This window comes from Vigna radiata, chromosome 1 (genome assembly GCF_000741045.1).
Source record: "Vigna radiata var. radiata cultivar VC1973A chromosome 1, Vradiata_ver6, whole genome shotgun sequence".
Classification (NCBI taxonomy): domain Eukaryota; kingdom Viridiplantae; phylum Streptophyta; class Magnoliopsida; order Fabales; family Fabaceae; genus Vigna; species Vigna radiata.
In genome coordinates, this window is record NC_028351.1 from 1,271,531 (window position 1) to 1,341,957 (window position 70,427).

Below are 70,427 nucleotides of genomic sequence, written 5' to 3' on the forward strand. Positions count from 1 at the left end.
GTTCGTGAATCATGGAATGTGATACACATGAACGGCTAATTAACTCGTTCATCGGTTTTCATATTAGAAATCATTTAATTTTAAGCAATTCAATTAATTTTAATTAATACATGTTTTTATTAATAAGTTTCTTAACTGAAAAAACTAGATATTTTTCTTTCTTTCTTTCTTCAGAATTTCATGTTCCCTCTCTTATACTCAATATAAATGTTAAGAACTTAGGTGGAATAGTTGATTGCATTAACAACTCATTGATTTTGAAAATATTCTAAAATCACATGTAACACATAAAAATATTATTTTATTGATAAGAAAATTAAGTAATATCCACTCAATTAATAAGAGTTTCTCTTTTATTATTTTATATAAAAAAATGTAGATCTCCGTAATATTTTAATAAAGAAAATGTATAAGTTTTTATATTAATTAATCACGTTCTTTCTTGAAGAACGTGAAAGAATATAAATATTTCTTGTGAAAAGATAGACACAATATATTTTAAAATGAAATATTAAAATACTTGCATTACATATCACTTTTCTTCGGATACAAAAACAAAACTCACTTTTTTTTTCTTTTAAATTAAAAAATAAAAAGATAAACGCATATTCATGATATCAGTCAAATTGTGTGCGCAGAAATGAAGCAACTTTTCTAGAACTGAAATGGCTGCTACCTTTTTAGGTTATATGTATCAAAATCAGCTGATAATTAATTAATTTAAAATCCATAGTTATCAAGCTAATAGATTGAATTAAGAAGTGTTTCAGTTATGAGATCCGAGACGGATCATTCTAAGCTGTTTGTTTTTAATCTCCGATCATCTAACATACGTCAAAGGTTTCCACTAGAAGGTCGAAGGGCGGTGACATGCAAGGAAACACTCTTATCAAAAAGTGAATTATCTGGTTGTTAAATTTGTATTTATAGGCATCAGACCTAGTAATCAGCATTAACTGCTTGTAAATACCACATCTCCCGTTTTCCTTTATATAATATTAATCAATTAATGACATTAATTACCTTTCAATATTACTTTTTATATTCTTTCACTGTTCAACCCTACGATCGAACTTCCCAAACGCCAATCCACCCTCTCGTACCTTGAGTCTGACCAGTTGGCCATCCTCTCACTACACACTACAAAAGCGTTAATTGTAAACTTATATACTGAAAATTTGATAAATATAAAATTCTACACGGCTATAATTTTTTATATTAAAACAAATATATATTATTAATTAATTGTAGCTTTAACTTTAATTAATTTTTAATAATTTAAAAAACAGATTAAAGAACTCACTTGTTCAACTACTAAGATCAAATTAAAGAAAAAAAGTAAGTTACGGTATAAAGTTAGGTAAATTAACACGTACTTTATTAGTTATAAGTTAGTTAAATAAGTTTCATTGTATTCTGTGATTACCCTCATACATTTAAAATTATTATTGACATTTTATAATTGATATCAACATTCTCTTAACTATTATCAGACATTTTTAATTACTCACTCTTACAATCTGTCTTTAATATTCTCCTACAAATATCTCTATATACCATTTACAATTATAATACATATAATCACACGTAATATATATTAATATATATGTGAAAAATCACTCTCAAGATTGTGCATAAGGATTCTCAATGCCAACTTGATAAGAAAATGATTAGATTGTGACTTCTTTACATTTAGGAATATAATAATGGCTAAATGGTAGTTAGGTTAATCAAATATTGTCTTCCAGTATTATTATGGTATAAAATAAATGATAAAACACTTCTTAATATGCTTAGTTCATTAATTAAAATTGAGTACGTTTGGCTAACAATTTATAAGTGTGGAGTATGTCAATATGCATAACTAATGAATTTGGTTACCTAATTCAAATATCTAGTAATATATTAATAACATCTTATCTTATGAGCACCACTATTAGTCATCAATTAATTTTATTTATAGATGATTAATATTAAATATTTTTAATTTATTAGCAAATTTTATTAAAAATTATTTTATCACCAAATTTTTAGTTATTGATATTTTTTCAATAAATTTGATTTATTAACAAATTTTTGTTATTAACGATAAATTTTATCTGTTTACAATTTTTCTTTTAATTTAGTCATGGTGATTTAAAACAAAAAAATTACCTATGTTGTGTTTGTTTTTATATGCTCACTTTTTGAGCGAATGTATAAAGACAAAATTTTCATCCGTTTTCACATTTGTTTTCATGTATGTAAAGAGATTTGAGAAAGAAAAGATTGAAACACTGCGAAAATTCATAGAACTATAAACAAAAGTTTACAAAAATAGATTTCACTGATTAATTTTAAAACTTTAACTATTAACAGATTTTTTTATCAATAAATTTATCGGTAATATATATTTATCAATGAAAAAAATTATCAATAATTTGTCATTAATTTATATTTTATTTATCAATCAAAATTCGTCCAAAAATCTATTCATAATTCATATTTCATTTATCGACGAAAAAAATTTATAAATAAATTTTTCGATAATTCATATTTCATTTAACGATATCATCTCTTCCGTCAAACATATAAAACTACCACGTGTGACAGAAGAAAGACATATATTGCAAAACCCACAACAAGCTTCTTGGGAATGACGAAGGAGCAACACAAATCCTATAAACTTCAAAGTTTTGCAGAAATTAGGATTTTTTCAATTATTATGTAGCGTTTTGCCCTTCAACAATTGTTGACAGGATTAGTAATATATGGCTTTCAAAACCTACAAGGAAGAAGAAAAAGACATGACTGAAATTTGCTTGATTGACATGACAATTGTGTGGTGTGCCATTGGAGATGAAGAAAAGAAGGCGGTTTGAGAAACAAATTAGAGATTTTTTCCAATTTTAGGGTTTTTAAAATAATTAAGATTTCTAGATTAGGTTTTTCGTTAGAATGAAGGACACCGAAAAAAATGAAAAATTAAGAAAAAAAAAAGAAGGGAGAAGGTGAACCAAATCACAATATTTACCAACGATTTTTTTCTTCATGTTTTTTATAATTGCTTATGAATTTCTTTTGTAATTGTCAACGGATTTTTTTCATCGATAATTACCAACTATATAAAAATTTTCAGTAAAATTATTAATTGCATTGTTAACGACAAATTTTGACCCATTAGAAATCTATTAAAAAAATGTTATTGGCGAATTTTTGACGTTTTCGATAAATTTTGATCATCGATAATATTTATTTTTCTTGTAGCGAAATTGATTAGAGAGAGAAAGAGATTGAACTCATAGAATCGTATATGTAGTCATTAAAATGGTAGATCGATTCTGGTATGGTAGAATTAATTATGAAAATGGTTATGAAAGTGGTGGAATCGATTCTATCGTTGTAGGAATTGATTATGACTCCACAAAAAGTAAGCTTGTCGTGTTTGTCGATCAAGCTGACTAAGATAAACCTAGTTTGCCAACCTTATCGAGCTAAACCAAACTTGTTTGCTAATCTTGTAACCTTCTCCTCTATTTGTTGAATTTAACTAGTGATTTTAAAATCACACCCTTCATCATTTACAAACTCTCAAAATTTTTCTTTAAATTCCTTTATCCATTCCTTGAAATTCCTCAATCTAAACAACACCATAATTCTTTCTTCATCCCATCAACTTCATCCCATCACTCTCTCTCTCACTCCCTAATCAATACATTATCTAAAAATTAGGAATTCTCCTATCTTAATATCCCAAAATATTTAAGTAACGAAAACAACATTTTGCCTTAAAATTCATAAACGCTCTAAGTCTCATAAACATTCCCAAATCTACCTAATCTACCACATTTCTTACTAAAATAAGCCATGACAAGAATTTATTCTTTTTGTTTTTTGTTTTTTTTTCCATGTAGATGTTTATTGGAAGTATTCCCCCAAGCCTCAACTTTGTCCCTTGCCTTAAAAATCAAATATATTAGGAACATTAACTTTTTGCTACTTTCATGTTTCATACGTAAGCCAACACAAAAATTATAAGTAATTATCGTAGTTATATGCCTTTCTAGAGAAAATCAGTTAGCAAACAATCCGCAGAAATGTGAAAAACATTACAAGACAAAACAAGGTTCGTTGCTATGTGAAACAAACATACGTGTGTGTATATATTACTTTCTCTTTACGTTACTAAGTATCTTTAACTTCAAACTTTAACCAATGAAATAGAAAAATAATAGCAGCATTTATTATATTATAAGGTGTTCAAAAATATGTTTATATTTTAAAAATAATCACTTTGGTTTTGCCATATTTCATAATTAATTATTTTTTATTGTTTTACATATAAATATATTATAAAATGCGCAAACTGTAAAAATATAGTTATTATTTTACTTATATATTAATTTTGGTTGGTCGGAATATTTACATTATTATGAAATTGCAAATAAAAATATAAATTTAAATAAGATATCTTTTATTCTAAAAATATAAATAGATACAAAGTTAGAAGACAGTTGTTTGACGACAAAATAAAGAAAAGTAAATAAATAAATAAATAAAAAAGGGTTTTGTTGTCACTATGTATATGCATTATGCATGAAGTGAAAGTGTAAACATGTTCCATATGGCCATTGGTCAACAGAGGTGTGAACCAGCCCTGAAAGTAACATTTAAATAATTAAAATTCATCACAATTTAAAAAAAAAAATAATGAAAGAAGATAATTATATTTTTTTTATAAAAAAGCTCATTTATTACTCACTTATTTTTTATTTGGAAAATTATAACCCAAAGATAATGTTTAAAGAAAAAACAAAAGCCAAATTGTTGGTGGCTGTTTGTATCTTCTTGGTTGTGTATAAATAACACCAAACTCAGTCTCATGCTTCTTGGAAGAGAACAAAATAATAAAATTCAACAAAGAAAAAGAAAAAATCATGCAGAAAGAAGAAGAACATGAGAGTGTGGAGGAGTGGTTGGTGTGTCCAAGCTTCAGCGCGTATTCCTCCAACAAGCTCGACGATATCGCGGATCAGGTCACGCGAAATGACGATCGCTTCGACCAAAACGACACCGACTTCGAGTTCTTCGCGTTTCGTAAGGTCGCCGACGGTGTGTTCTTGGAAGCGGTGGCGGAGGCCGAAATTCCGACGTTTCCGATCTTCGACCGTGATCTCGCTGCAGAGGCGGAGAACGGCGGCAGAGGTCGAGATTCCGGTGAGGAGGCCATTCAGAGTACGCTAGGGAAGCTTCTGCTGGAAGATTCGACGTCGTGCTCGTCTTCGGAGGTGGACGACGAACTGGAGAATGTTCCGCCGGGGACGTACTGCGTGTGGACGCCGAAACCTTCTCCGGCGTCGACGCCGTGTCGGAAGAGCAAATCGACGGGATCGTCGTCGTCGAAGCGGTGGAAACTTCTGGATTTACTGCGGCGGAGCAACAGCGAGGGGAAGGAGTCGGCGGTGTTCCTGACGCCGCCGGTGAATTCGGTGAAGAAGGGAGTGAAATCGGAGAACGGAAAGAAAATTGTAGCGAGTGGCAGAGACAGTAAGATGTTTCCGGCGATTGCGGCTATTGGCGGCGGTGGTAAGAGGTTTCCGGCAATTGCAGCGGTGTCGGCGCACGAAGCGCTTTATGTAAGGAACAGAGAGATGCGGAGAGAGGATAAGAGAAAGTCGTATTTGCCCTATCGACAGGATTTGGTTGGGTTCTGTGTCAATCTCAACACCATGGGCAAGGCCTTCCCTCTTCTTTCTTGAATTTTTATTTTTATTTTTATTTTTTCCAATTCTATAGGAAAAAGTTAAGCTAAATTAAATGGATTGAAATATCTTAGGTGAAATTATGATAGTAAAAGTATACTATAATAGTGTAATGCAAAAGTTGCTAAGACGAAAATTGAGGTATCAGACGTCAGATGTCAGAGTTATGAGGAAAATGTTTGCGATGTGTAAGTTGTCTGTGTGTTACCTCTCAGAGACGATGTTATGGCGGAAGATTTTAGGTCTGGTTTCTGGTAATATTGTAGAATTTGTGGTAGTTATAAGTATCTAACGAAACGAGTAAAATAGTTATAGATGATTAAATCTTTCTTCTTAAACTTTAGATTCATGTTTTTTAACAACACATTGTGATGGTTTAAATTACTAATCATTAATCATTTTAATGAGTGGATTGTAATTTTCTTTTTATAACTTTCATCACTAATTATTTGAAGAAACCAGTTTTAAGGAGTTTTATATGGGATGTTTTTAATAATTTATCTACAAATACATATTAATTTCTCTATTTATATTTCATTTTAATGTTGTTAAAAATTAAAATATAACTAAACACAATAAAAAAAGAAAATAAATTAAAATATGGAACATTTTAAAATTTTATAAAAAAATAATTAAAATATGAATTTGAGGTTTTATTGAGTTATGAATGAATTTAAAAGAATACTTTTGTTTTTAAAAAAGTTGTTATATAAATTTATATTATTTTAATTAGTGAAATTAATTATTTCTTATGTTAACATAAATATAGTAAAATCAATTATCATTAATTATACCTTAAATACTGCATTTAGGACATTTTTCTTATTTTATTATTTGAATCTAAGAAAGAAAAAGAAAGTTAGCTAAAATTAAAAAGAATAAATGCATCATACTTTTACTAATATTAAGAGAAAAAGTGAATTTCTAACATAAGTGGGAGATATAGTTTGACTACATTTGATCTGAACGAAGAAAAAGATGTTGAATGGTTTCTTCTTAGGTTTGAAGAATTGCTTCATCTTTAAGCTCTTAACTTTGTCATTGTTTTCACTTTATCTCCCATTGACTCCCTTTTAGATTTCAAAAGGAAACCTATTTATATGTTGTTTTTACGAAAAAAAGGTTCATAACTGCATAATTTCATGTACCAAATTTACGCTTGATTATCAAGGATCTTCCCTAGTACCAAAACTTTTGTCTAATGAATTTACTTCGTTCACAAGTTTTGATTTTTTATTTTTTTTTTCATTGGTTTAACTTCTCCTCACAATCAAGTAATTAATGGTTTTCAACTATTCTTTTTTCTTACAATTTCTTCCTTGTAATACATTTTTAAAAATTAAGCTAAAGGTCTAATTAAAATTTAACCCAATTATGTTCATCAAAGAAGTTTGACAAGTGATAAGTCTTTTATCTTAATTACATTTTTTCCATTCAAAACTTGTGAGCTTGTACCTTTAGCTTTTTAAAAAATCAAATTTAGTATTATTTGAATAGTTTTGAAGGATTGATTCTGTGCATGGTTGTAACATATAATTGTAATTAATGTTGATTAAAAGTTAAATTAGTTTTTGAAGTTTGTTTCATTTAAAAAATAGATTTAAATACGATTTAACATTTGTAAGTAAGAAAGAGTTGATAAGTAACACTGAACGAAATAGAGAAATAATAATGAGAATCATATCATATAAAGTTAGAAAATTTATGAAAAAACGAAAACATTGTTAGTAATCATAAAAATTTATTAGTAATATAAATTTTACTAATGATTTATTACGGTAAAAAAATTTATCTATAAAATATTTGTTAATAAATTTATCAGTGAATAATTATCAAGGGTTAAAATTTTGTTGATAATCATTAATTATCAAAATCTCGATAAATATTTATTGATAATTACTGATGATTTTTTTTTCAAAAATTTCGTTAGCATATATCATTATTTGATTTCTTTTCTTTTTTCTTTTTTCTCTTTCTCTTATTTCTTTTCTTCTTCTTTTTTTCTTCCTCTTCTTTCTCTTTAGCTGTGTTTGTCACCTCTAATTTTTTCTCTTCTTTATCTTTTTTTTTCTTTTCATCCTCCTTTTTTTTTTATTATTATTATTATTATTATTATTATTATTATTATTATTGTCACTTATGCCTTTTTCTTTTTTTTTCTTTTTCTTCTCATCATTTTCATTTAATTTATAACAAATATTTTGTTGAATTTAGAGGAAAAGTTGATGCTAATTTTTTCAATAAACTTATTAGTAGATTTTCAAAAATATAATTACTGATAAAGTTATTAATAAGTTTTCAAAAAATTAATTACCATCAAATTTATCAATGAATTTTTAAAACACTAAATTATGTGTCAGTAATTAAAATTTTAATATTCATCAATAAATTATATTTTACTAACAATTTTTATTGTCTATAAAATTTGTCAATAAATATTAATTATTGATGAATTTTTTCATCAGTAATATATAGATGAAAATATCCGAAAATAATAAAAAATTTAAATTATCACCAAAAGTTTTATCTTATAAATTTATTATTGATGAATATTTCTATTAGTAATTAATCTTGTTTTTTGTATTTTTTTCTGTTAATAAAATTTGTTAATAAATTCTATTTTATTGAAGGATTTTTTTTTCATATGTAATATGATATTTTCTTGTAATGAAAGAAAGTAGATCAAACTATTAGTATTGAAGAAGGTTTAGGTGTTGTGCAAGTAAGAAACAAAGATGAATGGACTTGATGTAAAAGTATACCAACATGTGAAGATTAGGATGTATAATGAAAAGTAAATATTAATGTTAACTCAAGAAGAGGGATTCTATGTTTTATGGGATAAAATGTCTTTGGATTAAAATTTCTTTATCAAGTAAAGGGTATATAATTGTTTGGTCAAATAAATATATTACCCTGTTTTGAACATTAAAAGATAAGGATATAGAAGGATTGAATCTCCCAAAGCTTTGAAATGTGGCTGCTAAAGACTATATATTATGATGAAAATGAAGAAGATGAGAAGGGAAAAGAGAAAAGATAGAAAGTGAAAAAGTAAGTGAAGCATTAAAGGAATTTTCAAGGAAGCAGAAAAAAGCTTATACATATATTAAATGCAATGATGAAAATGTTGACTATGAACATAAAGAAACATAAATGAATAGGTGATAAATAAATAGCCTTCTATGCTACCTTCTTTGGAGGTGATGTTGCTTTAATCTTTATGACTGATTCATTTTATATCTTCAAGTATTGGTCAAAAATAGAAAATTCACCCCCATAATGTAAAAGTTTCACTTTCTAGTAAAATAATACTTTTAACAATGTTTTTGTTAATTCATTAATTTTTTTACTATATAATAATGACTTAAATCCTTAATTGGTTTATATGAGAATTTTCAGTTTAGTACTCGCTTTTAAAAGTGTATACATTGGGTCTCTATGTTTTGCAATTTGTGTTAATTTAGTCCCTTTGAACCATTAATTTGGCTTGAAAAATTGCAAGTGGATAAAGTCATTTTGAGTTGCAGCATGTTTATTAACTGTTTGAAGGTTTGGATAACTTCTAATTGTTGTTAGAAACTTGTTTGAAGTGTCATTAATTCACTAAATTGACACAAATTGCAAAACAGGGAACCCAATGTATACACTTTTAAAAGTGGGTACTAAACTGAAAATTCCCTGGAGGACCAATTAAGGATTTAAGCCAATAATAATTTATAATTAAATAATAGTCTATGAGTATTGATAGTACATGCACTCTTAACTAAAATTTGAATACGTTAATGATGTAAAGAATATTTACATTACTATTGTTGTCTAATAATAAATTATGACATAATTAAAAGTTGTTATATCTTTCACACTAATTATTTAAAAAAATATATTTTAAATTATTTAACAAACAAATATATTTATGATGGTGAGAAAATTAATATTCATATTAATTAACAACATCAAACGAAACATTTTCATGTAAATTGAGAAAATTAGTTACTCTTTGTTATTTTCTTATATGTCTTTTATGTTGTGAAAAGTGTCTGGCAGCTCGTTTGGGCCAATTGCTTAATAAATTAGGTTGTTGGATATTTCTTTCCACACCCCATGATTCTTATACCTCTGTGCAGTATAAAAAGACAAAAATACTCTTATTCTCTACTAATATTCTTCAGTGTTGCCCTTATTTCATTAGAAACGTCATTTTATTTTTTAAATAATATAATTTAAAATTTTCTTAAAACATTTTAAAGCCTAATAAAAAAAAAAAACTACGATTTTGTTCATATTATAACAATAACCTATATTGGCGAACCTATAATCACCCAGCGGTGACACAGTCTCCAACTACAAACTATGACATTACACACATAACAAGATGATGACATATATACGAAAAATGAAAACAATGTCTCTTTCTGTGTAAATGTTTTTTTTTCTTCATATTTCTTAAATTACAATTTTAAAGTATATATAAATTCTTTATTTGATGCTACATGTTAATCGGAGTAAAACTTGATTTAGATCATCTATGCAAGATCCTATGGTTAAATTTATTAATAGAAAAATATGTTTAAAAATAATTTTCGATAACGAATAACCTCCTTCTTTTATGAAAATTAATCACAAAAAATATTAATGATATAGTTATTGAACAATTGAAAATGATAACACGAGAAAAAAATTAATTTTTGCTTGGACTAATTTAGTTAGAGTCAGTTGAAAAAATTAAATATCAAATAATTAATAGAACTAACATGTTTTTTGGCTCCTTGTTTTCTCCGAAATTGAACTCAAGAAACTATGTTTGGCCTCGTGTCAAACTTGAATGATGATTACAAAATTCGCATCTTCTTAAGAGAAGATACATCGTACCTAACGCTATAACTTTCCTAATGTTATGAATAAATAATTAAATTACTTTTTACAAATAAATTATATTTTTAATCATGAAATTTTTAATAAATCCAAAATTTGTATATCCAAATACTAAAACCTCATTTTAATATGTTCAATTTGAAAAAATATTAAAAATAAAAAACATATTTTACTCTATAAAAATTAATTTTGGTAATATAATACCAACACTAAATTACTAAAAAAATAAAATATAATTACTCATAAGCCATATAGACTTATACTTTAATTTTAATAATGTATAGTGTTAGTTTATGATATATTTTTAATTTATCGATATTTTTAATAAAGTATCTAATTTATAAAGTAGTAGTTTTTTTTTTTTATGATAACAATAATTTATAATTTTTTATTTTGACACCCTTTAATAAATATAATTTTAATTTGGATTCACACGGCTAATAATCATATATTTATTATATTTTAAAGAATTTTTTTTTTCATTTTTTCAAAATATACATGTATAACGTATTGTATCTTATTATTTTCAAAATAAATATATCGAGATACGTGCTTATATTCATACATAACTCAAAAGTATTTTTATCATAGAAAACAAGATTGAAGTTATAAAAAAAATGTTATAAACATACCTTTTCTATTACCATTTATCCTTATCATTTCTTTCACAAATGTTTATACATTAATAACTTCATTTTTCAATTTTCGACTTTTTTTCAAAGAAGCTTTTGTCTTCACTCGAGTAAACCGTGGAGGTACGACATGGAAGAAATGTTGACATAATATCATCATATTGCACATTGAATGTTGACATACAAAATCAAATGACAAAACTCATAATTATTGAGTGTAATATATAACAACCAATTTGATCATCCAATTCAAAAACCTTCTTCTCTCTTTTGCTCTAACCTTTGCACCAATCTCTTCTGAAACCAAAACCCCCCTTCACCATTTTCAATTCTCTTCACATTAATCTCTCAAAGTTCATTACAATGATCAAAAGGCGTTTCTACTCAATGATTCTTGTGCAGCCTTGGGTGAGAAAAAAGTATGTTAACCTCTCTTCTCTTTCTATCTCTCATTCACATTAGGGCTCACTAATTAATCATTGTTTTTTTGGTGTTACATTACTAAACATTGGGGTTAAATATGTTTTTGATTCTTTAATTTTCAATGAAAATTAAAATTAGTTGCTCTTTAAAACTTTGACTTAATTTAGTCCCCCAACTTTAGAAATGTATGAATTTAGTCCTTTTAACTAAATTTTGTTAGGTTTATTTGATGTTTCAAGCACGTTTCTAATAAAATTGGAAAAATTCGAGTAAAATGACTAAATTCATACATTTCTAAAGTTGAGGGACTAAATTAGGCCAAAATTTTGAAGAGAGACTAATTCTAATTTTCACAAGTTAATAGACCAAAAACATATTTAACTCTTAAACATTGTTATAAAGACATAATTTAAGAAATCAATGACATAAAACATTCATCATAATTATATAGAAATGTATTAGAATGTAAATCACACTGAAACTCTTTTCCTTCTATAACTACTGTAAAAAGCATTTGTAAATGTTAATAAATATAAGAAAAAAAAACTATAATTTATCACATATTTAAAAGTTGAGTATGATATAAAAAAAAAACTCATAAATTTATTGTCTTAAAACTTTAAATTAATAATATCAATTTTTCATGGAAATTAAATTTAAATAACATTTACGAAACCTTTTCCTATAAATTCTCTAAAAGAATCCATACTAAACTAATAAAAAAGTATATTGTGGAATGAATATTATAAGTCTAATGTTACATTTTCATACAATGTATATTAGTACGTATATTTGATATTGCACAAAATCTTTTCTTTTTTTCTTGGTTTCAACATTAACCCTTTAATTATATAAAAATGACTGCACTGCTAATTCTCGTATTTTACATCAATTTATTTTTTTTATTGTTTGAAAAACTTTACATCATATCCATTACCAGAGATATGTTAAAAACCAGAAAAGTTTCTGCAATATCAAAAAACTTGAAATGATGAATGTATATAAGTTGTTTTGAAATGGTTGCTGAATATGATAAAAATGGCTGCATATGTGTGAGTCCATAGTATATACTATTTTAAGCTTTTGCATGTGCATATATAAACCCAACAGAAAGAACACAGTTGCAGTATTTAGATGCAGAGCCACAAAATTGAAGGTTGAAGGATAGGGTTTTATCTATTAGGTCCACCACTAGGTTTATCTGCTTCGTTACATATCAACCATAGGTTTACCAATGGATAGAAAAGACCCACAAAGATATATTTAATAATTCCCTATTTTTTCAATCCTTGAATCTTCTTCCACTTAATTAATGCTATAAAAACTGTGAATTTATTCATTTATTTATTTACCTCAAGCATTTGTTCTATTCTCTTTTTCAATTTTGGCCTTGGATTAAACAAAAATAAAAGGTTTACTATTCACTGTGTTTATCATATATAATATGGTAAATATATATGATTCACAAGAAAATTAACAACACGTTTGTTTTTCCTAACTATAATTCATTAAAATTAATTGAAATTAAAAAATTAAGAAATAAAATTATAAATAAAAAGTCAAACCTACCGTAAAATGTGTGATTTTCAATAAATTATTAGAATGTTCAAAATAATGTGTCTGTTGCATTTTGTTATGATTAAAGTTTACTCTTACGTTTTCTTAGGCATTATTTTATTTTATTTTTTAAAATTGATGCAGAGTTTATAATCTCAGTTACTATATAAAGTAGCTAAAATATTGCAATTGACAGAAAAGAAAAATGAATTTGAGTCACATTTAGGTCAGTAAAGTAATGCAAAGAAACCAAAACTACTTTTTTTCACGTTTGTATATATAAATCTTTAAAATCAGAAAACACAATAAGATTATAGTTTAATCATTGAAAATGTAAAAAAAATTATAATTAAAAGCATATCTTTTATTTACTTAGTGAATGGTTGGATCATTCTCTGTCAACCAACATCATAGGATTCGAGATTTCATATAGAACGATTCAACGTTTCACTGAGTAAGAGAAATGCACAAACTGTATAAAAAGATCATGTTAACAAATTTTTGATAGTAGATATGTATTATTATTTTATTGGTTCCTATGTTTAAAATATATTCATAAACTATATATATCTGTCATAAATGGAAAGAATATTGATCCACACTTGCAGGAAAAGCAGTGAATAGAAAAATATAGTTACTGCAATTGCAATGTTTTGTCCCTTTCAAATGGGGTGCAAGCAATTACATTTTCACCATACGTGGCAACATGGCATTGCGTGCATGTCATGACACAAAAATTGAAAGGAGACACAATGTGCCCTACAGCCATAAACCTCTGGAATTAAGTCCCTAGGAATACCCACTACCACACTTTCTTTTTCATTTTATCTCATAAATGCAGACCCTCATAGGAATTAACGTGAATCTCATAGATAATATCTACAAACAATGTTATGGTCCATAGCTTAGCTGACATAGTGCTAATCAAGCACCTCAGAAGTCAAGAAAACCAATTTTAATTAGTGCGCACCTAAAATCTATGGCCATTTTGTGAGTTTGTGAAGGTGAATGGCAAAAGGGGTGTGTGTGATCCAAAGTGAGAAAGGGTTATGGTCATTCTCTCACAGTTAATCTCCAACATTCAAACCTCATCTACAAGGATAGGAATGAAGCTCTCATTTGTTTGGCTTTCGTTTTCATTATCTGCCAAAGGTCACATAAAATGGGGATACCCTATTGACATGCCACACCATATTGCATCAAAGGGCTATATAGCATAAACTTTTTAGTCCTCATTGCACCATGTCGTCCTCTTCCATAAACGGTTGGTGCCTCTCTTCAATCTCCCCAGCCAAAACCTCTCTTAAGAAGGCCACATTGCGACCTTCTGTCTTTGCAACCCTCACCACTCCTTCTTCTCCTTCATCTTCCTCTTCTTTCCCTTCTCTCATTCAAGACAAGCCTGTCTTTGCTGCACCTTCCCACATCATCACCCCAACTGTGGTATATATACACTACTCTTTCATCATTCATGCATTCAAGTTTATAATATGAAAAATGATTCTTTCAGTATGGTTGTGACTGTTAAACTAGTTATTTATTATGCATGACAGTTTATGTTAAACGTTTATGGTTAGTCTACACTTCAAAATTTACACTCTTGCTGCATGAATAAACACTGTGTTGTTTTCTTTTGTATGCTTCTCTTCTGTAGTTTTCAAGTTCCAAGAGACTCAAAATACTGATCAGTTTTCAATTTTGGAACACAATGTGTGTTACTTGTCATAATTATTCGTTAGAGTTTGACTTTTCTACCTAGTTAGTGTGAAAAAAACATTTCTCGCATCAAACAATCAGACATCATTAAAGTCAACCAAACTTGCTCAGTTTGTGATGGAATAATGGTGATGTAAAATTTCTATCATGGGTTATTTTTACTGTTTTGTTTTTGTGTGCTTTACAGTTTAAGGGACGAAAATTCTCATCCTTGGTTTGCAGATTTGGATCACAATGAATGTGTTTTTGACTAGTCACTTGTCACGTATATTAATTGGCGTAGCTTGGTCTTCATGTGCTTAATAATCTAACATAGTCCACGTATATGGGGTTGCCACTATGAAGAAAAATGTTTCAGTGTGCTGTTTAAAGTTTAGTTTTCACGTGGAACACCGTTTGATCTGTCTTTGAAACCTACCACATATGCACATTGTTAGCTTGGTTAGGTGACAGAGACAGGTGTGTGGCATGGATTTGTTCATGAACTACTGGCATGTGTCAGCATCCACCACCATAAAATTATCAAATTTATTTTATTAGAACTACACACAACACGAATTATCGTTGTATTGGGGAAGTGTGTGTTAGTTGGAGGATTCTAAGGCCAACAAAGAAGCAAATCCAAACTACTATATATATAGATGAAAAAGTCCATTCAAAATTAAACAGCTTTCCCAACCAAGTTAGCAACTAATTAATCATCTGACAGTGTAAAACCAATTTTCAACTTTTCTGAGGTTTGACACTATTTCCTTAAATATATTTGAATTTTGGTTTCTCATTTCTTTATTAAGGTAATTTTGCTATTAACTATTAGTTTTTTGTTTGGTCTTTTACCTGACACTATTTATTTATTTTTGGAGAGAGAGGATATGGCAAAGGACTATGAGCAAGCTATTGAAGAACTCCAGAAATTGTTGAGGTGAGTCTCAACCACGCTCTAAGATGTGAAACTTATATAATTAAAGTATGCAAATTTTCCCGTATGTATCTTCTTCCATGCAAATTGACTTGTATCGATTAAAGTATGCAAATTTTCCAGTATGTATCTTCTTCCATGCAAATTGAGTTGTATCGTTGAAAGTTTCACGTCAACTAGAAATAAGGCTTAAACTATATTTCTTAACATTTGTTGAAAAATAGAGAGAAGACTGAACTGAAGGCCACAGCAGCTGAAAAAGTGGAGCAGATAACAGCTTCACTGGGGACATCATCATCTGATAGCATCCCTTCATCAGAAGCCTCTGACAGGATCAAATCTGGTTTCCTTTACTTCAAGAAGGAGAAATATGAGTTAGTCATCACTATCACCTTATTTTCACTGCTTTTAGTTTAATCTTAAGCTTTCTCTCATTCCTGCTATTGTTCTTCAATTACCATTCCTCAGCAAGAACCCAGCTTTGTATGGTGAACTTGCCAAAGGCCAGAGCCCCAAGGTACCTTTTTTCTGATGTTTTCATGAGTTCAATTTCTACACACAGTGAAAAAGATTAAACTGTCAACTCAGCTTATTATATGTGTTGTTTTTAAAGTCAACCAACTCATTATATGCTATATTTGAACATAAGTAAAAAGATTACACATAGATGGACTTTAATATAAGTGAATTCAAGCTAACTTAACTCTATTTAATGTGATTAATTATTTGTTAAAAATAAAAAAATTGTGGACTAACTAATATTTTCTACTTTATGTGTTTGTTTTTTCAGTTTATGGTGTTTGCTTGCTCAGACTCAAGAGTGTGCCCATCCCATGTGCTAGATTTCCAACCTGGAGAGGCTTTTGTGGTCAGAAATGTTGCTAACATTGTCGCACCATATGACCAGGCATGTTTCCAACACAGTAAAAGAAAGTCCTAGAAATATTATACTTTGACACATAATTTTTTTGAAAAATAATTATTTGACACATCTAACTCTTTTACATTCACATTCATTTGAGATTACCCTTTCTTACTTTTTACTCTCTTTTTTCTTGAAAAATCATAAAATTTTACATTTTTATGATCATTTTACCCTTATTCTGTCAAATGAATGTAAAAGTGTGTCATGATAGCATTGTTCAATTTTTTTACATTCATTTGACAGAACCCCTTTTTACCTTTTACTTTTTTTTTTGAAAAACTACAAAAATTCATTCTTTTATGACTATTTTACTTTTATTAATTGTGTCAAATGAATGTAAATGTATGTCATCCTATTAGTACTCAAATTTCTGTTGACATGAAACTTACTTTGTTTTACTCTGCTGTGCACCAGTCAAAATACTCTGGAACTGGGGCAGCCATTGAGTATGCTGTTTTGCATCTCAAGGTATGTTATCAATCATTGGAAGATAAATAACATGCACATAATTTCAGGCACAGTGTTCTCTGTCTTACTAATATGAAAATTAACAATGGTGAGAAAATGTCAAGAATTTTTAATCCATATGAATTTTCTACAGGTGTCCAACATTGTGGTCATTGGACACAGTGCTTGTGGTGGTATCAAGGGGCTTTTATCTTTCCCTTTTGATGGAACCTACTCTACGTAAGCCATTTTGCTCTGCATAAAAAATTACACTTTCTCAATTATAATTTGATGCACAAATTTCACCTACTTCTTAATTCCTAGACCATCATGACATTCAACATTCCACATTAAACAGTGTATAAACAAAGACAAAATCTCATCCTATGAATTAAATTTTGAAATTAAGTTAAACTTGAAAGCCAAAATAAGATGGTTTCAAAACTTACTCTATTATATGATAATTTTATGTTTACCTTTCTGTAGATTTATTTAATTTACAAAAAGTCTCACATGAATTCTGATTTGTTGTATTCAGTGATTTTATTGAGGAGTGGGTCAAAATTGGCTTACCTGCAAAGGCAAAGGTGAAGACACAGCATGGGGATGCACCTTTTGCTGAGTTGTGCACACACTGTGAGAAGGTAAGGAACATTAATTCAAGCCACATGGTTGATAAACATTTTCATAAAACTCATTGAATTAACTTGTACATATAAGGACAAAACTTATATGTAGTTCAGTAAGTGTTTTTCAGTACTATATATTCTTCAGTCAGAATTAAAATTTCACTTCATTTATCTATGTTAGCCTTCAGTATAAATCTTTATTATTCAAATTAAAGAGTGAAACGGTTTAGCAGTTCAGATTCTTGATAACATTTTAACATCATCTACGTGTCATTATGTGATTGGTCCAAAATTACTCCACAATCAATAATAATAATCATAAACACCAACATAAACCAATCACGTAATGACACGTAAATAGTGTTAAAATGTTGTCAAAATATCATTATTCCAAAAAAACCCAGCAAAGAATCCAATTTCATGATTTAGAAGCAAACTAAAGTGATGTAGGTGATGCTTACAAGTTAAATTGGAATGATGTGCAGGAAGCTGTTAATGTTTCCCTTGGAAACCTGCTAACCTACCCATTTGTGAGAGATGGCTTGGTAAACAAAACATTGGCTCTGAAAGGAGGATACTATGACTTTGTTAAGGGAACTTTTGAGCTCTGGAGCCTTAACTTTGGCCTTGCATCCTCTTTCTCCGTATGAACATCAACCATTATCAATGACCTCATCTTGGTTCCCTAAGTATTCTCCTATCTAAAATGTACTCTGTAATTGCCCTTGTTATATATAACGTGCATGTGCTGAATTTCTAATAAAAGCTGCATTGAGATTATCCATAGATCACTCTCTTTCTCTCACTCTTTCTCTCTCCAAATTGAAGTTCTTCAAGTAAGAAAAATGTAATGTTTTATGGTCTTTCACCACTGCATTGTTCTTCTTTGTTAGGTTAAAGATGTGGCCACCATTCTGCATTGGAAGCTATAGGCCATGCTTAGAGGTCGTGTGTCTGCAATGAAGAGGCCTAGCCACCTTTATCATATGATATTTTATAAATATATATATGAAACTATGAACTGCGTTTATGCATGTCGGAAAATCTTCTTTTAATAAGAGTTGGAAATCCTCTTGTGTAACAAAATCTTCTTTGTTCAACCTTCATCTTTCTATATGCACAAAATCATGAGAGGTGAGAGAAATCAATCTTAGTTAATTACACTATTCTCTCTGTTATAAAATAACTTCAGTTTAAAGTTTTTAATATACAACTAAAACAATGATATATATGTCACTTCTTAAAATAACATCTTTTTCTCAATAAATACATTACTCTTATAGACTGCATGATGCAAATATTATCATTTTTTATCTGAGAGCAAATTATAATTACAACTAAAATTAATACAAACTTCAGTTAGTTTGAAATCTTTTGAAAATAAAACTACTGTAGTTTTGAAGACAAAAGAAGTAACATTTATCACTGCTTGACAGTACCAAAGGTTTTTTTTTTTTTGAACAAGTGTTTTTATGTAATTCATTCAACTATAATTTAAAAAATGGTTGGTAGATAAAAGAAATCATGAGTGATAACTTTATATAAACTAATAATCTAGAGAGATTGATCCAAAGTCTTTGTCAAACCTTTGCAGTCACTTCAACAACTTGTAATGCTGCAGGCCACTTTTTATCATGGCCCATGAGCTTTTTCTGTTTTACTCATTGACTTGGAAGTTTTGTATGGAAGTTTTTATAATTTTACCTTATCAATTTCGTGTCTAAAACTAAATTTAGAAAGAATTTTTCTGATGTTTACCCCTGAATAAATATTAAAGACAAGTTTATGAATTCCAACAAATATTGTAAGGTGAATCTCTATGGATTTAGTTCGAAAGCATTTTGATGCTCTGCATTGAAATTTGGAAAATCATGGGAAACAAACAGCGTTTAGACTGAGTATTACATCCACCAAGTATATGATGTATGCAACTTGAACTCTTGAAGAATGAAATTATGTATTCTTATGAGTATATAATTCTAAAATCATTAAACAAATTTGCAACCTGGTGATAAATTAACTCTATCAGAGTACATCACAGAATAGATGTTTTATCTAATAAGCTTTGATTATTCAAGTGTCAACAACTCTGGTTTTGATATTTTGAGGAACATAACAAAATGGCAGAAAGTGAAATTGTAACTACATTAGCAGTTAATCGGATAAGAGCTGAAGCCAACAGCATATGCAATTAAGCATCAAGAAATTTCAATTTTCTTATGTTGTTGAGTATGAGAAGGATAACAATAATTATACGAGTGGTAATTTTGAAACTAAAAGAAAAACCGAAGGAAAAAAGAGTGATATTATTAACCGAACTGCTATGGAAATTTGACAGAAGATTTTCTTAGTGCTACGTTATTCTGTTGTAGCTTGTTAATGTTTTACTACAAGTGAGGTGTTCAAAATCTGTAAAATATTGTCACTCAGATGAAATTTCCATAAAAGTTGTGCAAATTTAGATATCTTCAATGATTTCATAGGTAAGTCTTCTTATAAGAATTCAAAGAAATATTGATTTAAGAGTTTAAAAGAGAAGCAACCAATAGAGTTCTTTATTGCCATTGTACTTGTTTGCCTAAAATCTGGTATTAATTAATGGTTTATATAACTCTTGCTGTAACAAAATCACACACTAGCCTTAATGATTGTTTGACTTTAAATCACAGTGAACTGAGTGATGAAAGATAACATAATGCAGAAACAACATCAATCTGAAGCTATTGACCAAATGGATGGATAGAATTCTCCAAAAACTTCACAAACCACTTCCAAAACTGTTGTAGGATATATGTTACACTTCCAATGTACTACAATTTGCCAATGATTTCAAGAACTCTAGTCACCTAGATTGTATATATAGTGTCATACAGTGTAGAAAATGTTGAGTGGAAAAAAGCCACTAAATTAATATTTTGCAGCTGTGTGATCCCAATTAAACCTCAACCAGATTTTCTGAGATGGACTAGTTCAAAGAAGGAAACTAATGATTTATGAACATAATGGATTATATTGAACTTTATTAAATAGATCCATTTGGATCAGACTTTTCCTTAATCTTTTAAAGAATAAACTAATGGATTTATTTTATCTGATTCATTATAATTCAAAATAAAATTTATTCAATCTATATTGTTTGCCAACTCTACTTATTGTTTAGAAACGAAAAAGTTAAAGGATAATGAGCTTTCAGTTCCATAGTATGTATATATATGTACAACTGGAGCTGTTTTATGAAGCAAGATACAACAACTAAAGAATACCCATAAAACAGCTTTATTCACTCTCTGGCAATGGCATGTGAATTGTATATATATATCATCCTTGTGATCATGATTCATCAGGTTTTGGCTCCAGAATGACAGGGATCTTCTCCTTGTGATCACCTCTCAAAACCTCAACAATCACCTAAATAGCAACATCATTAACCATTAAACTAGGAAAATAAAGTAGCTTCAAATTGAGTCTCTCAGTCCAAGTTTTTAGCATAGGGTGAGATGTTTTACATAGAGGCAATTCACCACCAAGTTAAAAACAGATTAAGAAAATACATAGGTCTTATACGATGGATTTCGCTTGGGTATCCCACTCAGCCTGAACTTTCGATAAGATCATTTGATTAGAATTTGTTCTGAACAAGACTCAAGACTCACTGATGTATGGAAGAGGACCGAGTCAGGACTTTCTGTTGAGACATAATATATCAGACTTTTAACATTATAAGTAGGTAAATCATAAAATTAAAGTATGACCTGATATATAAGTTGAATTTCTATGCACTATTAATAAATATTTTTTACTGTCAGTCAATAAAATACTATCCCAAATATGATCTTTAAAAATAGTTATTATATAAGTAAACAGATTTATATTCCATAACAAGATGTGATTGATAACAGTATGAAGAACCTTTACACTGTAGTGCATTCTAATCAAATTCATAAAACATAAGTCAAGAAGTATTATGACCAATATTGGTTAAAAAAAGTATATTCAGAATATGTGCATCGAGTCAGGTTTGGGATGATTGAAGTATAATCCAAACTCATCCTTGAAACAACTTGATCTAATTTCTAAAATCTGAACCTGTTAAAATTAGCTTTGACTGTGGTTAGTGAGATAGAACAGTCTTAAACAACCATAAAACTAGATAGCCTTTTTGTTCCATTCTTCCAAGATTTTCATTTTTCTGTTGATTATTACTATTCAGACGAACTTATATGTTATTATGATATACATGTTACAATAAAAGTTTGTACAGACAAGAGAGAATACGATGTTTTGATTTGAATCTTTCTAAACTGACCAAATATTAAAAGGGTATATTATATACTACCTCCGTGACTATAATTTAAGGTTTTTTTACATAGATTAAGAATAACAATAAATATGCTGCCATGTCAAACATATGCTTAAACACGTTGAAGGTATATTTGAAAATGTTCTTGCATCATATTTTTATTTGCTTTAGAAATCCAGGATCTAGTAATAGTTTTGAAAATAGAAAAGTTATACATTTTTAAAGAAACAATAGAACAGTTGAATCAGCATCATACCTTTTCACCTACTTTGCACTGGTCAAGAATTCTGTACAAATCACTTCCATTAGTGACCTTCTTGTCATTCACAGACGTTATGATGTCACCTAAAATGAGTCTACCATACGAGTCACGCTTTGTTGATTGCAGGCCCTGAAAACTAGAAATTAGCCAGGCTCCATTGAAAGATTGTAGTTTAGTAAATTAAGATAAAGCAATACAATATTAGATTTAATATGTGATAATGAAGCTTAGGACGTGTTAGTGGCATTAACATTTTTAGTGACTAGCTTTAGTTAAAGTAAAGAGGCCAAGTTTATATTAACATGAAATCTATGCCCCTATTCGGCGCATATAGCTGAAATTTCGTAATGAATTTCCCCTTTCGTATAAAAATAATCTTTGATCAAACTTACTGCTTTCCCAGCAGGACCATTGGCAGGAGCATCTAAGACAAGCACTCCACTTACACCCAACTGCTCCACAGACTGATCTGGAGCAAACTTAATCCCTAAAATAGGTCTTGTAACCTTCCCAAACTTCACCAATTGGTCAACAATACCATTTACCTGAATATATCGAGCAACAAGCACATTAGCAATTTTATTCAGAGGATTACTATGTTTCCATAAAAAGTTGTCCCCTGAAGAAAGAATTGGATATATAAATTAAAAACAAGTCAAAGTAAGAACTCACAGTGTCCACTGGAATAGAAAATCCAACACCAGATGATGCGCCAGATGGAGAATATATGGCTGTATTTATCCCAATGAGGTTTCCAGAACTATCTAAGAGAGGCCCTCCACTGTTACCAGGATTAATTGCTGCATCTGTCTGTATGACATCTTGAATTGGACGACCAGTTGCAGCAGAACTAATTTCTCGCCTAAGACCACTGTTGAAGACGTATGTATCAGTAAAACACAATCAACACAAAAGGAACATAAAAAGGAAAGACAGAGTATCCACCTTTCAAGTTATCAAGTATCAGCACAATGATGTGAACATTTGAAAAACAGTATTAACCTAAAGAATACCATGCTTAAAAAGTTGAGATTTCAAGGGAAAGAGACGGGAAGATGTTGTATGAACTATAACACATATTTATTCCGGAAAGGGATTAATGGCATCCCACTTCTAGACTCCTAAATATAAAAGGTTTGATTCGCAAATCTATAATCTGGCACGAGGAAATAAAAAGGAATAGCAAAGTAGAAACTGTTTTTCTAGGTAATGGGAGTTACATCAAAATATTCACTCCACAGTTTTAAGTTTTCATACCTGATGACCCCAGTTGTGAGTGTGTGATCTAGTCCAAACTGCAAGATGAGAATGAGGAATCATATTGGCATATTCAAGAAGAGTTTGCGGTGTCGATCATCAACAGAAAATAGCATTCAAGCCATGAATACAGCTCCATAAAGCAGTTTGGCAGCAATTACAAGGTACAATTTACAAATTTAGTAATTTTCTTCTTATCTTTCAAAAACAAGTCTGCCTTTACATTACAGGCATTCATAACTCAGATGTCCAATGCATTTTTTAACATTATATTTTGCATACACATTTACAACTGGAGCAGGAAATGCTGACTAAATAATTATATAATTATACAACACATAATAGATTAAATGAGACAACTGTTAAAAGTATGATTTTGCTAGAACAAAATCTACTTGCTTATAAAAATTCTAGCCAAAGCTCCAATTAATATCAGATTCAACCAGGATTGCCATCATTTCTTTATATTGGAAAATTCATAGATAGTGAATATTTACAACACAATACGCATTGATCGGTATGGACAACGCACCGGGTTCCCAATGGCATAAACCTTCTGACCAACAAGCAAGTCAGCAGAGACCCCAATAGGTATAGGCCTGAGCTTGTCGCTCGGTGCCTCGACACGCAGCACAGCAACATCCTTGTCTTGGTCAAAACCAACAACTTTGGCATCATAAGTTGACTGGTCGGCTAGAGTGACCCTGCACATAACTAGCATGTCTTTGAATAGGAGTAATCACTTTACTGAAGTCATCACAACACATACATCAATCTATCACCAAACTTTCTATGTTATGAGTTCACTTCTCAATGCCAGGAAAAGTTGCAATGCAAACACACCCAAACGTGTTGAAGGAGGTGTAAATGTACAAAGTAACACACAATTATCACCTCCCTTTTGTTTTAATACAAGGTTACTTATACACCCTCGGTCCCTGATTACAACAAATTGTTTTGAAATTTCTTTGTCGTTTTCTAATCATCCCAAGCATCAATTATTGTTTTACCAAAATATTCTTAAAATTTTTGTTCACAAATAAATAATAAATGTTATGAATTGTCTACTTCTCTCTTATCAAGATAGAAGAATTGGAGGGTTAAGTTTCATAATTTAAGGCTTCACTCTCTCTTAATTCATTAATTGTTCAAGGGAAAGTTTGAAAATACTTAATTACTGCCAACTTAATGTCACTAACTAAATTAGCCAACTTTCTTAATAATTATGAATTAGTTATCAAAGTTTCATATTTAGGGATATAATTCGTTTAGCAATAGATATATGTCACATTGAACATAATATTAAAATATTTGGCCGCATAACTAAAAAGTTCCTATTTGTCAGCATAATACCACTCAAAGGTCAAAACCAGACTAGAAGCGGCGGAGAAGAAAAGGTAGAAGCCTGAGAAACCGGATCAAAAGATGCCAAAAGTAAAAGAATTTAATTAAAATACACTGATAGGATAAAAAAGAATTCCCATGTATATGGTAAGATTGTTGCCTTTTGTCATAATTATTTTTAAAATGATATCTAGAATGACTTTTTATTGGCTAAAAGTGTAAAAAGCTTTACACTAACCGTGCAAGAAAATTAACCCAAAATAAAAAGAATTTCATTAGAAAACAAAGACATTGTCAAGTTTATTCTTACTCTGTCATCCAATTACAAATTCTCATGTACAGTAAGATTAGTTATTTACTCTAAAGACCATTTAGGATGATTCCTATTTAGTTAAAATTGTAAAAACGAATACATTGACAATACATACATAGCAAACTCACATATTTAGTAAAAGTTATTCCTTCCCTGTTATCCAATTATAAATTCTTAAATTTAGTAAAATTGATTAACGCTCTAAGGACGATTTTTCATTAGTTGAAATTGAAAAAAAAAAAAAAACCTATGCGTTGACCACTAATAAAAAAAAACAAAATTATCAAAAAAAAAAAAAAATACCCACTTGAGATCAGAGGCACCACGAATAACGTGATAATTGGTCACAATATGACCATTCTTATCCCAAACAAAGCCAGACCCGGATCCCTGGGGAACCTCCAAGACGTCCAGCGTGAATGCATCCTGCCTAAACACAACACCCCACGTTGAGAAACCCAAAGACAAAGCAAAAGGGTCAACGAAAAACCATTCAAAGACAATTTTTGAAGAGGATCGGTAAAAGGGGTAGCTACTTGACAGCAAGGTTGGTTATGTAGACAACAGAGGGAGTGTTCTCTTGGAAGAGGCGAACGGTGGCGAGTTCGTCGGACTGGAGCTTCCGCGGCGAGGTGACGACGAAGGCGGCGGCGGAGTCGGCGTTGGAAACGAGGAGAGTGAAGGAGAGGGCGAGGGAAGTGCAGAGAAGGAGAAGAGGTTTGGGAATGGAGAGTTTGGGTAAAAGGGGTATTGTGAGTTTTGGTGATGGGAGGCGAAGGAGGAAAAGGTTGGGATAGTGAAGATGAAGGGTTTTGGAAAGTTGAATTGTTGTGGTGGGTTTGATGGTTGAAGAACGAAAGAGTGAAGAAGAAGGAGAATGGAAGCGCGTGGAAATGAGTGAACAAGTGGCCATGGTTTTTGCTTGGACAGAGGAATGCTCTCTGTTTTTGCTAAATGGTTGGACAACAAAATTTTTTACATTTTTTTTTTAAAAAAAATGACATAAACAAAAGACATTTTTGTGGAGGTGCGCAAATAAATTGTGGAGGTGCAAGAAGCAAAATCGTATAATGTTCATATAAGGCCCAAACATTTGTACTATTGGCACCGTCATTGGAACGCAACCTTCGACCAACACATTATTATTTATTTTTTTCGGCGCATGCTAGACGAGGACGGAAACAAGGTCAAGATCACCACCACCACGCGCACCCGTAAGCTCGCCAAGGCGCGTCTCAGCAAACGTGCCGTCGAGCGCCGAATCATGGCAGAACCATCCACCGCCGCCGCCACATCCACCACGGCGGACCCTCCGCCGCCAGTTACCAAAAGATGGGCTGACGAAGAGGACGAAGAAACCGAAGCCTCCTCCACCGCCACCGCCACTGAAGCCTCTTCCGTCAACCTCGATTCATTAAAAATCGAAGACAACGATGAGAACCCTCCCAAACTCTTGGATGACCCCGACGATTCTAGCATTCAAAAGGTTCGTTTTACTCGCAACACAACACTTCTCTCTTTCTTGTTCTCTCTGTTTACAGTGTTTTGAATTGAATGTTAGGGTTTTGTAATGTGGTCAGGTTACCTCTGGAGAAACGCCGTACACGTCGGCTGCGAAGTTCGAGGACTTAAACCTCTCGCCGGAGCTTCTGAAAGGGCTCTACGTGGAGATGAAGTTCCAGAAGCCGAGCAAGATCCAGGCGATAAGTTTGCCGATGATCCTCAACCCGCCGCACCGTGACCTCATCGCGCAGGCGCACAACGGGTCTGGGAAGACCACGTGCTTCGTGCTTGGGATGCTCAGCCGCGTCGATCCCAAGGTGCAGGCGCCGCAGGCTCTCTGTGTCTGCCCAACTCGGGAGTTGGCTAATCAGAACATCGAGGTTCTCCGCAAGATGGGNAAGTACACCGGGATTGCGTCGGAGTGCGCTGTGCCGACGGATAGCAATGCGCTCTCGATCGCGAAAAGGGCGCCGATTATGGCGCAGGTGGTGATCGGAACCCCTGGCACCATCAAGAAGTGGATGAGCTTCAAGAAACTTGGGGCCTCCAGGTTGAAGATTCTTGTTTTTGACGAGGCAGATCAAATGCTTGCGGAGGTAATTTTATTGCGTTGCCCACTTGCTGAACTTGTTATTACCGTGATTTATTGGAGGATTGGTTAGGTTAGACTGAAGATATTAACTTTAATGTTGCAGGATGGATTTAAAGATGATTCCCTGAGGATAATGAAAGAAATAGAAAAAGTTAATTCTAATTGTCAGGTTGGTTGAATTCTCTCTCACGTTGTTCTTCCATGGATTATGATATCTCCATTCTCCATCTCCACAAGAAATTATTTCATAGATTTGTCTACGGGACAGATATATATGCTTCAATTAGACTCAGCCATATATTTTACATTGAAACATGTGCTGCAGTGGGTGAAATTGATTTTTTATAGTAAACCAAATGGAAGCTAAGTAACCGCATGATATATTTTTTCTTGATGCAATTACTTTACAAGTGATGTGTTAGTTTCTCTGATTGGTTTAGCCTCTTCAACTTGTGGCAAATTTCTGCATCATATAGTGACTGGTGATTGCATGTGTATGCAATCATACGTGTAGAGACATGATACGTAGTTATAGTCACCTATTCTTCAGCATATTTTTTTGTTAGTTCATGCAAAATTTAAATCACTTTGAGCCCTTTTATAACGTATGAAAGATATGAAGTTAACCATCCATTCATATTACGAGAAGAGAAAACAGTCTAGTGAAATATATCTTGTTCAGTCAAACAACATCACATGGATATAAAGATTACATCTTCTTTTGGTTGATATTTAATGGATTGATACTAGTCAATTTGAATTTGCACAATTTTGGAGCCACATAACTATTGGATCTGCATTTGAATAAAGCTTTCTGCAGTGAGTTTCTTTTTATCTAGAAAATTGATTGGTCTTGTGTGTACCTCCAGGTTCTTCTGTTTTCTGCTACATTTAATGACACCGTCAAAAATTTCGTTTCAAGGACAGTCAAAGAGGATCATAATAAACTTTTTGTAAAGAAAGAAGAACTATCTTTAGATGCAGTGAAGCAATATAAAGTCTACTGTTCTGATGAACTTGCGAAGATTGAAGTGATAAAAGATTACATATTTGAAATAGGAGAGAATGTGGGGCAAACCATCATATTTGTGCGTACAAGAAATAGTGCACAAATGTTGCATAAATCACTTGTTGACATGGGCTACGAGGTTACATCTATACAAGGTGCTCTTGGTCATGACGAGAGAGAGAAAATTGTTAAGGAGTTCAGAGACGGTTTGACTCAAGTTCTTATTTCAACTGATCTTCTTGCTCGTGGCTTTGATCAGCAACAGGTACTGTGTTGGTTCTCTCTCCCACTCTTCTCTTTTTGTCTGTCCTTTTTTCTTTTAAATGTGGTTACATCCTAACAATTTATATTTATTCAGGTTAATTTGGTCATCAATTATGATCTTCCGATGAAACACACTGCCAGCTATACCCGTGAACCCGAGCCTGATTGTGAAGTGTATTTGCATAGGGTTGGCAGAGCTGGGCGTTTTGGGCGCAAAGGTAATTTCCAGATTTCTCTGCTTACTCTTATGTAGTTATAATAAATTGTTAAAGTTGCATTATTAAGCTATGAAGCACCGAGACCTTGGTAGAAAAGTGTGGCGCCGTGCCCAACACTTGTCAGACACTTCTATTAGATGTCCAACCCTATTCCACTGTCACAATTTTTTGCTGGCTGACATCTCTTTGACATGGTTTGGCTGACGCTACTGTATTTAAAAATAGCAAAAATTGAAAGAAGACGACCTATACTAGATATAATGGATGACTTATTTTTTAGGCTTATAAAAAGGACTTTAGTAGTTATTTTAACGATTGAGATTACATGTTTGTTATTTAAGATTCTACTGTGAAAGATGTTATTGCAAGGAAAACTGTAACAAATTTGTTTTTACAACATGAAAATCTTAATCCTCATTGAGAGTTTTGTCATGATGCTTATATTACATGTGTGCATTTGTTGTGGGTGTGTACCAGCAGTTATAGGTATCCTATATTTTGGTCATTAGTTGTGTTAGTGGTGTCAGTGTCAGAGTCGGTGCTTCATAGGTATTAAATGAGCCCTCCTAATTCCTTTTTTTGTGGTGCTACTTGTTTCAATATATATTATTACTCTGACGGGGTTAGAAATATTTTTAGCTAGTGGGCTGTTGAGTTGGTGGGACTCCTGAAAATCAGAGGACAAAGGAGATTTTAAAAATTGACTATTTATCTGTAGTTCTTATAGACTTTATTACTTCTAAATTCTTTTTCTTTTTCCATATTACCGGACAGAGCAGATATTTAGTTTGACTGATCACCCTGGTCAGACTGGTGTTTAAGTTGTAATATGTACCTGTTTGGCCACAGTATCACTTCATGCACATTTTTTTGCTTTACCCTTTTATTCCAAAGAAAGTGATTCATAACTTCATTCTTCCTATGAATCATATTTTCAGCGCTGGTATAAAATAGTTAAGTTATCCGTTTGTTTCTTTTGATCCTACAGGAGCTGTATTTAACCTGATATGTGATCAAAAGGATGAAAGGCTCATGTCGAAGATTGAGAATCACTTCGGCACTCGTGTAGCTGAGGTGTGTCAATTGATTCATAGCACCGATTCTGCTAAATTTGATTTTTTTTTATTATCTGTTCTGAAGGAGTTGTGAAAATATCCATCTTAAATAACATTATTTTGTTAATGTGACTGGGTATGCAGGTGCGAGCACAAAGTGTTGAAGACTATAAAGGTGCTCTCAAGGAAGCTGGTTTACTGCAATGATGTGAATCTGCACAAGTCGAAGGCTGGCTTGTGTTTCTTCTCAATGTGCCTGGATTCTGGCCAAGGAATTCGATCATAAGAATGAATGATTTGATTATTCTGCAGGAGCACATGCTGATGATGGTTAAGTTTTGGGGATGGAAAGTTCTTGTTCGTGTTTCTCCGCAATGTGCCTGGATTCTGGCCAAGGAATTTGATCATAACAATGAATGGTTTGATTATTCTGCAAGAGCACATGCGGATGGTGGTTAAGTTTTGGGGATGGAGAGTTCTTGTTCGGTCTGTTTTCAATACTGCTGCAGTCGTGCTTCATTTCTTCCTTATAATTTGCAGTGTGTGTAATTTAGATTTTTTCTGGTCAAACATTTATAAATTTAGATTTTTTTTCTTGCCTCACATGTTATGATTAAGATTAATTTTGAAAGTAGTTATTCTTGCCTCACATGTTATGATTATTAAGTGGATCTTGTTTTATTACATAAAACAAAAGCATGCATAAAATTCTTACCTTGCTAAAACACAACTTCAATAGTTATTGAATATTTGTTATTGTCACTCTAACTGCATGACATCTTATATATATTTAAAATTATTGAAAGAATCAATATTGCTACGATATAGATGTTCTTAGGTTAAATAAAATACTTTTTTTGAAAATTATATTTTTAATTCTGAAAGTATTTGTAATCTTGATACATATATATAGATAGATTATTTAAACGAGAAGTGAGCCTTTTTTTTTTTTTCCTTTTCTAATCAAGGAGATGTACGTTTTACATCTCAATAATTTCTTCATTTTTCTGTTTCTTCCTTTCCCCGCAGTGGTAAAATTGACATTTAAAATTCCTATATTTTCTACAAAATGTCATGTAAAATATAATTAAAAGTTTCAGAATTACACATTTTTAAGACATTTTAAAAAACATAATTCTAGGATAATGATTTGGAATGCATCTCAAATTATACAATTTGAAACTATTTTTTACTTATTCGTTAGTATTTCTTTTTTCAAAGTAGTTCATAGTAAGAATTTTCAGAATGATATTTTTTAAACGAAATAAAATTTATTCTAAAATACTATTTCCCAAATGATATTTATGAAGTCATTCTGTACATATGCAGTAAGAAATTACGGATTTACACAAAGGTAAAAGCCCCCGAGACTTTTCAAGCAAAGCGGTTCTGTAGGCATTTATTGAGTTTCTGTAGGCATTTATTGAGTCTTAACTCCCTTACCCGCTTATTTTAATACTTTCTTTTGACAAAAGTACTCTTCTGAAAACTAGTCTAAAAAATTGCAACGTACCACTGCTAATTACATTATAGAAACTAGTTTCCTTAAGATAATTATATTTCACTACATTCCAGAAAATAGTATTCATAATCTATTAAAACAAAACCACATTATGTTAAAACATTAACTACATTATGTTTCTATGATGCATCAAAACATAATTACATAACAAAACTATAAACTAGTTTGCGTACTGTCTGCAACATGTGAAAAAATGTATAATTTACAGGAGATGACTTGGGTGAAGGAAACACTAGTGAAAGAGAAGGCTGCAGGGGAGGGAGGAGAAAATGGAGAGGAGCAATGGTTTGCCAATAAGAAGGGAAAGAGGGAGAATTGTGAAGAATAAAAATGGAATTGCAAAATGAAAGGTCTTCCTTCTTAAGGCAACCCATTTGAATAACAGTTTAACTCCTTAACAACTTGGCAATCACAGACACTTTATAACATATCAATGCCATCTTCCTACTCTATCCGGAAAAATCTCAGCCAACATACTCTTTGATTATGGAAAGGTAAATTGGAAATGTGAAACTTCCATTCTAGATTAACCTTTCCATTATAAAAGGTGAGGGTTGATATTTTTGGGATGCATGCATAAAGAGGCCCAAAATCGAAAGCAAGATGTATCATAAAATATTATGCATTTGGTAGATATTATAGTCAATGATTGGATGCACTGTTCTACATTAATTCTCATGAAAGCAATTCCTCTGGCCACTCATAAATAAGAATGGTGCCCTTAGCCGCAGTAGAAAAAAAATATAAAGCTAACAAGATATTACAAAATTTTATCAAAAGGTCGTAATTCTTTAGGTAAGCCGTCAAAATGTCCAGCGTCTATGTCAGATTGAAACATAGGTCGCTTTCCTGTTTCCCAGACAATGCCCTCTGCTAAGTGCTCCTTGCTTGGCGTGAGCATTACAAAATTGGGATCAGCTCTTTGATAACTGTAAATAAGCAAAAGCGAAGGTGAAAACTTACCAGTGTAAGATACAAATTTTGAAAGAGTACATTGACTCTATTCCACCAGCTCATTATAAAAAAGAAAGGTAAAGCTGAATGATACAATAATATTTTATCATGCAGTAGCAGGGGTAGGGATTCATTTTATAGAAGCATATACTTTATTGAATCAAGACATATAAGATAAATGAAACGAACCTGGCTTCTCTGAGGCTCTCACTTTGGATGCCAAATCCGTATTGCATTTTACCATCACCACGATCTCTAGTGGCTACATACAGAATAACAAGACATTCTCAGCACTTCAATCATCCAGTACCAGGATCATTGATCGTACTTTATTTAGAATCAACACCCAACCTACTCTCCCAAAAAAAAGGCAGAAAGAAACTCCATTCCTTAAATGAGATACTAATTATAATCTTGGTATACCATTTACATTTAAATTTAATTAAATCTACCACATATAATCAGACTTGCAGATCTTTTTTGCAAAATGGCCCCTGGCGGTCCCAACATAGGATCAGGCGAGGCTAAAATATATGGTTTGTTTTAAAGTATAGGTTAGGTTGGATTATTAAATTTATTTAGTTGGTCCTAGAGCTGGGTCAAGCTGCTCGTTTTCACAGCCCTAGCAAGCAGATACCTAAAAAATGATATTACAGAGGTAGTACTCACTAGTCATCCAGAAAATAATACACCACATCAACAAATCTTGCAGTGGGAAACAGGCCATCTAACGAACTTGATAATTTAACATGGGGCAGGGGCTGAAGTAGGACTAGAACTTCCGGTGACCAAAACTAAAAAAGCAGAATCATGATATAAAACTTAATTTTTATGCTAGATATTGGTGTTGACCCTTGATCATCATATCATGACTACATAGGTGTTGGCCTCATAATACACACATGCTAAACAAGTCCCGGTAGCACTAAAGAAAGGAACAGGATAAAGAACTGAAGCAAGATTGAGTAGAACAATCACTCAAGAACCTGAAATACTGAGCGTGAAGGAAGGTTTCCACCATGACTTGAATGCAAGTGCCATAGATGAGCTACGAGGTCCAACCTTTGCCTGAAAAATGAGAAATAATCCACTTAGATGCATCATATATAATCTATATAAATCTGCTTAACATTGCATAGGTTTTCTACCTTCAGCAAGAAATTTTTATTAGCCTGCCAGGATGCACCTATTTGAAAGCTGGCGTCTGAAATATTGTTTGCTGCTATGGCTTCATCAACACTGACACAGAAAATTAGATTGTACATTGGTTCGACTGCAATAAGTTTGAATATATCTGTTTAGAGCTAAAAAGAATACCTTGTAAGTAACTCAAACCCAAAGTCAAGGTAGTTTGTAATTCCAACAACAGAATTCTCTTCAAGAGGGTTCTTCACCTGTTCAAATCATGTTTATGACTTTCAGTATAATATATTGATTTAACAAGAAATTATATCAGCCAGTTTACTACAACTCCAAAAGAAAACTCGAGTGAGGGTAAATTTTAACAAGAATAAATAAGTAATAATGGAATTCTATAAGCATTACGGTATCTAATCACAAGGAAAATGTATCCAAAATATAACTAAAAATAGGCCCAGGTCTTGAGTAAAAGAAGCTTCTGATTCAAAAATCTTTTCATGCAGTGACCTCAACTCAGAAACGTAAGAAAACTTAAGTACTGTTGGTATCCCAAGGCTAACCGTTCACTCTTGCAAACTAGTAAAGAAAAAGGGAAAATCAATTACATGTATGGCACTAAAAAGATCAGATACATGTACAGCTTTCTTAGAAAACCAAGGAAAACCCATTAGTACGTAATTTAATTTTAAGAGATGCGACTAACTTCCATAAATCTAGACATCACCATGTTTGCAAAAATGAAAAATTAGATACTAATATGAAAACAGAGAACCACTCAGAAGATAGTGGAATGAAAGAGAGCATAGACAGAAGAACATACCCTTCTTTGAACAACCATGTGTTGATAGAATGAGGCAATAAACTGCAGATTATTTAGACTTTGAAATTTCAGTACAAATGCTTCTCAAAATATCAATCAGAATTACACAAATCATAGGTTAGGGCAAACAAATGCTAAGGTGCATTTAATATAAGCGGTTTAGGACAAAAATTAAGAGTTATGCTAAGTTACTAATGACTAGGGAAATTCTTAAACATCAATTTCTTACAAGTCACAAAACTTTCCATTTAAATATGTCACACTATTATATTACCATCAAATGACATTAGCATAAGAATTAATTAAATGTCAAAACATAACCATTTTATGTATGTGGACAAACCTGAGAGCTTTTGACAAGCTCGAGGTTGAAATTGAAGGATGGACACAATGGGCTGCCTGATCCAACACCATAGCCCAAAGCACAACTCCAGTTCGTTAAATTTGAAAGCTTGGCATTTCGTTCTAAAAAAGAACACAGGTTAGTATGCATGTATTCATATCCTTATCGCATTCAAATTAATATAATTTAGATAAATATGTTTCTAGAGTTCAGGATTTTGGGATTGTTTGTATTCATCAATAAAAACCAAATTACTAAAACTAAAATTTAATAAAGCACGAATTGAAGTTCTCCAATCCTATTACAAATGCAGGAAGAAAAAAGAGAAATTGACAGAAAAGAAAAAGCATAGATGCAAACAATTTTATTGAATCCAACACCAGGTGAAAGAATCTTTCTTCGCAAGTTTCTTTTTCATACAAATGTCTAATTGTTTGAGTGAATCCTTCCATCCTAATTCTCCATATTTATCTAATTGACCCCCTTCAACTAACTAACCACTCTAACTGCCCCTAACTGTCGTTGCTCTACTGTGACCAATTCTAAGTGCTTAGATCTTTTTCACTCTGTCCATTGCTCCACCTTTCATGGATGTAGTTGGAACTGTACATGCATGTGCAAATACACATACACTTGGAGGTAAACACATAATTCAGGTATTGAGCAGGTTCCATTATAAAATCTAAATATAATGCAAACGCTCAGCATTAATAAATTAACATACTGACTAGATGATTGATGCAACAATGTCAACTTTCTGGTGAATGCAAGATAGTACTTTTCCACTTTGGCCTATCATTTACTTACAAAATACAAAAGCAAACATCTTTAGGTCAATATATTCAATGAAAATCAAGTTCAAAACAGCATGACACTAACTACCAGAAAGGTAACCATAGTTCAATATACATGCCATAGAGAAACCAAAAAATTAAAAATTAATTTAAAAACCCAGTGTAGTAATTTTAATTAGAAAAAATCAACACATAAAGAAATATTTCTAAAGGAATAAAATATGTGTACTTCTTACTTTGCGGTTCAAACTGCACCCCAGCAGTCACCCTTCCCATCTTGCTTACCAACCATGCACTTTTTGGTAATTCGTCTTTCACTGCAACGTATGACAGTAACACAGCAAAGTTTATTTCTATTGTTTCTTCAAGTGATCATAAATCAATATTTGCAAAAATATATAACAAAATGTAACATTTAGCGGTCATGGAAAAACAATTAAAACTTCAAATGCCAGATGAAAAGGCACCACCTATATATAAATCTCATATATTTAATTCATATATAATAAATAAGACAAATGCTAACCAGTCTAACTAATTAAGGATGTCAAAAGTAGAAAGTTTTTTTACCGTGCTTTCCTATAAAAACTGCTTCTTATTGAAACCTTAATTAGTCTATAGAGAGCACTGGTTGACAAGATCCTAACTAAAAACATGTTTAGAAAAATATAAGAAGATGGTCGGCTTTTGAAAAAAATAAGGAAAAAAAAATCAATTTTATTAGTTCTTAGAAGCTAGAAAGTGTAGCTTATTAAAAAAAAAAGAATATGTAAAAGAATCATATCATACAAGCACTTTTATTCAAAACTTATTCATTCGCACCCTAAATATGGTCAAAGGTCATTGGCAAAAACCAGGGACCTACAGGCAAAAGGCATAAGTGTGACTCCAAAGGATAGATTTCCAGAACCATATCTCAACCCCATCAGGCCATAATCTTGGGAGCTTTCTCTGTAGAATTGATTAACTTTGTCAACATTGTATATTGCAATCCATGTCAGACGTGCATGCTAGAATAAGATCCTAAGTACCTAACACCTGTTTCTGCCACCATCATCAAACAAAAACACACCTTTTCTTCAACAGTAAAGGGAACACTCCGAAAGCCCCAAATCCGTATTTGGAATAGAAAGCACACGATCTCATCTGCAAAATCCTGAATATATACACCACACAACATTCATAATTCCAAATAGATGCATTGTGCATTTTAGGATCAAGGACGCCAGGGAAAGAGAAGGAAGTGTAAATGCTAGTAAAACTTTCAATACACGCTCTATTACTAGATTTCGTTTCACCCCCACCAAATAACATTGACCCACACCCTATTTAGTGGGATCCATATTTCATTCACCTAATCATAAGAGAGTGTCCAGAAGAATAATTTATATTTCTACATATAGTATTCATATTCACAAAAATGAATAAGGAATTATTTGAAAGTTTTATTATAAGCTAGTTGTAGTTCTTTAAACGAATTTAAATATTATTCTTCAATGAAAATTGAAGTTTCACCTCAGTACCCGATGCTGACCTTAAGCATCGACCTTCAGTGTACTATTAGTTACAGAGCTAAATCCCCAATTCTCATTGGACAGCAATGCCAAAAATAAATTAACCAACTCAATCTGAGTATTGTCATTTATTATAAATAATTTTCTTATTCCTTTCATTCTAAAAACACTCAGTCTCATGTTTGAAGTGAAAAAAAAAACACATTTGTTTTACTTCCATTTCCCAAACAGACCCTCAGAATTCGTTCAAGTTAGAGTTACTTACGGATCAGATGTGGATACATAAAGGTCCATAAACGTATGAGGATCGTTAACATCACTGCACACTCAACAAAAACCACAAACAATTCAAGTTACTCAACAGATTGCAGAATAGGAAGACAACAAAAAATATCCAAACAAACAAAGTTTTAAAAATGGTCCCAGAAATGCAATTCAACCACAACAGCAAGGTTTTTAAAGTGTCATCAATGTAATTCTCTTAAAGTAGATTTCAATTCTACAAAACAAGCGTAAGATGAGAATTACCTATCATTAATCCATATAAAACTTCCAACACACTCCTTTTGGTCATTTATGTCATGGATGAGACATCTTGAAGTTTGCAGAAATAGTATCGTAATATGATCTAATGAAGTTTATTGGACATATTAGTCCTGTGCTCCATATGTCCAGTCCTTAGCACACAAAGGAAGTATATACATTTATGTTCTAGTGAAGTATATATATACATGAGGATAATTTTCATCTTATAAGAGGATCAATTTCATCTTGTAAGGCTAAGTAAAACTTATCCGAAATCTACGAGTAATTATAGTGACATCAGTTGCATTTATACACAATATTAAGGAACGCCACGAAACAACATCTGTCCGCTATTTCCCACAATATAAAGAAATGCAACAAAACTGCGACTGTGACAATTTAGAGAAGAAAACCTTTGCCAGCGAAACAACGCATCTCCCATGATGCTGTCGTTGGGCTTACGATCGAGAGGACCTGTAACCTAAACATGTCACAGCAGTAGATAATAAACAAGTTTTCCTTTTCAGTTTCCATATTGCGCAAGTTTCTGAAACTAAAGAGAGGTGAGAGAGAAGCCAGGAGAAGATACAGTGGCTATGAGATCGACGTGAGGATCGTCGATTGGTTTGAGCATTAGTCGCGTGGTGAAGTGCCTGCCCTGGTGGAAATAGTCTTGGAAGAGCGAGGCGAGGGCGATCTTGCCAAAAGCGACATCGTAGGCGGAGTGAAGCATGCGGTTACGCGCGGCGATGGGAGGGAAGTCGAAGAGCGGAGGGACCAGCACCACCGGCGGCGGCGGCTTGGATTCTCTCGAGAACAACCACTTCCACATCGTTGTTCTTGGTTTCAAATCGAGGACCGAGCGAATGAGTATGGTGGATTGAAAGAAGCTCAAGAACTAGAAGAACAAGAAGTAGGTTCTACAAAGGATTTCGATAGGAATAGGTGTTCGCGCGCGCCATTTTCGCACCACCGCGACTACAATGACCCTGACGGTTTCAACTTCGAATGTGCATTTACCACGTTGCCCCATACGGGTTCTTTTTTGTATTTTTGTGAAACAAATACCGGCTTCTGGACTGGTCAAATTAGGATTAAGCCTTTACTCCCTGAACCTCATAATTAATACTACACTCTCTAGTAAAGAGAAAAAGACCAAAATATCATCAACGTATAATTTTAAAGTAAATATTGAAGAAAGGAAGAACCACCTTTAAAATAGAATAAGGTAAAAAATATGGGTGTACACTTACTAATTCTAGGAATACAGAAAGTAAGAGTCTTGTGTGAAGTTGGATTCGTCCAATTGCTGCACCCCCATATATATCGGAGAGTGCATGAAGAAAGAGCGGGGTACAGAGAGTAAAACCTCATTGGAGGAAGAAAACAATCATGTGAAAGTGTTAGTTTGGAAACATGATTGACATGGGATGTAACATGCTTTTAGACAAGTGCTAAATAAGACTCTAGTTTCTAAATAATTTTTTTTATAAAATATATTTTGTAAAAAAATATTTTTTTAATATTTTCTTAGTAGTTAAATTTTATTCTTAATTTATACTTCAAAGTAATGTTTTTAATATGTAAAATAATACATTTATTGAAAGAGTGAAATTATGGTGACGACAATATATTTGATCGCACCTCCGAAATAGGATATTCATATAAAATCTATCAATTTCGTTGAAAATGATTTTTCTTATGAAGTATAATACCTTCTTAATAAAGCACGTGTTATTCTAATATAATATTAATTCCAACCCTAAGCTTGTTTAGGACCATTTTTAACCCAAAAAGAAGGTTACTTTTTTTTTATATAAATGGTGATTGAGGTTCCAAAAATGGTGGCCAAGTTGCCAACTCCCATTTGTCTTGTTCTTGAGTGTCACCATTGAAAAAAAGAAGAAGAAGAATGCTTCTTTCACTATCGAATACAATTCCTTTTCTCCCAAATTCCAATTCTAATGGGTAGTGCTCACTTTTTCATTGAAAAGGGTTATACTATGTTTTTTTCCCCAACTCCAATAATATTAAAAAAGTTTATAATTTTATTTGAATGAAACAATTCAAATATTTTTGTTTTCTAACACTTTTATTTTATTTTTATAACCTATCAGATAATTGAGTATCGAATATTTTATTAAATATTTTTAGTCACAAAATTTTATTGAATAAGATAGTAAAAGAAGTAAAATATAAACTAAGTAAATAGCCTATATTTAACAATTACTATCATCTATCAAAATTATGGATAAATTTATTAATTTTATGATAACAACTTCGAAATTTGTACCTATTTTAAATAAAAGACAAAATTCTGAAAAACTACGATACAATTCATGAATTAATAATGATGATGATGAGATAAAATATATTATTAAAAAGAAAAAAAGGTTATCCAATAAATTATTAAATTTTGGTTTAAGTCCAACATAATATTTATTTATATTTAATTTGAACTTTTATTATTCTATTGGCTCTCAATTTATTTGAAATATTTTTATATTGTTCTTTTTTATTTGTTACATCTTTTATTATAAGAATTGTTTGGCATCATATTATAACTTATATTCTATGTATAACTAATGCAAATTACTTAATAACATTCGATTTTTTAACATTTTAGAAGATAAACACATTTCAATTTAATGAACTCATCAAGTTAATCCAAAGAGAAAGAAACTTAAAGAAATTCTATAATTTATTCAATAATGTCTACATGGAATTTAATGAATAGAAAATAGAAAAGTTACAATAAACAGAAAAGGACCACAAAGTGAAGATCCCTTTATTCTATGTTTTTCTTTGAGTCAAGGAACAAGCTCAAATTCTAGAAGTAGCTTGGGTTTTGTTTTTGTGTATATATTATTTTCGCATTTTCTGCAAAGCAACGCGACCGATATTGTACTTTTCTTGTTTTCTTCTGACTCTAACAAGGTACACTGATATGCTACGTCTCCAAGTTAACCGTTAAATTTCACTATCATCACGAAAACGTGATCACTAGCTGCTGTGTTATCTTTGCTTTTCATCCTCTTGTCTTGTTGTCAAATAAACAATTTCTTAACCAAAAGGTTGTGTTTTTCTGTGTGATCTTTAGGTGGGCATCACTTGATTTTTTATATGCTGCTAACCCATTTCTCTCTTTTAGCCTCGCCCTCCAACCTTGTATGAAAAATTTGTTCTTTGTTGTTTCTGAAATCTGAATTTTTCTTACTCTGTTGGAACTTTTGTATCATATTTCAATTTTTCTGAGTCCCACCGTCTAGGATGAGGGAAAGAAAGAGGGGATTTTTAGTTTGTATTTTGAGTAGATTTTCCGTATTTTACCTTATTTTCAAGCGTTTATTATTATGTAAGAGTTTGCATGTGCTAAGCTTAGAATTTGGTTTTGCATGTATAGCTCATGGTTGTTAGTAAGCATTTCTAGATTTGAGCGTGATCAGTGTTTACATTGAGCTAGAATGTTAAAGAGTGTGGTGCTTTATCCTTTGTTAACTTTGTTGTGTAGTGTCAATGTTTTTTTAGCAACTATTCTTAATGGTTTCTTCTGATCACATTTTCCTCTCTCAAAGGAAAGTGATCATTTGTTACTGATTGCTGCGGCAAATGTGTATAACGCCTAAAGTGAAGAGTGAAGACTTCTTGTTTGTAGTTTTCTTCAATTTTATATCTTTCTGCTTTTCATATGCAGTCGCTTACTTGTATTGCAATGGCCACTTGTATACCTGCTGGAAGTGGCACGCTGCAATTTAGAGTGACAAACTGCAAGGGAAACAGTTGCAGAAAGACTGCTTTAGCTTCTGATGCGCCAATCGCGAGATTCTTACAGAAAGATCTTTCATGGTAAAGATTTCAATCCAGGATTTGTATTAATAATTTTTGAAGTCTAAAATGCTGTTCCTGTTTGCTTCTCAGTGCTAATTGTTGGGTGAAGTTTTATTTGTTTGCATGACATCGTATAATTTTTGTTGCAATTATAGTGTTTACTTATTGTTTTTCCCAAGGTACGTTCAGAAGATTTTGATTCACGAATCATATTAGAAGTGTTCTGTATCTTGGTTTGATTGAATGCCTAAACAGAAACACCTATTTTATTTGACAGAGTCTAATTTTGCTTTTGATGAAAATTTACCTGGTTGGACAAGATCATATCATCTAGTTCTGTACTTTGTAGCACTTTCACATTATTTACTTAAATGTTTGAGGCCAAAAGTTGCGGGAGCTGGCTAGAAACCTATCTGTCTGCAAAGAGAAAAGTTATAGTAGTATTATTCATTGATTAGCTATTTATACTTAAGTGTTTTGAAGAAGCTTCTGTAAATTTGCTCCTAAAGACTCCATGGAAGTGGTTGTTCACTTTCTGCTTCATTCTTAGCCGAATTAATGATTTTCCATTGTTTTGGGTGCAAAATTTTAGGTCTAAAGCAGTATCCAAGGTCCCTCAGACCCACAGATGTGCATTTTCTGCACCTCCATTTCAAAAGAATCAGAAACTCTTCAAAGTCATTTCCTCTTGCAAGGTAGATGGTCCAACACGGTGCTTTGACTTTTCCGTTATTGGGAGCGGGATTGCTGGCCTTTGCTATGCGCTTGAAGTTGCAAAATATGGATCTGTTGCAGTGATAACCAAGGCTGAGTCTCATGAATGCAATACTAATTATGCTCAAGGTGGTATTAGTGCTGTGCTATGCCCTTCAGATTCTGTGGAGAGTCACATGAAGGACACCATTGTGGCTGGGGCATATCTTTGTGACGAGGAAAGCGTCCGAGTATGTTCTGGTCCTACTAAGATCATAAATCATTTATTAACTTTGATTCTATGACTTACTGTTCAATAATGAATTACTGTTCTATGACTACTGTATTGAACAATTTATTAACTTTGATTTTTTCTTCTAGGTTGTCTGTACTGAAGGACCTGAAAGAGTAAGAGAATTAATTGCTATGGGTGCATCATTTGACTATGGGGAAGATGGTAACTTGCATCTAATGAGGGAGGGAGGCCATTCACATCATAGAATTGTTCATGCTGCTGATATGACTGGAAAGGAGATTGAACGTGCTCTACTGAAGGCAGTTATCAACAATCCTAATATTTTTGTGTTTGAACACCATTTTGCTATTGATCTTCTTACTTGTCAGGTTTGTTATTTCTGGAATTATATTACTCTTCCTTATATTAAATGTTTTGTATCATTCACGGGGTTGCTAGTGGACAGATGTGCTGGCATTTTGAAAATTTAAAGTTTGAGGGTTTTTGTTCTTTTGAAATTTTCACACCCAAAATTGATATTTAGAGCAATTTGAATGATTTGATGTCTTCTCTCACCAAATCATTCCACTGTTGCTGCAGGATGGATCTGATATAAATTGTCTTGGTGTTGACACACTGAATACTAAAACCCTAGAGGTGGGAACAGCAGTTATCTGTCATCTTTTGAGAAGAAAATAGCTGCCATCAATGAATATGTTTTCTGAAATTTCATTTTTTTAGCTTCTAGGTGATAAGATTTCTTTCAAAGGTGACCTTACTTGCATCTGGTGGAGCTGGGCATATTTATCCCAAAACTACAAATCCCCTGGTAGTCCTCTCTTTTAAGGAATTGAATTATCTCTTCTATTATACTATTTACTGATTGGTTCATTTTCTATTTTAAGTATCTAAGAAAACAATCATGGTGAAAATTTAACTATTTAACGTGAGTTCATAATGCTGTTTTATTCTAATAGCTAAACCAATTATTATTATGAAAGAGTACTCCGAAGTAAAAAGAATTGAAAGTAAAGGACTCCTTATTTAGTTACTAACTCTTTCATAATGTCATCAACTTACTTGGATGATACAGTATAATTTTATAATGAATGATTAAGGTATAAATAGAGATCAATGTGCAATAGTAGAGTATACTTAAAATTAAAAGTGCCGTGTTTTAAAGTATCTGTTCTTAGTGTTCATAGTATTGTAATGAATCATCTTATTTTTGTGCCCCATATGTGTTGCCCTGTTTACTCTATAACCTGCATTATGATAGTCTTATTTGCATGTTAATTTGATTTACTTTTTCTAATCACAGGTAGCAACTGGAGATGGGATTGCTATGGCACACCGAGCTCAAGCTGTGATATCCAACATGGAGTGAGTAAACTATTTCAAAACTGTGATTATTTACTGTTTAATGAATATCTGGCACCAATAATAGGAAATAAACAGAATGTGCCACAGGTTAAGGATATCTATGACAAGTCTTAGTGTAATTTTGATGATATGAGGGCTTTCATAATAATAATCAATGTAGTTACTGCTCAATGAGAGTTATATGAACAACATAATTGTCTCCTGTGAAAAACATCATTTAGATAATTGCTCTGGATTTCTAGAGCCCACTTGGGGCATCTTTCTGTATCACTGAACTACTCTTTTAAATGAATGAAAATAAGCAATATAGTTAACAATGCTTTGAAGTTAATATGTGATGTATTCTATTATAAGCTGCAAATTATCTGGCCGTGTGTGTGCGATGGAGCTTATCATCTTTATATATCCTTTTCATTCTTGTGACACTGTTTTTCCAAAATCACAATTCCACAGGTTTGTGCAGTTCCATCCAACTGCCTTAGCTGATGAAGGGCTTCCTATTAAACTAACCAAGCTTAGGGAAAAAGCATTTCTGATATCCGAAGCTGTCAGAGGTGATGGAGGCATCCTTTACAATTTAGACATGGAAAGATTCATGCCCTTTTATGATGAGAGGGCAGAGCTTGCTCCAAGGGATGTTGTGGCCAGAAGCATAGATGACCAACTGAAAAAGCGGGGTGAGAAGTATGTTCTTCTTGACATAAGTCACAAGCCCAAGGAGGAAATTCTCTCCCATTTTCCCAACATTTCTTCTACGTGTCTCCTGCATGGTTTGGACATAACTCGCCATCCAATCCCAGTAGTTCCGGCTGCTCATTACATGTGTGGAGGAGTTCAAGCTGGTCTCCAAGGAGAGACCAATGTGAAAGGTCTGTATGTAGCAGGTGAGGTAGCATGCACAGGTTTGCATGGAGCAAACAGGCTTGCTAGCAACTCATTGCTTGAGGCACTGGTTTTTGCAAGAAGAGCTGTGCAGCCCTCAGTTGATTGCATGAAAAGCTCTAGTCTTGATATGACTGCATCAAACTTGTGGCCTAGACCTGCTATGCCTTTGTCTCTGGAAAGTAATGTCACTGACAAGATTTTGCCAATGACAAAGGAATCAAGGACAGAATTGCAAGCCATCATGTGGAACTATGTAGGAATAGTTCGGTCCACCATGAGACTAGAGACAGCCAAGCAAAAAATTGGTAACTTGGAGGCTAAATGGGAGGAGTGCTTGTTTCAGCATGGATGGAAGCCAACAATGGCAGGCCCTGAGATATGTGAGATGAGAAACCTCTTTTGCTGTGCAAAGCTAGTGATCAGCAGTGCGCTTTCTAGGCATGAGAGCCGAGGACTGCATTACACAGTTGATTTTCCTCATCTGGAAGAAAGCAAGAGACTTCCTACAATCATTGTTCCAAGCTCAACTGTAAACAGTACTTGGAGTTCTCGACAATTGCACAAACAGCCCATGTACCAGGATGGCATCAAATTGTGTCACAACACAATACATATAAATAGGTAGGTCTAATTGAAATTTTGCTAAATAAGAACCTCAAGTGAATGTCTTCTCTCTCTCACACACAGTTTTCTGATTTCTACTTACTTACACTCATTGTTTAACTATAGCAAGAGATGTTAGGTGAATTTGGATCAATTTCAATCAGACACATCGCTCACTTGCAATTAAATCTCAGGAAGTCTGAATACTTATTTTTGGTTCTTATGTGCTATCATGATTCTCTACATGCATATTGTTCATTCACAAGAAACCTTGGGAGGTGATTAATACTAGACATACAGACCAGCACCACTCGATTATGACTTAATCTATATAATTTATGTTAAAGAGATAATTCATATTACCTGATGATACCTGCAAGAAAGATATCGGCTGACGTTTTAGAATACTTTTCCTTTAATGGTTCTCTTCGAAGTTTAAGCTGAACTCGTTTGCACTGTTCCTTGCCCCCTTTCTCCTTTTTAAGCCATTGCATCGCATGATTCTTCATTAAAAAGGGAAAATTGATACAGGGCAAGAAACCCTTGCATGATTCTTCATTCAAAAGGGAAAATTGATACATATTGATACAGGGTAAGAAACCCTTGTAAACGCAAACGAACAAAAAAATGACATAGAGTGGCTCAAACATACAATAAAAATGTACAATCTCTATATGTACCAATGCCTAAAGACATTTAGGATAAGAAACTCTTCTAAATACAAATTAAAAGAAACAAGTATTATATTTTTTAATAGTCATTAATGTTTTTTATTGTCATATATCTAAAGAAAGATCATGCACTGGCTAAGTTTGCAGGATGCATGCAATTGGGTGACACACACCCTCATCACAAGAAGCTCCGACACAAAGAATTTAAAGAAAATTAAAAGATTGTATTGAAACGCAAGGATAAACCCATTTTGGTTCTGGGAATCTATTACATCATCAGTCTATACTATGTTTTGCGCTCCACGTTCTTCATTCAGCGCTCCACCATCATCATACAGCATTGTTGCCCTGCCCACGGCTGCGGCCACGACGGCCCGGACGGCCACGACCGGCCGCGGCCTAAAATGATCCTCATTTCTCTCACCTCCATTAATGTTTTTTAGTGTAGCCATCTTAATGTTTTTTATTGCATCTTAACGAATGATGACATTGAAACTTGAATCGGTGTGATGTTTCCAGGACAGAGCCACCTTTCAAAAGTAGTCTATATTTTTCTAAAATAAGAAAAATGAAACTGGATCATAATTTAAAAAAGACGAAAAAAAACACTTAATACTCTAGAAATTTAAAACATATTTAATCCTATTTCAAATTATATAATCTAAAATTTATCCTAAATTATATATTATTAAAATATTTTGGATTGTTTAATCAAAATACATTCTAAATATATTATAAAAAGGGTATATTAATTGATTATCGAGAAAATATACTTTAACACATTTCTACATTTATTTTGACACATAATTTCTTACTCTTCTATTATAAAAATTGTTATAATTCTAAATATGTTATAAAAGATATATTAATTAATTTTTTAAGAAAATATACTTTAACACATTTCTACATTTATTTAATACATTATTTTTTACTCTTCTATTATAAAAATCATGTTAAAGAAGTATAGATGTGTCTACCTATCCTTAATTTTTATATCACGAGAATGAGACTTGCAATACATAACTTACTGTTCACAAACATATTGTGTGGCAATGAATTTAAATAAGGAGCATTCCTGGCCCATTTCTCTTTGAACTTAGCTCAAAATCTTTCACTAAAGAAACATAAGTTAATTTAATGATTAAGGTTATTTATGTATTAATAATTACGTTCAACTATTTATTTGATCTTTATAATTATTTTAAATTTCAGCCAACAACATTAAAAATAATTTCATCTTTACAGGTAAACTATAAAAGTTTTAATTTTATACATAAAAAAAAAGTTAAAAATGACATTTTATCATGATTTTATTTTTGAAAAAAGAAAAAAATATTTAAATTTTTTAAGTTTTGATTTTTTATAAAACTATTAAATATATAAAAATAATTATTATTGTTAATATTGAAAGGTATTTTTTATATTAATAAACTATTACAAAAACTCATACTTATGTGTAAGAACTGAAATGTGACACATACCAAGTCTACTGGGCCACGGGCGCAGAAAGTATAATTAGACATAATCGTCTTAATATAATATAATAGTTTAGAAATTAATACATAAATGAATTTAGAAAAAGAGCTTTCAATTTTAACACAAAACGAAGCATACATGAGTTGTTCTCAACATCACACTCATCATATTATTTTTGATAGGAAAACCAAATGCATATAATCATCCAAGAGGATTGGCTCAAATTGAACAAATAGTTGAGAGACTGCTCACTGATTCGTGCTAATAGCAAGCAATCAACCTCCCCAGCCAACATTTTGTGATTAATGTGGTAAGTTGAAGATTAAAGGTGATAAGTCATGGAATATTTGGTTTATTGATATATGATAACTTAAAATTTAGATAAAGTAAAGTTAGAGGTTCTAATTATGTTCATTGAGATGGATTTAGAAGAAGTGATGAAATGTTTTATAAATATAAATGACTAAAATCTTATTTTGGTTCTCTAATTTTTATAAAAATTTAATTAACTCTCTAATTTTTATTTGGTTCGACTTAGTTTTTTAATTTTTTAAAATGATCTAATTAGATTTTTTATTTTAGATTATTTGACTATAATAATAAAATTAATATTAAGTATTACTTTTATTTTAATAATGACAAAAATAGTATTATTAATATTATTACTATTATAAATATAAATTACATTATTAGAATAGTTAAACAAATTGAACTTCAATAATATTAATTGTGACTAATTATAAGGTACAGTTTATTTATAGAAGAAGAGGATGTTCAAAATTATGAATGGAGATGTAAAAATTTTATAAGTCAATTTATTAATTACGAATCTAACTTATAAGCCTAGCATTCAAAGAATACTCTATTTTGCATACGAATTTTTATACATATAATGATTTGTCTCTTAGAATATTAGTCACGAAAGCAAATAATTTGACATATTACTAATTTTACTGTTTTTATTATCTTAATTTCACTATCGAATTAAAGAGTGTCACCACATTAATGTTTAAAAGGATCACCACCATGGTACCACAGAACCATTTTTATATTAATAATTAAAGGAAACTTGTGTTAAAGTTATTATTGAATAGGTTATAATAAACAGAAGAGAATTACTATTATATTGACTATAAAGGTATTCATTAATCATGATTTATTTATAAAAGAAAAGATTAAATTTAACAAATGGGAAAAGAAATGTATAATATAATAATTAATATAATTAACTTCGTTTAATTAAACATGTAAATGAAAATTTTGGAAAAGTTACTAATGATTGAATTTATAATATCTGAAAATTTTCGTTTTTTTCTAAGTTGGCTTTATAAGATTAAATTAAATTCAACATGTTTTTTAAGAAAAAAATCACGAGAAAGCATGAGTTCCAAAAGTTTTGTTAAGAGAAATTTTTATTCATAAAGCTTTTTAATAGGAATAATTGATTTAAAAGCAATTTAAATTGTATAATAAGATAAATTAATCTAGTAGTATGTTAATTTCAACCTAACAAAAGTATATATGCACAAAGTTACGGATATAACTTTTTGTTATTTATTAAATTATCATTATTAAACAAAGTTAAATAAACTCAATTATATAAATAAATATGTTTTCAAAAAATATATTAAATTAAAGTTAAAGTTAATATACACATAAATATAAATATATAAAAATCATAACCAAACTCTATTTTAACTATATATTATTTAACACATTAAATACTAAGAACAAAAATTATCTTTAATAACAATTTAAGTGTTCCAAGAATGAGGAGTGCTATGAAAAAAATTCTCCTAACTAAGAAATAAAAGTAACTAAGAAAGATTGAAGGGTCTTCTCTATAAACTTTGCACAAAATTCACATTAATTGAAATCATATACACTAAAATAGGAAATGTATGAATGGCCAAACCACATAATTAACCTAATTCACTACATATACATTGCATTCCACTATGCTCCAAACCATATTATAAAAAAAGAAAGAAAAAAATATTTTTCAAACCCAACATTTAGCAACCTTGTCTCTCAATTATAGAAAGCCATTAATAATATTTTAAACTGAGACTATCCAGGTAATTAAATCTTATTTAAATATTTTGGATTATTTAGTTAAAAATATATTCTAAAAAAGATATATTAATTAATTTTTATATGATGAGAATGAGAGGTGGAATGAATAACTTGATGACATGGTGTGTGGCAATGAATTCCTGGCCCAGTTCTCCTATGAACTGATGCACAGAATCTCTGAGCACCTTGATGCTGCTGTCTGACACGTCACCTTCAATCATTGATACTTATCCTTCACTCTCAAGTTGTGAATCAATTTGGTCATACTTCTCACTAAAGAAACGCAAGTTAACAGTAAAGTATGCCTCAAGACACTAATTTACAAGAATTAATAATTACTTTCAATTATTTATTTGATGTTTATAATTATTTTAAATTTCAGCCAACAGTATTAAAAATAAATTTCGTCTTTATGTATGGGAAAACTATAAAAGTTTTAATTTTTTACACATGGAATTTTTATAAAATATTTTAAGGACGGAAAAAGAAAAAAAGATATTTAAATTATTTTAAGTTTCGATTTTTAAAAAGTCAAAAGAATATAAAATGGATAGACCAAAAAATTAATAATTCAATCTTAAATCTGTATCATAAACTTGGAATGATGACACTTAAAAAAATCATTCATTTTGACACATATCACAGGAAGTAAGAAGTGTATTGAAGATACTTCTAAGCTGATTACACACACATACATACATATATATATATATATATATANATATATATATATATATATATATATATATATATATATATATATATATATAGCTTGTGGATTTTCTTTTCATTTCAGCAATCATAAAACAGGAAGAATTCTCACAAACCGATTTTTAGTTTGAACACTTCAATACAGATTTTCTTTAAACTGAAAATCGATGGATCACAGAACTTACTTAAACCAATAATTTACTCTGTTATCCAACTATAAACTACAACATAAAATCAACTGTATAAAAGATGATAAAAAATTAGAAAGTATTGAGCAATTTTTTAATGACAATTAGTTATTAATAAAGTTGATAATCTTGTTATAGTTATAGAAAAACTGCTATGATAAATTTATTGAATGTTTTACAGTATGAGCCTGCATATACTTACTGTCACGTCACAAACTTATGAGCAAATAACAATATTTAGAAAATATTGTCGGTGATATAAATCTCTCTTGTTAAGAGTTAGCATGAATAGTCATTGCCTCACTGGAGTCTGAAAAGGGTTCTTCATGATCCTATTTATTGAGTTGAAAAGGACCATTTTTTCTGAAAAAAACTCAGAGTTTGTTACCACAGCACAACCATGAACTGTAGGAATCTGATTTATGCAATTGGGTGGTTCAATCTTTGTGTGGTATGTGCATTGATTCAACTCTCATTTGGGAAAGCCTCAAACTTCAGCAGATGTTGGTTCCCAGCAATTTACAACTTTGGAGACTCAAATTCAGACACAGGAGCTGTTTCTGCAGCATTCACTGGGGTGAAGCCTCCCAATGGCATAAGCTTCTTTGGAAGCCTCTCAGGAAGGGCTTCTGATGGCCGTCTCATCATAGATTACATAAGTAAGCAAAGCATAGTCTATAAATTATATTTTCACTCACATATTCACAACCTTAATGGATGATATATTTAAGTCTTGTTTGATACAAACACACATACACAGTTGAAGAGTGCTTACCATTTTGTTGGAAATGTTTCCTACAAGTGATAGTGTCCCAAAAATGTATGACAGAAGTGTCAGTTTTATATTTTTAGCTTTGTACTAACATACTCTTACTTTTATGTGCTTTCTATTTAGTATGTATGAATTGAATAGTGATCCTTTTCACTCATCTTTGATGAGATCATTCTATTCCTATTGGCTACTCATTTATTGGACTATGCAAGTTCTGCATTTCTTATGTGCATCTCTTTTTTGTTGGGATATATGTAGCTGAAGAGTTGAAGCTGCCATACCTGAGTGCATATTTGGACTCAGTTGGATCAAATTACAGACATGGTGCAAACTTTGCTGTTGGAGGCTCCTCCATTCGGCCTGGTGGTTATAGTCCATTCCCTCTTGGCCTTCAAGTAGATCAGTTTCTACAGTTCAAGTCACGCACCAACATTCTCTTCAATCAGCTTTCTGACAACAGTTTGTTTCTTTTCACTCTGAATTTTCTTTCATTTTTATGTGATTTTGTCACCATGCTCGACGAATGTCCATATATATTGTTTCCAAGTTCAACATTATGAAGCATAGTCAGAATTTAACACACCAACAAAAACCTTATTTCACATGGATTACAAAACATCATCAATCTAAGTTGACGACTATATCTTTAGAGATATTGTTTACTAAGAAATCTTTATTAAATATCTCCTCCAATGGGTCTTATTGTTCCTCTCTTCGCATACCATAAACCATACAATCTATTTTCCTCACTAGTGCTTTCAGAAACCTTATTCTGCACAAATTGAAACTATATATCTTAACCGATTTTTTGACATTTTCTTCAGTTGGTGTCTTAACAGTATTTCTTAATGTTCAATCCTTTTTATAGTCTATCCTTTCTAGTGTAGCCACACATTCATCTTAATGTTTCTGATTGCATCTTAACGAATGATGACATTGAAACTTGAATCCGTGTGATGTTTCCAGGGATAGAGCCACCTTTCAAAAGTAGTCTTCCAAGGCCAGAGGACTTCTACAAGGCCCTATACACCTTTGATATTGGACAAAATGATCTTGCCTTTGGTCTTCAGCACACTTCACAGGAACAAGTTATTAAGTCAATTCCTGACATTTTGAGCCAGTTCTTCCAAGCAGTGCAGGTAAGCAGTCCCCAAAGAATTGGTGACATTATCAGATATAATAGATCAATAAAAGTTGGTTCTTGAACTAACACTTGTAATTGCAACATTTCAGCAACTATACAATGAAGGGGCAAGAGTGTTCTGGATTCATAACACTGGTCCAATTGGATGCTTGCCCTACAGTTACATTTATTATGAGCCCAAGAAAGGTAACATAGATGCAAATGGCTGTGTGAAACCTCATAATGAACTTGCTCAGGAATTTAATAGGAAGCTCAAGAACCAAGTGTTTCAGCTAAGGAAAAAGTTCCCACTTGCCAAATTTACGTATGTTGATGTTTACACTGCTAAATATGAACTAATCAGCAATGCAAGGAGCCAAGGTACTATTTAAGTCTTCAAAGTCACACATAATTTAGGGAAATACAATGTTAAATATATTTAGGATCATGATCTTATTTTTTTTATTTCAATTTGGTTTCTTTTAGAAATTTTCACTATAGTTCTTAAAATGTTTCTTTTAGATCAAACTTGGTCAACCAGGTGACATACGCCAACCTGTGAGAGATGTGTCACTATGTATCCGTCTGTCACATTAGTCCAATATAATGTTACTGCAAAAACTGATAGAAAAACTAATTTGGTTTAACATAAACATTTTATGGAACTAAAATAAAACATTTCAAACAAATTGAAAGGAGAAGTTGAGAGATTCAACATGTATTTTAGCCTTTTATTCTCCACTTATCATTGTTCAATTAACTTCTATGCTTGATTTATGACAGGTTTTATGAGTCCATTGGAGTTCTGTTGTGGCAGTTACTATGGCTACCACATAAACTGTGGGAAGAAAGCCATAGTAAATGGAACAGTGTATGGCAATCCATGCAAAAATCCTTCTCAACATGTTAGTTGGGATGGCATACACTACTCTCAGGCAGCAAATCAATGGGTTGCTAAGAGAATTCTCTATGGAGCCTTCTCTGACCCACCAATTCCAATTGGGCAAGCATGTTTCTGAGCATGTTCATCTGTTACTAGCTAGCTACTCATATTTAGATAGAGAACCATACATTATTGGGGGCTTCACTCTTCACATTGTTATTTCAATAAACATAGAATATGTGTAAGAGCAATTGCGATGGAATTCACATATGTAATGTAACATTGCCTAATTTATGTTGTGGAAAAAGCTAGTGTAGCTTAGTTTCATGTAAAATCACACTGCAACGGCTCAACTACCAGAAAATGTCCATAGGTCTAAAGGATTGGAATATGGAAGAGATAATTTGTTGTTCAGTCAACCAATATATTTGGATTTTAGTGCAGTGCATGTCCCTTATACAGTTCAGTCCAAAAAGCCTTTTTGATCCAACTGATTCCTCATTTCACTAAGTTACTAGTGATATATATGTATTAAAGAACTGTCCTTTAAATACTCGTTGAAATAAAAAACTTGTTGAAATATATCTAATGTGACAAATATAAATACAGTGTGGCCCATGATGTAGATATATTCAGAGGTGTTTATGGAAAATTTTGTTTTAATATATTTGAACATGATTATATTTCAAAGAATAAAAATTATTTAAGCGTAATGAATATTATATTATCTAAGACTCAACCAATGAGATGTTGGTAATAAGAATTTGAGTTTGAACTCGCATATACTTTAAGAATAAATGTCTTTAGTATTATGTCAGGAAATTAAAACTCTCATGCAGGTTATCCCTCAGTCACTGTTCTTCTTAAGCATTTGCTCCCTCTCCTTCTCCACCACCAGTCATCTCTTCAACACCAAAGGTCACATTTGACTCTACTCCAACGTCAAAAACAGATAATCCTGCTTCAGTAACATCTACTTAATTTTATTTACTTAATTTTATTTAGGCTTAATTACTTAAATGGTCTTTAGACACGGTATCAATTTGATTCCCAATTTTAGAAAAATTTCAATTTCATCGCCGAATTTATTAATGTGCATCAATCAAGTCTCTGTTGTTAATTTTTCAGAAACGGTGCTAAGAGTGTAGTGATATGGCAAAGGACAATGTGTGTCAAAATTTGTGATTGTATGATAGAGAGATGGAGAGGTTCACAGTACATCCGAACACTTCATCTAAGAGCATGAAAACTCAAACATCTCGGCAATACATCTGGATAGCTAAGTTAAGGACATAGAGAACTCAAATAGCTCGACAAGACATTCGAAGAGCTCGGTAAAGTACATGGAGAAGTTACATAGCTTGGGAAGACATACAAAGAGCTTGGTAAAGTGCATGGAGAAGTTAGATAGCTCGACCAGACATCCATATAGCATGGCTAAGTGTACAGAGAACTCAAATAGTTCAAGAATACATCCGGAGAAGTGTATGGAGAAGTTAGATAGCTCGATCAGACATTCGGAGAGCTCGGCATGTCAGACCAAGCTATTCAGATTCTCCATGCATCTTACCAATCTGACAGACTTTTCATCAAGCTATCTGACTTCTTGATGCACCTTACCGAGCTCTAGGGATTTTTTGCCGAACTATCTGACTTCTCCATATATTTTACAAAGCTCTCTGTATACATACGAGCTATTTTAGTTTTCCATGCACTTAGTCGAGTTCTCTAGATGTCTTGCTAAGCTGTTTTAGTTCTTCATGTACTTAGTCAAGCTCTCTGATTGTCTTGCTGACCTCTCAAAGTTTCATTTTTTTATTTTCTTACTGTCCCAAATTTCCATATTAGAAAATCCTTGTGTGATATCTGCATAAATTGTCACAAAAGTATGCCAAATTAGTTAACATTAATATTTAAACGGCATAAAAAAGAAGGACTTTATTTTGGGAACGAAATTGAAACCTTTTTAAAATTGGAGACCAAGTTGTTATACTACCTCCAAAGTGGGGACCATCCCTGGATTAAGCCTTTTATTTACAATATTTGATTCCTTAAATTAGCGTTAACAATGTTACAAAAGTAGTGATGTGATATAACAGGTAAACAATTAATGTGTATGTTACCTAAACGTGAGAGTTACTCCATCAACTACTACAATACTGCCATGAAAACAATACCATCCTTAGTCACCGTTTAACAAATCATTTAAGGATTTTTAAAGTTAAAAGTTCAGATAACAGTACAATTATCTGATCTAAAGCCCAATTAATTTCTCAGAAAACATTTATCGTTAGATAATATCAGAATGATCTATAAATCCTAAAAACAGGTCGAGACGTGCATTGCAATGTAAGCATAAGATTTTGATGTATGATGTCACCTACAACAACGGTTCTGCTGTCTGCAGTGTCATATTCATGCTTGTCACGTTCATAAGACCCTTGACTGTAACATCGGAACTTAAAAATATGGTTGCATTGAATCTAAAACGTGGTTAGAAGCAACTGAATTTTCTAATGGGACGTTTGATGTAGCAGTAGCAGCAGCAGCAGTGAAAATTGAGTTTCAACATACATTTGTATAATGGAATTTTGAATTACCACCATTTATGAATTCAATTACACAAGGAAAATTATGAATGACCGAAATTTCTCCTTTTCACTATAGAAAATAGCATATATGAAGTAACTTCTGTGAACATCCTTTGGTAACAAACAATTGGACAGTGGAACCTACTTCCACTTTGTTATTGTTTCCTGGGAAAATTAGAAAACAATGATCAAAATGAGCAAATGTATTTTATATACAGTGACATGTTTATAGGACCTTGATGCCATTGATTTTCATGAGCTGAGAGTTGCTGTCAAGAAGGGTTTCCAATGATCTTCTTGATCTCCTGTTCCTGGCCCTGCCTGCTTCTTTCAACAACTCTTCCAACCTACGTTTCTCATCATCCACGTCAGGGTTTGCTGTTCCAAGCTTCTCTTCTCTCATGCCGACAACATACTCCAAAATTTCAATGGCATCATCCACTCTGCAAAACATCACAAAGTGAACAAGAAATGTTAGCAATAAATCTTCTTGCAATGCAAGAAGTAAGAAACAGAGGAGAAGATATCCAATCACAAACTGTCATATATGGTAAGTTTGTGGAATAACCACCTTAAAAATCATGCAAACGATTACTTCTGATTAATTGGTAGTGTAAAATATTTTAAACTAACAAGGCATTATGATTTACACTGACAAAGCATAAAAATTAAACTTTCTTCAAATCAGAACAAGAAGACCAATAGAGAGTGAATATGTTACCTTCCCATAGCATCGTAGGTTCCTGCTAGATTGCTACAGACTCCTAAGGTGTCTGGATGATATGGACCATACTCTTTTTCCAATATAGTCCTGGACTCTTCAAACAGATCTGCTGCTTCATTTATAGCATAACACTGCACACAGGCTAGTCCCATTTGGTTCAAAGCAATCCCAAACAAAGCAGTTTTCTTCTCTCCGGTGGCACGAAATTTGGCAATGGCGCTTTTGAAGATGTTGTAAGAGTCAGAAAAGTTCCCCAGCATGTAATACATAACCCCCATTTGGGCCTCGATTCCTGCAACTGTGCTTTGTTGACCAGGAGCATTGGTATAGATCTTCAAGGCCTTTTTGAGTAACTTCAGCCCCTTTTCCAAATCATTCATGGATTGATAGATGGCAGCAACATCTATCAGACCACTAGCAATCTCTTCTGAGGAGACCCCGGGCTTGATCTTCCCAAAAATTCTGAGTGCATTTTCACAGTAAGACTTAGCCTCCTTGAACTTCCCTATCTTGTTGTAAAGATCAGCCAATCTAACATAGACTGAAGCAACTGTTGGATGATTCTCTCCTTTGGTTGATTTGAACACAGTGAGTGCTTTCTGATAAGAAAACACTGCCTCATCATAGCGAGCCAATGCCAAATAGGCATCACCAATGCTGCAATCCACTGAAGCCACATCTGCTTCATGGTCATTTGCAGCCATGGCCATGCTTGCCAAAACATAATGCTCTAGAGCAGCTTCATAATCACCCTTTGAGTCACAGATAAGCCCCATCAGTCTCCTATCTGCTGCTTCCTCAATAGAAGCAGGAGCCCCATTTCCCCTGTGAATATCAAGAGCCATTTGACACAGCTTCTCAGCATCATCAAACTGCAGTGCCTGAACATGTGCCTCAGCCACATACCGGCACGTCTCACCGAATCTTGGGTCTGTTTCTCCCAAGACCTGACCTTGAATCTCAAGACCTGCTGTGTAAAACAGCAGAGAATTCTCAATCTGACCCATCATTGCATACGTGTCACCCAATTGCATGCACCCTGCAAACTTAGCCAGTGCATGATCTTGGCCATCTTCCAACACAGGAATATCAATGGAACGCTCAAGAATTGGAATGGCCTGATCGTACTGTCCTAGATTACAGTATATTGTTGCCAAGACATGCAGGCACATGACCATATCTAAACTTGGTTTCCCATCTGTACAAATCTCGAATGATTTCAAAGCTCTAAGAGCCAAATCGCGAGCTTTTCGTGGATTCTCACCTGAGGAGATCATGTCTCTTGTTTGCTTGAGCAAAAATGGTCCCAAGTCAGGATTGTCTAACCCTGCAGCAATACGCTCCTCAATCTCCTTCATACCAAGGTTCCTCCTATGCTTCCTGATGTGGTAAGCACCATTTGCTTTTCTGACACCCTTTTCATTCCTCCTTGGTGTTGGCTTGGATGATCCTTCAATGACCCTGGTGGTTGGAGAAGATTGGCTGTTATTATCCTTATTTGAAGGTTCCTTGCCACGTGACACAACATCTTTCTCAGGTGTTGAGCCACTAGCATTAGCATTGCCATTGAAATCCTCTTTGTTCTCTGTAACCACCACCTCCTTTGTAATCTCCAAATCCACAATATCTCCCACTAGATGGCCCAGTTCTGAGTCAATCCTAGACTCACCGTCATAGGAGTAGAAACTGGCCCTGGAGGGTGAGTGATCAGAGCTCCTCATTTCACACACATTATGATACAATTGCTCAATTGAGGTATCCACCACCCCATCAATAGCCAAATCAATTGAATCACTCTGAATGCTTCTTGGACTCAGCGTACTCCTTGGTGATGCTTGTTGAGCAAAGTTATCCTTACGGGGAGTATAACTCCCACTAGGTTCCTCTGCTGCACTATTTACATTGAATTCATCCATTGCGAAACCAGGCATTGAACGAACACAATAATCAGCACCTCGCCTAAAATCAAAAAGCCAAAAAAGAAGGAAGTTAGAAATTGTTGAAAACAGGAATACAAAAAATCAGAGTTTGCAATGCAACAACGTTTGGGGTCTCGTACAAAATCAACAGCCAATTTTCACTTTTCAGGTGCAGACCCCAAAGCCAATGATGATTTCACGGGTGCCAATAATATTTCAGTAAAAAGAATGCTCCTATCTTAGCAGAAACAGAAAAAAGAACCAAAAGTAAAAGGGAAATGAATCAAACTTTATAAACCATTACAGCAAACCAAAAAGAGAATAAAGAAAAGCCAAAAGCATCTAATTATATTCCATCTGGTTGATTGCGTGCCATTGCTTCTTCCCAGATGCTACATATGCACATCACTTCAAAATTCACAACACAGCACAGAAAACGTTTTCTGAGATTCCATCAATGTAAATGATCAAAATCGGTACAACAAAAAGTAATGTGAAAGAACGAACACAATAAAAAATCAAACACTTTTGCTGCAAATACCAGAAAGAAATGAAAATTGAACACCAAACTTCTCATTGAGGAGAACATACAAACAACAAAAGGGTGTGTCATGTGTGATGTAAGGCATTAAATACAGAACCAAAGCAATTCAGCACAATCCAGACAATGAAAATGGTGTCTGTGTTACTGTTACCTTTGGCACTCTTCAAAGAATATAAGCCAAAATTTTCCAAACTCCCTTGTATGGGTGTTATGCTATGTACAGATGAAGAGATATGGGTCAACATAGCTGTATCATTTGTATTGGCATGCATTTATATATGTGCATGTGGGGTGTGGAACAAGAGGGGTGTCAGGTAATGCAATTTTGAGGACATGTGAAGGGCAAAATGGGAATTGAGTTGGAATTATTGAGTTTTTGTACATAATATTAAGCATTATGATGTGTAAGAGTTGTACTTGCTGCTCAGAGTTGGAATGTTGAAGCAAAACCAAGAAGGTGACCTCTCTCCCACTCTTTCCCTTCATCTTCAGCTTCAACTGCTTTATTATTCTCATAAAAGAATCCATAACTTTTCAAAGTATCAATTAAGGATTTTGCCAGATAGATTGATATGAATATATATATATGAATATATGTTCTTGGTAGAAGCATTATCTATTATCAGTTAATGATTGTTTTTCTTAGTTGAAAAGAAATAGCTTAATGAGCAGGATCCAGAGCTAAACTAGACATGAAAAATAAATAATATGAATCATTGTTCCTTGAGCCTGAATTGATTATCACGATGTTGGGAATCAAAGTCAACTATATTATTGATCATATTGATAATATCCAAATATTTATTGTAAGAATAAATGGTCAATAAATATCTGATAATTTGCATCCAGAAAAAATAATAATAAATTCTTTATATCAAATCAATCGACCTAAAAGTGTCTCAAACCATCAAGTATACCAATCAGTTCAATTATAATGAAATTTTTCTAACTTTAGCTGTTTTAAAATTTAAGTCTTTGATATTCAACTGTGGTATATGTTTAAAATGAAAAATTTATTTTATGCAGTAATTTATTCAACTTAACAAATATCATAGAGAATATATAAGTGGTCTTTTTTTTTTTCTCTCTTGGATCTTAATCTCCATATTTGGAAAATTTGACTCAATCATTAATATATATATATATATATATATATATATATATATTTCTTCTATGTTTTACATTTTAAAAAACTAAAACTATTTTTTGAAAGTACCTTAAATTATTTTGCATGGACCTTGAAAAAGTTATTGAGTCAGATGTTATTGAAAATATTTGAACTTTCTTTTTATTTTAAGAAAAAGATAGTTTGGTTGACTTTTAAGACATGCATTTTCTTTTTAAAATTTTAGAAGATATTTTTTTATGGACATTTACTATCGTATTTAGTCATCATTAAAAAATGAAAAAGACATAAGAATTATAATTTATTTATTTATGGGTCATATACATATATATATATATATATATATATATGTGTTATTAATTAATTCATTTATTTATGTATTGGAGTTGCAGTTGAAACGTAAGAAGCATAGGTGGCGGTATTAACGGCTTTTGGAAGCGAAAAGACTAGGGACAACGGGAAATAGTACAGTCCCTGGGCGGTTTCGTGTGAGGGTGAAAGTTGGAGAGGAAAGTGACACGTGTCGATTATTAAAGTAATGATTGGTTGGTTTTGGAGGACTGTGAGAGTCCACGTGGACCACATTTCCAGCTGGTAACTGGTAAGTAGCAGTGATGGACCCCTCATACCAAGCCGCCAATGTGGGCCGGGCCCGGGCCCACGGGCCTACTCCCCAAAAGTCACATATTCCCTGATGAATATGACTTTCTGTTTTTGTATTTCATCCACTTTGGATACAACAAGATTGCATTATTATTGGAATTTAATTTGTTTCGATCTACTTTTATAAAATATATTGATAAATTAAATTTTAAGGAATAAATAGTACATGATAAAAGTATTTGAGATATGAAGATGAATATAATTATTAGGATACCCCTATAATAATTATTCTTTACTCCAATAAATAGTTAATTAAGTGAGATTTAATTAAGTGGAAAAAACTATAACTAATATTAAAAATATTAAGAATAATTTTTAAAAATACTATACATTAATGGAAAAGTTAATGTCAAATCAAATTAACAACTTTTCTTAAAGGATGTGAAACAGTGGACAAATGTTTTTTAAGTATTTAGTGATTGATGACTAATATTTTATATGAAGACCTAAGTGTTTAGTGGAGACCCTCTTTTTCAATCACTTTTTGTGTGAATATTTAATGTATTGCATAGTTAGGATTTGAACATATATATTTAATATAAAAATATAATATTATAGGTGGTTATGCATTGTGAATTTGCTAATTTTTATGATGAAAATAAATAATACATTGATATTATGAAAGGTTTAAATGTTATCATCAGAAAATGGTCATAGGATTTAATTTTTATGATAATGATCTTATAAATAGTATAATTGATAGTGTAAAATTTTAAAAAAGGAAATACATGACTATTAAACTCTTATTTTATATTTTAGTCTTTATTAACTGTGTTAAAACATTTAAACTCAAAATTTATTGATAGATATAAGTAAATTAATCTTTACTTTTGGTCCTTAAATTTGTAAACATCGATTTTTTGTCTAAGTTTATGAATTTCATCCTCTATTTTAGCTATTAATTTAAATAAGAAAAATGAAGAAAAGAATATGAATATTTTAGTTGAGAATTGTTGAAAAGGAAGAAGCAAGTCAAGAGATGTGGATTTTGTGTTGACAGGTAGATAACGTGTTTTGAACATGTTTTTTAATAGTTTGTGTTTCTTTCATTTAAAAATGTTCAATGACATTAAAGTTTACAATTACGTAAGATTTTGTTTATGAAGTGTATATGAACCTACATTACATTAAGGGACAACTAGATGATTTACTTCCAATTTTACGTCTTTTAAGAGTAAAATTATTATTGTGATAATTTGAGTTTTGAAACAGAATTGAAAGAGAAAAAGAAAAAAATTGAACTAAACTTTTGTTCCAATCATATTATAATTGTACTATTTTAGTTTTACCTATTTTAATTCTGTCAATTTAAGTATCATTTAGGAGTTAAAGTAAAATATTGTTTACGTACATTTTGATATTTTCTCTCATCAAAACGTTTTTAAAAAGAAATCATGATTAAGTCATCAAGTTAACATTTGAAATAGTATAGTTAGGAGTTAAAATGAAAGATTATCACTCATTTATGTACCTTTTGTTTAGTGTTTATATTTCCGTCTGATGTTTAATGAGATGTCATCTTAATATTATTATCTTTTCTTATTAATAGGATTTTTTTCTCTCTTTCAATTATAAAATTTCTTTTTCCATTCTATTTTCAAATAATTCTTTCCTTCACATTTCTTTTTGAGTTTTTTGCATGTGTATATTTTATTCATGGCATATCTTTAAAGTTAGATAAACTTTTTGCTCATGCTATTAAATATGTCTTCTTAGGTTATTCACAACTTTAAAAAGAATATCAATGTTATTCTCCTAAAATCAAGAATTACTATATGTGTGTCATTATTACATTCTTTGAACAAACTCCTTACTTCTCTCCATTTTTTCAAAACGTTCATATCATAGAATAGGTCTTTCTTATTCCAATAGTTAAGTCCAATATTTCTAATGTCTTTGTCAATTCAAGTCTTGATTAAAGTCCTCTTGAACCATCATCTCCACATATTGATAAACTAGTTTTCTAAGAAAATGGTGAATCCTCTACTTTAGATTCTTCTCCCTCGTCACTTAATAACATGACTCCTGGATAAGATAATTCAGGTTGGACTATTTCTCTCAGAATAGGTACTTGTTCCACTCGAAACCTACATCTCATTTATAATTTTCTTAGTTATCATAGATTTTCGTTTTTCTATTATTCCATTTTATCATCAATGTCTTTTGTGGTTATACCCAAAATGTGAATGAAGCACTTAATCATTATGGATAACGACAAGCCATGATTACATAAATACAAGCCCTTGACCACAAAAATACTTCGGAGCTTGTGTTCCTTCTATCAGACAAAAAGAAAATTGATTGTTGAGGGGTGTATGTAGTTAAACTTGGCCCTGATGATGAAGTTGATTGGCTAAAAGCCCGATTAGTTGCAAAAGAGGTACACTCAGGTTTATGGCCTTGACTCTTATGACACTTTCTCTCCCGTGGCCAAGATGACTAAATATTTGTCTCTTCTTTGCAACGATAACAATTTGTCACTGATAACTTCATATAACATATAAAAAATGTCTTCCTCTTTGGTGACCTTGAGAAAGAAGCTTATATGGAGCAACCTCCTGGATTTGTTGCTCAGGGGAAGTCTAGTATGTATGCAAATTGTATCGCTCTCTATATGGTCTCAAGCAATCACCATGTGCTTGGTTTGAAAAATTCAGCTCCATTATTCAAAAATTTGGACTAAGATGTAGTGAAGCAAATCATTCATTCTCTTACTATCATATATCTTTCAGGAAATGAGTTTACTTAATAGTATACGTTGATGATATAATCATTACAAAAAATGATACTACTGGAATATCTCAATTGAAGGAGTACTGTGTAGACATTTTCAAACCAAGGATATTGGAAGCCTTAAATACTTGAGCATTGAAGTAACTCAATCAAAAGATGGAATTGTAATCTCTGAAAGGAAGTATGCTCTTAATATATTACAAGAAATGAGTATTATTGACTGTAGACCAGTAGACAGTCCTATGGACTCAAATCAAAAATTAACGACAAAAGAAGGTGAATATCCAAAGAGATATAAGAGGTTGGTTGGAAAACTGATTTATCTCACCATTACAAGGCCTGATCAATCTTTTTCAGTTGAAGTGGTTAGTCAGTTCTTGCAAGCTCCATGTGTTAGCCATTAGAATGCTATCATTTGCATTATAAGGTACCTCAAAAAGGCTTTCGAACAAGGGTTGTTATATGAAGATAGAGGAAGTATTTAGGTCTTTGGATACTGTGATGTAGATTGTGCATGTTCGCCTATTGACAGACAATCTACTACTGGATATTGTGTTTTCCTTGGAAGAAACATTATTTCATGGAAAAGTAAGAAACAAAATGTAGTGGTTTGATCAACAATAGAAGCTGAATATAGGGCAATGACATCACTAATATGTGAACTTATATAGGTGAAATAGTTCCGTTAAAAGTTTAACTTTTGTGACATCCAGAATATGATGATGTATTACAATAAAGTTGCTCTCCACATTGCATTAAATTCAGTGTTTCACGAAAGAACTAAACATAAGGAAATTGATTGTCATTTAATTCGTGAAAACTTGTTGACAAAAAAAAATATGTACTGAGCTTGTTGGATTAAACGATCGATCAACTTATAGATGTATTGACCAAGTTCTTAAGAACACTTCAAATTGAGTTTACATACAATTTGTATGCTTGGACTTAAGTAAGAGTGTTGGAATAATTATTAGATCTATTTATGTTAGTGAAACCGAAAGGACTAAAATAGGAAGTAACGTGTATGTTATCTCTATTTATGGTATCTAGTAGTCTAAGACAATCTTTTGACCTTCCATCTCGGTATTGTATCAATTCTTAATCATTATAAACAGTAGATTATTAAAAGAGTCCATAAAACCTTCTAAAATTATATTTTTCTAGTTTTAATCTATAGTATTTCCTTACATATCCTTCATTATATTTTCTTTAAATTAATTAATTACTATGTTTCTTTTTATCTTCATTATAATTCTTATTAATTTTAGTCATTCAAATTTTTTATCTTTAAATTTTTTAATATTTTGAATGGAATATTCCATATAATTTTTTCTCAACATATAAAATATCTATATTAATATTTATTTTTAGATAAATAGTTGAATCAGTATTTACGTATTTTATTTTTAGTATAATAAGAAAAAATCATCTTAATATAAAGATTTTAATTTTGTTAATTTTATTTCAACTTCGATAGTAGGAGTTGAGATAATTGCACGTACATTTAATTTTTGGTTAACATATATGCGTACATTAAAAGGAAAATTAACATTAAGAAATGCAATTAATTTTGAATAAAAATTTTCAGCCTTTATTTTTTTGTAAATTTAAAATCATTAATGATTTTCTAAGTTAATCTGTTTTAATAAGACATGAGACATTTACTAAAGTCAATAATCTCATTTATAACTAAATTGAAATTTTTATTGTTTTTTTATTATATTAAAAATCAAATCTATCATTATTATAGCAATCTAACTATTATCTTTTATTTTATTATTGGGATATAGTTTTAAGACTGCAAAATTTTCATGACTTCAACCATTTAACAAATTTAAGGGATATTTTATTTTAAGGGATATTCTTATATTAGGCCAAAAAAATAAAATATATTATTATTTACTATGTTTAGTGAAAATATAAAAAAACACATTATTAACAAGTCGCGGATCTTTACCTTTTTAATTTCATGTTAGTTTATTGTTGGTTTTAGTAACACTAAATTTAAATCTTTTAAATAATATTGCAAATTAAATTTTACGAATAAAAGATGTAATTAAATTTTAACTTTGAACAAAATTCACATTAAATGAAATCATATACACTAAAATAGGAAATTTATGAATGGCCAAACCACCTAATTAACCTAATTGACTACATATACATTACATTCCACAATGCTCCAAACCATATTATAAAAAAAGAAAGAAAAAAATATTTTTCAAACCCAACATATAGCAACCTTGTCTCTCAATTATAGAAAGCCATTAATAATATTTTTTATCTCATCATATTATATAATTATTTAATAAGGGAGTGAATACATGCAAAGTCAAAGGAACCAAATCAAGACAAAATTGGGGAAACACCAAACCTTAACAAAATTTTTAAAATAATATTTTAGTAAAGTTCATTTTATATCTCCTTTAATATTTAATTCAAGCAGTTTTTATTTTTCAAAAAAGATTATTTTAATCATCTTATGTTTTCTTTCTTTTTTTTTTTTTTTTACAATCACCGAATTAATAGCCTCTCACACTAACATTTTTTGGCCAAATCTCACCTGTTATAAAAAATAAGTAAAAGGATACAAATTTATTCCTTTTATTTTTTTTAATTTATACATATCTCTCAAGTTCTTTTTTTAAAAATCTAATAAAAATCAAATATTCATTTGAGTGACTAATATTTTCAACAAATATTATTTATAAGAAGATATATCTAAATATTAATGTCTAATTACGACATTACCAATCAAATATACTATAAGATGTTCTCAAAATCATTAATAATACAATATCTGTCCAAATCAGTTTCATTAGCAGACATGTTTTTATCTTCTCATTTCACATAATCAATCATTATCCAGGAACAAATTAATCATAAAATAAGTAATATTTTAAACAAATTGAAAACAAATCTTTTCAAAAAAATAAATAAAATAAAACAAGAGTGATCATGAGACTAAACAATATACAAGTTGAAATGAAATTTATCTAACAGTAAGAAACCTAAATACATTTTACTCATTCTTTTACTAATTAGTAACTTAATCACAAAGAACTTTAAGTGGCCCCCATTAGGGTTAGGGCACAGACATGAATGTTGAAGTTAAATAAAGACAAAAAAAAACACCACCAGACATGAAAGGAATCTTGTGGTACTTTTATTTATTTTTATATGATAATGATATTATTTATTTATTTATTTTTGAATGAGTTGTGATCTTAAAGAAATAAACAAGGATATGAAGAAGCAAAGAGCTTGTTGTTTCTGGTGATGTATAATTTTTCATAGGGAAGTAGACGTAGGATCCACCATTTCCATGAAAGGGAAACCTTAAAAATGATACACCAACCAACAATCTTTCATTTCTTCTTCATTTTTAACCTAATTTTTTTCCTTCTCTTTAATGGGATGCTTCCTCCATAACCACTACCAAACAACACTACACTACAACCTCTACCTACTCAATTTTCTAAGACAAAACTTACCAATGAAAATATCTTTTGAAATAAAAAAGTATTACATTATTGTGTTGTTTTTTTATAATAAATTACAGAACTGTCAAAATAGGTCATAATTCATGGATTAATCCGACTCACCATAAGTTCGAACAAAATTGAATTTGAAAAAATTATATTTTTCTTATACAGATCAAATTTTAACTTGGTTTATTTTTTTATACGGGTCAAACCGAATGACTCGTTTTAATAGCTCTAATAAATTATTATATATGATAAATATGTTAAATTTTATAATAACTTGTTCATTCACTTTATAATATACCTTGACCATCATCATTAGCAACCTTCAAGGCCTGTCATAACAAATTAAGCAATTTAATTTCTCCAACCACATAGAAAAGACAACCAATTTATTAGGCCATTTTACTATTTTAATCAAATAATGCATGATTGATCCACATATCTTTGTGGAGACACCATGTATGCAAAAAATACTTATCAAAATAGGAGGAAGAAATGCCGAATTTCGTTTTTAAAATTTTACAAGTTCTTAAAGTTATTATTTATTTTAGTTCTTAATAATAATGATAACATATGCTTAAAAAAAAAAAATAAAGACTGGCATAATTTTAAAAATTAAAACAGAATTTCAAATAGTTTTAGTGACTATATCAGTTTTTCTTAGCTTTAAGAATTAATATGACAGTGAAAATATATTTAAAAAATGTGATACGTTGAAATACAATTTTAGGGACTAATTGACCATTATTTTTTTTATTATTTATTATTGTTATTATTTTATTATTATGCAATTTACCATTATCGGCCTTATGGGCCAACTGGGCCCATTTCAGTGTGAGGCTTACAATATTTTGTGTTTCTGTACGTGATTTGTTGGGCCTAGTTAGGCCTTATAGATGGAGTTATTTTGCTAAAACATTGCGATGAAACAATTCAAGGCAAAATGAAAATTGAACACTGTCTTTTTAGAAAATAAAACTTAATATATTAATTCAAATTGATAATTATAATGTTTTAGTCAATAAAAACACACACACACACATATATATATATATATATATATATATATATATATATATATTGAGGTCTTGTAACAAATTTTTTTGGGTCTGATATGACAAACAGTGTACCACTTTTTAAGACATGATCGTGTTCCCAAACAAAATAGATTGATTGCAAACAGTGTCTCACGTCTATACTCTAGTAAAGTTGACAAGATATGCATACTGTGTTCCCATGTCAACAAGACATCTTGATAACTCAGTAAGGTAATGGAGAACCCAGATAGCTCGGTGAGAAGTTAGATAGTCCGATAGTGCAATTGAAAACTCAAGTAGTTCAGAGGAAAATCCAAATAAATAAATAAAGTATATTGAGAATTTAAATAGTTTAGTGGATGGTCCAAATAACTCAGATAGCACCTTATCGAGCTCTCTAGACTTCCAACTGAACTATATGAGTTCTCCATACATCTTACGAGACTATCTTATTACCTCACCGGACTATTTGGATATCTTGCTGACGTGGAAAACAATACATGTGTCTTGTTGACCTTACTGGATTAGACGTGGTATAATGTTTGTCATTGAACTATCTTGCCGACCTATTGAGTTGGGAACGTGGTTCAATGTTTGTTACCGAGCTATATTGTCAACTTGGGATACAATACATATATCTTTCACAGTTAGGGATGTAACACACAACTTGTTTGAAAAAAAATTAGCGTTGGTCATAGAAAACTAAATTTGTGACTTTCTAATAAAAGAAGATATACGAAAATATAATAAAATTTGGAAGAGAAATAAAAGAAAAAAACGTATGATAATTTATGGATTAAAAATACATTTTACCCTATTAATATAATAAAAAGTTGAGGCCAATAATTGAAGTAGGTTCTACCTCATCTAATCAACGAGGTCAACAAACACAGCCATTATCGATCTTTATTTTTCAGCAGCGAGGCTACTTTTTATATGCATAAACATAGTAATGCAAAACTTGCTAATTTAATACACACTTAAAAATGTTCATCATCACCATTAGCATTGACCATAACAACATGGTGATCAGTTTATCATATGTTGTGGTCAGGGAATGGGATAAATAACCACTTTTCCTGTGGCTCTTGAAGTTTCTAAGTAGGAAATGGCTTCAATAAGCTGAGAAAATGGCAATGGAGTCTTGGCATCAAGTATAGGCTTCACTTGACCACTCTCAAAGTAAGGTCTCAGTTTCTCTAAGTATGATCCTTTTGAACTTAGCGCAAAAAATATTGCTGGTGGTGGATATGCTGGTGGCACTATTGACACAACTTTTCCACCTTCTTTAATGGCCTTAAAGGCTCTTTCAGTCTGCCCTATAAAACACACAGAAAAACGTTTTTTTAACAATTTTTTTTTTATAATTTTTTTACAACTGTAAACCGTAGATTGTAAACAGTAAATTATAATTAATACGTTTCAAATATACGAACCAATAAAATAGTAACACATTGTTAACATATCTTAATCTTACAGATAAGTGTCTCTTTTTGGTAAGTAATTAGGTCTCATTAGAAGCAAGAAAGATGATAGATGAATAAAATATATTTTAGCATACTTCTTTTTATATTAGGTTTAAACCATTTAGGCGTCTCTATTTTTGTTAGGTATTTCCATATTGGTCCCCTTCTTTTAAATCTTCCCAATTGAATTCTTATAAGTGTTAATTTCAAACAAATTAGCCTCTGCCGTTAAAAATCGTAAACAATATTGAAATTGTGTAGAGGTGGGTAGATAACATGTTCAATGTTTAACTTTGAGGCGTGGCAGAAACTGAGTGTGAAAAGTACCACCAAAATGTCAAAAAGGAGGTTTACTAAAATGCCACGTATCACTCAGTTTCCTACCACGTTTCGCCTGAAAGTTAAATATTGAACACGTCATCTACCCACCTCTAACACAATTTTGATATTGTTTACGATTTTTAACCGCAGGAACTAATTTGTTTGAAATTAACCCTTATAAGGACTCAATTGGAAAAGTTCAAAAGAAGATGACCAATTTGGAAATACCTAACAAAAATAGGACACCTAAATGGTTTAAAACTTTATATTATACTTTATATTATAGTAGTTTAAACCAAATATATGTAACTATTCAATAGTTCAAAATTCTCACCTACTGCATCATACACCAGATCGTATTTTTCTGGAAGATCTTCAAAGTTGTACTTTGTATAATCAATAGGAAAGTCAACTCCTATCTCCCTTAGAAGTTCAAGTTTGCCTGTGCTTGCAGTTGCTGCTATCTTAGATGCCTTATAAACATGTTTGGCGAGCTGCAAAACCAAAACACAGCAATTCACCATCTTAATCCAAAATATAATAACAAAATCCTTTTGAACTTAATATTTGAACCTGTTTTCTGCAGAAAAATATATGTTAAGATGTACCTGAATGGCATAGCTTCCAACTCCACCAGCTCCTCCCAAAACAAGGATAGATTGACCAGCAGAAAACTGAGCATGCTCAAAACCTTC

At 31.6% G+C, this 70,427-nt stretch overlaps 9 protein-coding genes across 16 annotated transcripts in view; 5 read left to right on the top strand and 4 right to left on the bottom strand.

Moving 5' to 3' along the window:
- Positions 1-4,798: 4,798 nt before the first annotated feature.
- On the top strand, positions 4,799-5,933 carry LOC106768240. The gene has a single exon (XM_014653256.2). The coding sequence runs from the start codon at positions 4,917-4,919 to the stop codon at positions 5,736-5,738; it is 822 nt and encodes a 273-aa protein (XP_014508742.1). The 5' UTR covers positions 4,799-4,916; the 3' UTR covers positions 5,739-5,933.
- Positions 5,934-14,398: 8,465 nt separating this feature from the next.
- LOC106771342 (carbonic anhydrase, chloroplastic) lies at positions 14,399-18,950 on the top strand. 3 transcript variants are annotated; one of them, NM_001317298.1, is given in 10 exon segments: positions 14,399-14,671; positions 15,808-15,866; positions 16,088-16,237; positions 16,332-16,380; positions 16,654-16,770; positions 17,203-17,256; positions 17,390-17,475; positions 17,774-17,879; positions 18,350-18,553; positions 18,758-18,950. In NM_001317298.1, coding segments are annotated over 9 exon segments (987 nt in total). In that variant the 5' UTR covers positions 14,399-14,470; the 3' UTR covers positions 18,515-18,553; positions 18,758-18,950.
- A 2,009-nt stretch (positions 18,951-20,959) lies between these two features.
- On the bottom strand, positions 20,960-26,277 carry LOC106770312 (protease Do-like 1, chloroplastic). Of its 2 annotated transcripts, none has more exons than XM_014656130.2 (8): positions 25,877-26,277; positions 25,648-25,770; positions 24,216-24,387; positions 23,684-23,721; positions 23,099-23,297; positions 22,819-22,971; positions 22,421-22,555; positions 20,960-21,272 (listed from the first exon to the last, which is right to left on the bottom strand). In XM_014656130.2, exons 1-8 carry the CDS (start codon positions 26,251-26,253, stop codon positions 21,195-21,197), a joined length of 1,275 nt encoding a protein of 424 aa, XP_014511616.1. In that variant the 5' UTR covers positions 26,254-26,277; the 3' UTR covers positions 20,960-21,194. The 2 variants fall into 2 exon arrangements, with proteins under 2 accessions (XP_014511616.1, XP_014511619.1); XM_014656133.2 differs by lacking the exon at positions 20,960-21,272 and adding an exon at positions 21,284-21,549.
- A 193-nt stretch (positions 26,278-26,470) lies between these two features.
- Positions 26,471-30,630, top strand: LOC106770304 (DEAD-box ATP-dependent RNA helicase 38-like). Its single transcript, XM_014656123.2, has 7 exons — positions 26,471-26,826; positions 26,921-27,439; positions 27,539-27,604; positions 28,305-28,709; positions 28,803-28,926; positions 29,915-30,000; positions 30,126-30,630. The coding sequence occupies exons 1-7, from the start codon at positions 26,503-26,505 to the stop codon at positions 30,186-30,188; spliced, it is 1,587 nt and encodes a 528-aa protein (XP_014511609.1). The 5' UTR covers positions 26,471-26,502; the 3' UTR covers positions 30,189-30,630.
- Positions 30,631-32,109: 1,479 nt separating this feature from the next.
- On the bottom strand, positions 32,110-38,631 carry LOC106771695. The gene is made up of 13 exons (XM_014657703.2): positions 38,183-38,631; positions 38,007-38,074; positions 37,334-37,387; positions 36,627-36,710; positions 36,420-36,505; positions 35,791-35,871; positions 34,761-34,882; positions 34,418-34,459; positions 33,775-33,851; positions 33,606-33,696; positions 33,444-33,525; positions 32,647-32,719; positions 32,110-32,432 (listed from the first exon to the last, which is right to left on the bottom strand). The coding sequence occupies exons 1-13, from the start codon at positions 38,423-38,425 to the stop codon at positions 32,264-32,266; spliced, it is 1,272 nt and encodes a 423-aa protein (XP_014513189.1). The 5' UTR covers positions 38,426-38,631; the 3' UTR covers positions 32,110-32,263.
- Positions 38,632-40,542: 1,911 nt separating this feature from the next.
- LOC106771680 (L-aspartate oxidase, chloroplastic) lies at positions 40,543-45,441 on the top strand. 3 transcript variants are annotated; one of them, XM_022781534.1, is made up of 8 exons: positions 40,543-40,761; positions 41,288-41,439; positions 42,014-42,365; positions 42,496-42,738; positions 42,950-43,006; positions 43,098-43,178; positions 43,671-43,732; positions 44,186-45,441. In XM_022781534.1, exons 1-8 carry the CDS (start codon positions 40,717-40,719, stop codon positions 45,240-45,242), a joined length of 2,049 nt encoding a protein of 682 aa, XP_022637255.1. In that variant the 5' UTR covers positions 40,543-40,716; the 3' UTR covers positions 45,243-45,441. The 3 variants fall into 3 exon arrangements, with proteins under 3 accessions (XP_022637255.1, XP_014513179.1, XP_014513173.1); XM_014657693.2 differs by having other exon boundaries at positions 40,543-40,693; XM_014657687.2 differs by having other exon boundaries at positions 40,543-41,439.
- Positions 45,442-50,572: 5,131 nt separating this feature from the next.
- On the top strand, positions 50,573-53,543 carry LOC106763906 (GDSL esterase/lipase At3g27950). Its single transcript, XM_014648084.2, has 5 exons — positions 50,573-51,001; positions 51,373-51,573; positions 52,081-52,253; positions 52,348-52,618; positions 53,021-53,543. Exons 1-5 carry the CDS (start codon positions 50,743-50,745, stop codon positions 53,254-53,256), a joined length of 1,140 nt encoding a protein of 379 aa, XP_014503570.1. The 5' UTR covers positions 50,573-50,742; the 3' UTR covers positions 53,257-53,543.
- A 2,216-nt stretch (positions 53,544-55,759) lies between these two features.
- On the bottom strand, positions 55,760-59,138 carry LOC106774468 (protein KINESIN LIGHT CHAIN-RELATED 2). 3 transcript variants are annotated; one of them, XM_014661475.2, is made up of 3 exons: positions 59,050-59,138; positions 56,433-58,394; positions 55,760-56,154 (listed from the first exon to the last, which is right to left on the bottom strand). In XM_014661475.2, exons 2-3 carry the CDS (start codon positions 58,364-58,366, stop codon positions 55,938-55,940), a joined length of 2,151 nt encoding a protein of 716 aa, XP_014516961.1. In that variant the 5' UTR covers positions 58,367-58,394; positions 59,050-59,138; the 3' UTR covers positions 55,760-55,937. The 3 variants fall into 3 exon arrangements, with proteins under 3 accessions (XP_014516961.1, XP_022637268.1, XP_022637271.1); XM_022781547.1 differs by lacking the exon at positions 59,050-59,138 and adding an exon at positions 58,946-59,007; XM_022781550.1 differs by lacking the exon at positions 59,050-59,138 and adding an exon at positions 58,495-58,864.
- Positions 59,139-68,710: 9,572 nt separating this feature from the next.
- The window catches only part of LOC106766249 (2-methylene-furan-3-one reductase), a 2,604-nt gene continuing 887 nt past the window's right edge, over positions 68,711-70,427 (bottom strand). Inside the window, exons 2-4 of the mRNA XM_014650995.2 lie at positions 70,341-70,427; positions 70,067-70,226; positions 68,711-69,264 (exon numbers count right to left, since the gene is read on the bottom strand). The exon at positions 70,341-70,427 is cut by the window's right edge and continues 237 nt beyond it. Coding sequence (XP_014506481.1) covers positions 68,996-69,264; positions 70,067-70,226; positions 70,341-70,427 — 516 coding nt within the window. The 3' untranslated portion in view covers positions 68,711-68,995. The remainder of the gene's footprint in view (positions 69,265-70,066; positions 70,227-70,340) is intronic.

What these genes read in the sequence shown, in the direction of transcription:
- LOC106768240 (XM_014653256.2), top strand. Translation starts at nt 4,917, where the DNA reads ATGCAGAAAGAAGAAGAACATGAGAGTGTGGAGGAGTGGTTGGTGTGT.
- LOC106771342 (XM_014657312.2), top strand. Translation starts at nt 14,471, where the DNA reads ATGTCGTCCTCTTCCATAAACGGTTGGTGCCTCTCTTCAATCTCCCCA. An exon ending in CCAAAGGCCAGAGCCCCAAG is followed by an intron (nt 16,381 to 16,653) that starts GTACCTTTTTTC and finishes TTGTTTTTTCAG; the next exon opens with TTTATGGTGTTTGCTTGCTC. An exon ending in TTTGATGGAACCTACTCTAC is followed by an intron (nt 17,476 to 17,773) that starts GTAAGCCATTTT and finishes TGTTGTATTCAG; the next exon opens with TGATTTTATTGAGGAGTGGG.
- LOC106770312 (XM_014656130.2), bottom strand. Translation starts at nt 26,253, where the DNA reads ATGGCCACTTGTTCACTCATTTCCACGCGCTTCCATTCTCCTTCTTCT. An exon ending in TTTATGCCATTGGGAACCCG is followed by an intron (nt 23,722 to 24,215) that starts GTGCGTTGTCCA and finishes CTCATCTTGCAG; the next exon opens with TTTGGACTAGATCACACACT. An exon ending in AGTGCAAAGTAGGTGAAAAG is followed by an intron (nt 21,273 to 22,420) that starts GTATGATGCTGA and finishes GTTGCTATTTAG; the next exon opens with GTGATTGTTGAGGTTTTGAG.
- LOC106771695 (XM_014657703.2), bottom strand. Translation starts at nt 38,425, where the DNA reads ATGTGGAAGTGGTTGTTCTCGAGAGAATCCAAGCCGCCGCCGCCGGTG. An exon ending in GCGTTGTTTCGCTGGCAAAG is followed by an intron (nt 37,388 to 38,006) that starts GTTTTCTTCTCT and finishes TTGAGTGTGCAG; the next exon opens with TGATGTTAACGATCCTCATA. An exon ending in CCTTTACTGTTGAAGAAAAG is followed by an intron (nt 36,506 to 36,626) that starts GTGTGTTTTTGT and finishes TCAATTCTACAG; the next exon opens with AGAAAGCTCCCAAGATTATG.
- LOC106771680 (XM_022781534.1), top strand. Translation starts at nt 40,717, where the DNA reads ATGCTGCTAACCCATTTCTCTCTTTTAGCCTCGCCCTCCAACCTT. An exon ending in TTACAGAAAGATCTTTCATG is followed by an intron (nt 41,440 to 42,013) that starts GTAAAGATTTCA and finishes GCAAAATTTTAG; the next exon opens with GTCTAAAGCAGTATCCAAGG. An exon ending in GCTGTGATATCCAACATGGA is followed by an intron (nt 43,733 to 44,185) that starts GTGAGTAAACTA and finishes ACAATTCCACAG; the next exon opens with GTTTGTGCAGTTCCATCCAA.
- LOC106763906 (XM_014648084.2), top strand. Translation starts at nt 50,743, where the DNA reads ATGAACTGTAGGAATCTGATTTATGCAATTGGGTGGTTCAATCTTTGT. An exon ending in CAATCAGCTTTCTGACAACA is followed by an intron (nt 51,574 to 52,080) that starts GTTTGTTTCTTT and finishes TGATGTTTCCAG; the next exon opens with GGATAGAGCCACCTTTCAAA. An exon ending in AGTTCTTCCAAGCAGTGCAG is followed by an intron (nt 52,254 to 52,347) that starts GTAAGCAGTCCC and finishes GCAACATTTCAG; the next exon opens with CAACTATACAATGAAGGGGC.
- LOC106774468 (XM_022781547.1), bottom strand. Translation starts at nt 58,983, where the DNA reads ATGCCTTACATCACACATGACACACCCTTTTGTTGTTT. An exon ending in GACACACCCTTTTGTTGTTT is followed by an intron (nt 58,395 to 58,945) that starts GTATGTTCTCCT and finishes TTTTGATTTTAG; the next exon opens with GCGAGGTGCTGATTATTGTG. An exon ending in ACCTACGATGCTATGGGAAG is followed by an intron (nt 56,155 to 56,432) that starts GTAACATATTCA and finishes GATGTTTTGCAG; the next exon opens with AGTGGATGATGCCATTGAAA.